Source organism: Triticum urartu, chromosome 3, assembly GCF_003073215.2.
Source record: "Triticum urartu cultivar G1812 chromosome 3, Tu2.1, whole genome shotgun sequence".
NCBI lineage: Eukaryota > Viridiplantae > Streptophyta > Magnoliopsida > Poales > Poaceae > Triticum > Triticum urartu.
The window spans coordinates 212,209,649-212,281,737 of NC_053024.1; the positions used below are offsets into that span (position 1 = coordinate 212,209,649).

Below are 72,089 nucleotides of genomic sequence, written 5' to 3' on the forward strand. Positions count from 1 at the left end.
TATTCCAGATGAGTCCACTATACCTTCCTATATGCGGTATCTACCTGCCGTTCCAAGTAAATTTGTATGTGCCAAACTCTAAACCTTCAAATAATCATCCTGTTTTGTATGGTCGAATAGCTCATGTATCAACTAGGGCTGTCTGTATCTTTCATGCTAGGCGGGTTATTCTCAAGAGGAGTGGACTCCGCTCCTCACTCACGAGAAAATGGCTGGTCACCTGGATGCCCAGTCCCATGCTTTATGCAAACTAAATCAAAAATAATTGCAAAACAAAACTCCCCCTGGGACCTGATGTATGTTGGAGGCACTCGTTGTTTCGAGCAAGCAATGGATTGATGTTTGTTGGTGGAGGGGGAGTATAAACTTTACAATTCTGTTTGGGAACCGCCTATAATGTGTGTAGCATGGAAGATATCGCCATCTCTTGGTTTTTATGTTGACAATGAAAGCATACCGCTCAAAATATTATTCACCTCTATTTCAAAACCGAGCTCTGGCACATCTACAAATCCCTGCTTCCCTCTACGAAGGGCCTATCTATTTACTTTTATGTTGAGTCATCATCCTCTTATTAAAAAGCACCAGTTGGAGAGCACCGCTGCCATTTGCATTCATTACTGTTAGTTAACATTGAGTATGACTTGACTGGATCTCTTTTACCATGAATTACAATGTCTAGTCAGTCCTTGATCTTTAAAGGTGCTCTGCATTTATGTTTTGCGGTCTCAGAAAGGGCTAGCGAGATACCATCTTGTTATATCATATTATGATTGTTTTGAGAAAGTCTTGTCATCCGAGATTTATTATTATTGCTCTCTAGTTGATTATGCCATTGATATGAGTAAACATGAGACCTAAGCGTTATTGTGAATATGGTTAGTTCATAATCTTTGTTGAAAACATGAATGCTGGCTTTACATATTTACAACAACAAGAGCAAACAGTGTTTGTAAAAGTCTTTATTTATCACTTTCAGTTTGTCAACTGAATTGCTTGAGGACAAGCAAAGGTTTAAGCTTGGGGGAGTTGATACGTCTCCGTCGTATCTACTTTTCCAAACACTTTTGCCCTTGTTTTGGACTCTAACTTGTATGATTTGATTGGAACTAACCCGGACTGATGCTGTTTTCAGCAGAATTGCCATGATGTTGTTTTATGTGCAGAAAACAAAAGTTCTCGGAATGACCTGAAACTCCACGGAATGTCTTACAATAAATAATAAAAAATTCACGCCAAAGATGAAGACCAGGGGCCCCACACCCTTTCCACGAGGGTGGGGGGCGCGCCCCCCTACCTCGTGGGCCCCCTGGAGACCTCCCGACTCCAACTCCAACTCTATATAACTGCTTTCGGGGAGAAAAAAATAGGAGAGAAGATTTTATCGCGTTTTACGATATGGAGCCGCCGCCAAGCCCTAAAACCTCTCGGGAGGGCTGATCTAGAGTCCGGTCGGGGCTCCGGAGAGGGGGATTCATCGCCGTCGTCATCATCAACCATCCTCCATCACCAATTTCATGATGCTCACTGTTATGCGTGAGTAATTCCATCGAGGCTTGCTGGACGGTGATGGGTTGGATGAGATTTATCATGTAATCGAGTTAGTTTTGTTAGGGTTTGATCCCTAGTATCCACTATGTTCTGAGATTGATGTTGCTATGACTTTGCTATGCTTAATGCTTGTCACTAGGGCCCGAGTGCCATGATTTCAGATCTGAACCTATTATGTTTTCATCAATATATGAGAGTTCTTGATCCTATCTTGCAAGTCTATAGTCACCTATTATGTGTTATGATCCGTTAACCCCGAAGTGACAATAATCGGGATACTTACCGGTGATGACCGTAGTTTGAGGAGTTCATGTATTCACTATGTGCTAATGCTTTGTTCCGGTTCTCTATTAAAAGGAGGCCTTAATATCCCTTAGTTTCCATTAGGACCCCGCTACCACGGGAGGGTAGGACAAAAGATGCCATGCAAGTTCTTTTCCATAAGCACGTATGACTATATTCGGAATGCATGCCTACATTACATTGATGAATTGGAGCTAGTTCTGTGTCACCCTATGTTATGACTGTTACATGATGAACCGCATACGCCATAATTATCCATCATTGATCCGATGCCTATGAGCTTTCCATATACTGGTTTATGCTTATTTACTTTCCCGTTCCTATTGTTACAATCACTACAAAATACCAAAAACATTACTTTGCTTTCGTTACTCTTTTGTTACCGTTACCGTCACTATCAGATTACTTTGCTACTAAACAATTTGCTGCAGATACTAAGTTTCCAGGTGTGGTTGAATTGACAACTTAGCTGCTAATACTTGAGAATATTCTTTGGCTCCCCTTGTGTCGAATCAATAAATTTGGGTTGAATAATTTACCCTCAAAAGCTATTGCGATCCCCTATACTTGTGGGTCATCAGCGCTCGAAACCCCTTCCGCTGACCCGATATGTACCTGAAACCCTCCGGAACACTTCCGGTGTCCGAATACTATCGTCCTATATATCAATCTTTACCTCTCGATCATTTAGAGACTCCTCATCATGTCCGTGATCTCATCCGGTACTCTGAACAACATTCGGTCACCATATCACATAACTCATATAATACAAAATCTTCATCGAACGTTTAGCGTGCGGACCCTACGGATTCGAGAACTATGTAGACATGACCGAGACACCTCTCCGGTCAATAAACAATAGAGGAACCAGGATGCTCATATTGGCTCCAACATATTCTATGAAGATCTTTATCATTCGAACCGTTATGACAACATATGTTATTCCCTTTGTCATCGATATGTTACTTGCCCGAGATTCGATCGTCGGTATCTTCATACCTAGTTCAATCTCGTTACCGGAAAGTCTCTTTACTCGTTCCATAATACATCATCCCGCAAGTAACTCATTAGTCACGTTGCTTGCAAGGCTTCTTATGATGTGCATTACTGAGACGGCCCAGAGATACCTCTCTGATACTCGGAGTGAAAAATCCTAATCTCGATCTATGCCAACCCAAAAAACACCTTCCAAGATACCTGTAGAGCATCTTTGTAATCACCCAGTTACGTTGTGACGTTTGATAGAACACAAGGCATTCCTCCGGTGTCCGGGAGTTGCATAATCTCATAGTCAAAGGAATATGTAAATGACATGAAGAAAGCAATAGCAATAAAACTGAACAATCAATATGCGAAGCTAACGGATGGGTCTTGTCCATCACATCATTCTCCTAATGATGTGATCCCGTTCATCAAATGACAACACATGTCTCTGGTTAGGAAACTTAACCATCTTTGATTAACGAGCTAGTCTAGTAGGGGCTTACTAGGGACATGGTGTTTTGTCTATGTATCCACACATGTATCAAGTTTCCGGTTAATACAATTCTAGCATGAATAGTAAACATTTATCATGATATAAGGAAATATAAAATAACAACTTTATTATTGCCTCTAGGGAATATTTCCTTCACGTACTAGCTCCTTGTGGGCTGGCATGTCCCTCCCTTGGCCCATTAAGCCCATATCTTTGCCGGGGGTGCCCGGAACCCCTTCGGGTGACCCTATATGTACCCGGTACCCTCCGGAACACTTCCGGTGTCTGAATACCATCGTCCTATATATCAATCTTTACCTCTTGACCATTTCGAGACTCCTCGTCATGTCCGTGATCTCATCTAGGACTCCGAACAACATTCAGTCACCAAATCACATAACTCATATAATACTAAATCGTCATCGGACGTTAAGCGTGCGGACCCTACGGGTTCGAGAACTATGTAGACATGACCGAGACACCTCTCCGGTCAATAACCAATAGCGGAACCTGGATGCTTATATTGGCTCCTACATATTCTACGAAGATCTTTATCGGTCGAACCGTTATGACAACATACATTATTCCCTTTGTCCATCGGTATGTTACTTGCCGAGATTCGATCGTCGGTATCCACATACCTAGTTCAATATCATTACCGGCAAGTCTCTTTACTCGTTCCGTAATACATCATCTTGTAACTAACTCATTAGTCACTTTGCTTGCAAGGCTTCTTATGATGTGCATTACCGAGAGGGCCCAGAGATACCTCTCCGATACTCAGAGTGTCAAATCCTAATCTCGATTTATGCCAACCCAACAAACACCTTCGGAATAGCTGTAGAGTATCTTTATAATAACGCAGTTACGGTGTGACGTTTGATAGCACACAAGGTATTCCTCCGGTATCCAGGAGTTGCATAATCTCATAGTCGAAGGAATATGTATTTGACATGAAGAAAGCAATAGCAATAAAATTGAACAATCAATATGCTAATCTAACGGATGGGTGTTGCATAATCTCCTAATGATGTGATCCTGTTCATCAAATGACAACACGTGTCTATGGTTAGGAAACTTAACCATCTTTGATTAACGAGCTAGTCTAGTAGAGGCTTACTAGGGACACAGTGTTTTGTCTATGTATCCACACATGTATCAAGTTTCCGGTTAATACAATTCTAGCATGAATAATAAACATTTATCATGATATAAGGAAATATATAACAACTTTATTATTGCCTCTAGGGCATATTTCCTTCATTTGGCTTGGTGGGTTTTGTTGTGTCTTTCTCAGTTCGGGCTGGGCATCCCTCTCTCTATGCTCTGGGTTCCATGATCATGCCTTCTTGCATTCATGCCATGTATAGTGTATTGTACCCTCTATTGTACTAATTTTCTCTTCTTCTATCAATGAAAAGATACGCAAGCTTTGCGTATCCGTGAAAAAAGAAAAAAATTGTTTGATTTACATGATGGCTACCAAATCCATAGGAAGGAAGTGGCGGTGCAGGAGTTCGCCATTTCATCGATTGGCATCGTCCAAGAGCTCCGCTACTCATCGTAGCTGACATGTTCTCCACTGGAAGACTGGCATGTATGAGACCGGATGAGGCAGCTACGAATCCCTACAGATCCTAATTTTGCTGTTGTTGCCAACATGCTAGATCAACCCCTTCTTGCACGGTTCAAGTCCGTTATGAATAGCATGCCATGTTGAGGATGCATTACCTGAAAACACAGTGTCCTCGAGAGCCTGGTTAGGTACTTTGCTTTCAGTACATGGGTACACAGTGAGTCTGGTCAGGTGAGAAGCCTCCACACTTGGCTCGCAAGTAATGCTTGATCGAAGAGATGAAAGTCCCAGTAACCCAGTCCACCCTGGCATTTTGGCTGAATAATTTTCGCCCATGCCATCCAGTGCACCTTTCACTTACCCTTCTTTGAATCCCATTAGAAAGGATTGGGGTTTTAGATCCTTGGGAAATCCCTCTTCTTAATACCCCTATTCTCCCTTCATCCGGAGCTGCCGTAACTTGGGCTCATCATGCTATACTTGCGGGGAAGGAAAAACGAACCAACAACTGACTCGGTCCTCACCGAGAGGCCCAAGTCCGTGGTTGGGCTTGCTTCCTATTCCGAACAGGAACACATTCCGGGCAGGAACAAATTCTAAGCTTTAACAAATGCAGGTCCGAATCGCTTCCGGGCAGGAACACATTTTCAGCTTTAACAAATGCAGGTCCCCCAAAAAAGAACCAAAAAGTTCCAGAGGCATCTTCCATTCATTTCGATTTAGGTCTTTCTGCACCATATTTAGATCTTCCCTTTCTACGATCCGGAATTCCCAGCAAATCCTTGACTCCTCGAATACAATGGGATTTCACACCTGGCGAATCTTTCACTCTACCTCCGCGACCTGGGTTTTCACGAGCGTAGGCGGGTCCTGGAGTGCCCGTCAAGGGTGCTAGCGCATACCCCGGGGTGATCATCACCACCTGCACCTCACATCTCGATTTCCATTTTAGAGCTTCTCTTTTGTTCGAACATATAGAACTTCCTTCTTAGAAATGGAATACCTTCACCTTAGAAGGGTGTTCTTCCTATTAGTGAAACCAGATCTGCCTTTTTCGGCTAAGCCGATTCCAATGATCGGACGGTGGCGGTCAAGGTGTATAATACGAGCTCCACTTTCAGGCAATGAGCTAGGATGTTTTGCTTTTGATTCATAATCATACGAGTCTATGCAGAAAAAATAGTTAGTGTGATTTCCTGGAGAACTTTTCTGGCTTTGCCATTTTTCCTTGGAACAAACTATGCCAGCTCAAGCTAGAACTCACTTAGAAGGTCAGGAAAGAGCGACTCAACAGGGGAAAGCCGGAGCGCCTTAGCAGCGCTTCATTGGCTCGCGTCAAGTCTTCCGCTCATTTGGTAAACATGCACATCCTAACCCCGCGAAATGCCCTGCAGGGAACATCCTCCTTTATCCTCTTAGCGCATCCTGCGCCTACTGGACCTGACTTCGTAGGATACTCTGATAGACTAGTCGAATGGCAATGGCCTAGTGGTTGTATCTGCTTGCCGATTCCTATTAAGAATACGAGAGTGACAAATGAGATGGAGATCTTGGCTATCATCAAACCATCCTCCCTCCGCTTATCTCTTTCCTTTCTATATGATAAGTCTACTCGCGCCTCAAGGGCCGGTCATTTACGCTCTGAACGAGCTGCTCATGCTCAAACTGATCAACATAAAGTGGAAAGTGTAGTAGAGATATTACTCGCAGTATGAGAAGGAAGAGAAGATCTAACCTCTCTACTTGACACCTCTGAACCAACTTCATTCCTAGCTAAAACAGGTTTCAAATGAATCTTATTAAATCATCACACTCACATCGGTTGTTTGAACACACTCATAATATATGTCGTGGTCGCTTGTGCAACTGATTGAATCAAGGTCTCTTTACTGGCCTGAGAGATGACATCCCCCATATCAAGCTATGTTGGTGTAGTCCTTTCTTGCAAATTTTAAAATTTACCTTTGTGCATCTTGCCCTCTGGAGTTGGGAGACCAAGATACTATGATTCAAATTCAGTACTCACATTCTCCAGAACAAGTCTGGCCTCTTGCTGCATAGCCATGGAGCACCTCTCACCAAATTCTATTGAACATTTACGAGGATTAATATACTAACCAGTCATCTGAGCATGGCTAGCAATAAGTCCCTATAATTTGCTTGATGTGGGTTCACCTTCAAGAACAACATAGTGTCATCAGCAAAGAGAAGGCGGGAAATACCCAGAGCTCTCCGACAGATTTTTAGTGGATCAAAAGCACATATTTCTGCACCCCATATGAGTAGCACAGACAAACCATTAGCCACCAATAAGAATAAGAACGAGGATAGGGGATCACTTTGCCGAAGCCCACACATCGGTGCAAACGGATCCAAGATGGCTCCATTGAATTTCATGGAGTATCTCAGAAAGATCGCCTATGTCATTACCCACGGTACGATTTGGTGAGCAAAGCCAAACTTTTCCATCGCCTGCCTTAAAAATTCCCAATCTGCACAGTCAAATGCTTTAGAAAAATCAAGTTTGTAAGCACAAAAGCTATTCCCTGAGTGTTGAAGAATCTTTAGTGATAAAATGGATCGAAGGTTTTATTGTAATTATGACTATAAAATAGTCTGAATTTGCAACGAACACATCAATTCCAGGTTATTATAAAACTTGAATTGTAATTATGACTATTAATACTTTGAGAGTGGTTGTTTGTGTGTGAGCTAGATTGAATATTTTCATCCCTTAATTGTTGGGTTAAATATAGGAGTCACACAATCATTTCTATATTTATAAGGCGTTGCATTGCACGTGCATGATTACTAGAGTCTATATGTTCCAAATATGGCTGTGAAAAAAGCATGTTCGTAAAAATTATTTGAAAGAAAAAAACTTGTTTTCCCAGCAAACAACCAAACCCATGGGACCTTCTTCAACCCCAGGGCCTATTCCAATCAATAGAACTCAGTATTTTCAAATTAGAGTATTTACTTTATTAAACTAGAATGCTCCATTTTTATGTTCATATTATTAGCGACACTTTTTTGGGGGGCGAAGAGAGTAGGATACGACCGACCAAATTCAGAGTTTCGAATGGGGCTGGAAAGAGAGACTTTCGGGTGTGGAAACAGCGCCTGAAAAGGGGAGGCGGAATTGCGGACCTCCCCTCTGATTTCAAGGAGAAGGCGCCCACCGGCACCGCACCGCACCGCACCGGTTCCTCTCTGCGGCAGCAAACTCCTCCCATCCATCCCTCGTCCATCCTGGCTCAGGTTCGCACCGCCTCCACCCTCTCATCACCTCCTACCTACGCTTCGTCATTTTTGACTATATTTACTCCCCGGCGTGCGCCCATCGACCAAGGTAGCTGGGGTGATTCCGGTGTTGCTTTCCTCTCATGGCAGGCGCGAGAGGGTGGAGATGATGAGGAAGGCGCTCGCACGGGGCTTCTCCGCCGACGGCGTCCTCCGCCGCAGCCGCCCGCTCCCAGCGCGCCGCCGGCCACCGAAGGGGACAATAATAGCACGAGCAAGGAAAAAAAGAAGGGCGAGATCGCCAAGACCATCCGAGACAGGCTATCATCGTCTTTCTCTTCCCCCAGAAGCCGCCTCTCCTGCTGGACGAGCCATCCGATCCGGCGGAGCAGGAGGGGGAGCGGCACGGCCAGCGACGAACATGGCACGCCGGTGACGGCCAAGGCAATCAGGCCCCCCTCAAGGAAGGTGGTCGCGGCAGGGACCAGATCCCTGATCGAACGCAACGATTTCTACAGCCAAGAATGCAACACGCACAAGTAGGGAGCCTGCTTTTTTCTCTTCTCGGATGCTATCCCTGTTTTGGGTGTGAGACTAAAATTGTACCACGAGACATTGCCCAGATGTATTTTAGTTCTAGATATATTCATTTTTGCGACGAGTAATTTGAAACGGAGGGAGTACGAGTTTCCCCGAGTAATATACGTATCAATTCGAAGCTTTGTAGTAGTAGTACAAAATTGTGCAATTTCATGAGTTCCAAACCATGAAACCATAGCCAGAATCCATGCCGTGTTGCTTGTATGTCTACTACCAGGCAGTATTATGCAGTCGTACACCAGTTTTAGTAACTCCCACCAAAGTGCTTCTCTGTCGAATTGAATCAGATGACAAAATTGGCACTGAGAGATGCTATCCAAGTGCTTTCAGGCAAGGACACGCAAAATTAGAATTCCCGTTGATTTGTTTTTATGATGGGACGAGAGATCGATCCTTAGATCTTCATAATGGAAAACAGATTGTCTGGCAGGCAGGCTGAATCGAATCTTTCCACTAGACGGAAAGGTCTCACATATCGGACAGATGGGTGAGAAGTGATTCAGTGCTCCTCTCACAAGGCAATGCATATAAATAAAACCTGTGTAAAGCACAACAGGTGTCTAATCTGCAGCTACCACCTAAACACCAATTTAAATCATCACCGGGAAACTGCTTTCTGGTTGTCAAAGATTCAAGCTAAAGAACATAACTGTATCAGCAACAGTAATGGTGATTAAGACCAATTTCAATTACGTAAAGCATTCCACATATAACTAATGCTAGAACCAAGGAACACTAAACCATCTAGCACAAAACGGGCAGATGCCTGCCATTCTCCGTGCGGACTACTTGGACATTGCACTGCTACTTCCCTATGGAAGTTGCGTTGGTGCAGACTACATCATCCTCCAAATCTTTCGAGCCTCCTACGGCGGATCTCCTCGACTGAGAGCTCGTTGTTTCCATCGTCTTGGAGATGCCGTCTGCGGGAAAAGGCATGGTCCGGGTGCGGAGTGCTGCACATCTCACAGACATCTGTGTAACGCGAGTTGTCACAAGAACATGTTATGCATCTCCACCGCATACCTTGCCCAACCTCTTCTTGCGCCGGTGCAACATGGCGCCGGACACTGCTCCCCCGACTATGTGCTGCTGGCCTTAGAAGTTTCTTAGCAAATCTCGCCGGCTGACTCACGACGTCTGCAATGCCTGAAAACATAGGAACGAGACGTTCTGGACCGTGCCTCAGTAAAAGGTAGGCCAGGCCAGCAAGTATCCCACCAACATTGCAAATCAAGTGCGCCTCCGGATTGAAAGCATGGACGAGTACTAGTTCAAGCAATGTCGCATACTTTGCAGGAACGGTCACCCCATGCCAGACAACATCGCCTTCTCGGGCATTCAGCACAACATTCATGCCAAGCAGCACTCCACTAAATCCAGCAGAATACTGATAATACACCATGTCGTTGCCGAGCGAAAGCAAGCCCTTAGACAAGAGCAGTGTGAAGCCCTGAGAAAGGCCAAGCAAGGAAACCACCATGCAAGCAAACTCGGGACTGCCCATTGATGTTTCAAGCTTTGCCCCCGTGCGCAAGAGAGAAGCCATGTTCATGAAGAAGTGACCTTCACTCAAGTGGTAGAAAGCTGAGAGGAAGAAACGTCTCAGGTCGCCGAACTGCAACAATGTTCATAACTGTTAGTACTTTTTAGAGTGGTGGATATATAAAACTCTGGAAATGATGCTTAGAAAAGTCTGAAAAGAACAACTTGCAATTACTTGCAGTACGACATTCAAAGCACATCATCTGCACCCTGCTGGTAGGGAAACAATGCAACAGGAGAAGCACAACATTGCGAATGGTGTAGCGTGCATTTTACCAATTCTGTAAAGTGAGCCATGGGCATGGGGTGCAAAACTTGCGCATCATGTCATTTAGATCCTTTTTGTGTGTGTGCGAAAATGTCATTTTGATCCATGATCTAGACAACTGGACAAGTGAGTCCCTAAACTTGTATACAGACATAGGGTCAATCTCTGCTTCAACAGCGTTATGTTGAACTAAATAAGAGAAAATTTAGCCAACTCTAATAGAGTATCGTTGCCAAATACTACCAATAGGGAATCCCAATTATAATCAGGGTCGGAATCCTGCTCCTATGCAGCATTGCTCAGTAATCATCTTCTAAATTTCGCCCAATTGCAAGCTAGGCAGATCAAAAGCATAAGTTTTATTAGCTAAACCCAACAATGCGGCAACCGGAGACAAAAATATCGGCACAACATAATGCGGTGCTGAACTCCGCAACCCTGTACCCCTGGATAAGGGTGCTCGATGTAATTTGTTCAGTAGCCAACTGAATCCAAACATAATTCCATGGCAAAAGAAAAGATAACATGCACATAATTCCGCCATCTAATCAGCCGGTTGCTTAGTCAGGTCTGACTTAATATACTTGGATATGGCCTATTCGAGGCATTTAGCTATGTAAATGTGCTGTTTTTCCCTGTCTGCCTTAGGGCTTCAGACCTTTCTCTTGTAAATGTCTAATCTATAATGCGAAGGCAGAGCACCTGCCATTAGCCCTAAAAAAATCAGCCGGTTGAGGCGTGGTGGTGTAGGTGGGTACCTTGATGATGAGATGGGGGTTGAACATGACGTGCCGGAGCCGGGGTAGGTGCGCGTCGACGGCGCCCGGGCGGAAGTACACCAGCGCGTTGGCGGCGACCAGCGCGGCCGTCAAGGGCGGGCGGCTTGCGTCGGCCGGGCCGTACTGTAGAAGCATCTGCACAGCCAACAGCGGCAGCGTCCGGCCGGCGAAGTACTGCCGGCCGCTGCTCATGCCGATCCCCATCGCCGAGATCGATGGACCGGTGTGGTCGGAAGACGGACAGGCCCGTGGCGAAGGCTTTGTTTTTTCTTACTGACAAGACAATCCTTAGCGAAGGCCTTTTCTCTCTTCAGATTCAGCAATATATACTGCTTCCTCTTATTTTTAGATGGTAGAAGAATAAATTCTTTGGCAAGAAAACATCGTTTTGGACATTGACGCTGACTCTGCAATTACGCTATAACCATCATTTTTATTAAAAGATAACATACTTTCTCTCCTTCAAATCAATTGAAGCTTTAGTTTAACTTCCAAGTCAAACTTCCTAGTTTGATTAATTTTACTAGAACAATGCATGTGCGTTGCAATGAGATATAAATATTTTAATACGTTAGTTTGTGATTTACCTGTCAATAATAATATAATTGTGTAAATAAATGTTCATCAAATTCTGCATGTGAATTACCTTATATTTTGATTAGAAATTTGGTAAGTAAATCAAAGTGGAATTGATTCAGAAGGTAAGTAAATTGAGATGATTGATTATCATATACATGAAAGGTTGGACGAAGGGATAGTGAGAAGAAAGGTGAAATGAGAATCTAATGGGAACCTTACGTTGAGTAGTAGTAGAGATAAAAACTACATCATCCACAAATTAATTTATCGTTTTCGAAGAAAGAGAACCATCTGGCTACGGTTTCTCGTGCCTATCGTCGTGCTGCCGCCAGTCTACCTCGTCTTATGTGGTCTTAGGGCCATGGTGGCGCGATAGATCTCGACCTTTGCTGGTGGGAGGTCTCCGGTTTTTCATAATTTCTTGAGTTTTGTTAGGGTTTATGTCCTGCTTAGAAAGTCGAGGCGGAGGCGGCTCTCTGAAGATGGAATAAGGTTCTCTCCATCTAGTCTCCATTCTAATGGTGTTTCTAACATCATCGGAGGACGTGTGGAGTTTGTCTCTGGCGGATCTCGCGGGATTCGTTCAGACGTCTTCGGTGGATCCACGTGGATCCTGTCTTTGTTCGTATGTCTACGGGTTGGATCATTTTGATCTACGCTTCTATTGATTGTTTGTTCTGGTGCACTGGTCTTATGGACCTTAACACGATGACTTCCCGACTGTTTACTACAAAAAAGTTTGGCCGACTCCGATGAGGGAGGAATGAAGACAGCGGCGCGCCTTCGGCTCACTCCAGTATTTGTAGTCGTGGCTAAGTGGTCTATGGACCTGGATGTATTTTTTACTTCCGGTGTTCTTTATACTACCTTGATAATTGAAGAATAGATCGAAAGTTTTTCCTCGCAACAAAACTAAATCTCATCTAGGTAACATTAGCGTGGAAAAATAAAAAAGAAAGAGAAAACACACATGGATTTTCGCGTAAAATCAAATGACACAGGAGTTAGATGAGACATTGTTAAATCTTATCTAGATAGAAAACTTGGTTGGTTCTAGTAAAGTTTGACTTGAGATAAAGATGAGACTTCTAATTTGAAATGGAGTATGTTTCTTGTCTTAAAATTTTCCTCGTAATGTTGAATCTCAGTTTCAAACTTCTATGAATGTATCCAGCATAGAAACATAACTATCTTTTTATCCATAGTGGCAACGACATGGTACAAGTCTTTTCCACTTTTTGTCACTAATAGATTACTTGCAAGATTGAACTCAACTAATATATACAACTCTCTCTTGGAGATCATTCATCTAAATATGGCCAGTGCAAGACTAATAGATTGGAGAGCATATATGTGCACAAATTATGCAAAAAGAACTAAAAATCCAAAACAATCATGTATATATATGATCATGAAGTGATAACAAACACACCAAGATTTACATCAGATTGATCTCAATCATGCAGGGCGGCTCATTAGATCTTTGTATTGAAGAACAGGGGGGAGAAGATGTCATCTAAGCTACTATTATGGGCCCATAGTCCAAGGAGGACTACTCATTCATGGTCATAGTGGTAGCAAGCTTGATAAAAATATCTCCGGTGATGGATTCCCCTTCTGCAGAGTACCGGACCAGGCCTCCAGATTGGATATCCACCAAATAGAGAGGAGGTTGTGGCGAAAAATTCCTCCACAAATCTGTTGAGAATATTCGGGTCAATATAAAGGTGGCAAAATGAAGAGGCAGTGGAGAGGTGCCCTTTGGGTCCCACACGGCCTCGTGACTCGGCCAGGGAACTGGCTGTGTGGGGCCCATAGGGGGCCTCTTCGTTGTTTCTTGGCTCCCTGGCTCTGTCTTGGTCTAAAACTTCATGGTGTATTTTTCTTTTATTTTTCAGGCCCACGAAATTAGCAATTATGATAAAGTGGCATGAAAAAAGGAAAAATATAGATACGTTTAAGACGTATCAGTCCTCCTGCTAGCCCACCCCCTCCTCCCCCATGCAGCAAACAACTCTACCCATGCTTATGTGGGATTATACAAAGATGATATTACAACGGAGAAAGACAATGGTACCTTCGGCGAGTTAGATCAGATATTGAAGGAAATATGCCCTAGAGACAATAATAAAGTTGTTATTTATATTTCCTTATATCATAATAAATGTTTATTATTCATGCTAGAATTGTATTAACTAGAAACTTAGTACATGTGTGAATACATAGACAAACAGAGTGTCCCTAGTATGCCTCTACTAGACTAGCTCGTTAATCAAAGATGGTTAAGTTTCCTAGCCATAGACATGTGTTGTCATTTGATGAATGGGATCACATCATTAGAGAATAATGTGATGGACAAGACCCATCCATTAGCTTAGCACTATGATCGTTTAGTTTATTGCTACTGCTTTCTTCATGACTTATACATGTTCCTATGACTATGAGATTATGCAACTCCTGAATACCAGAGAAACACTTAGTGTGTTATCAAACGTCACAACGTAACTGGGTGATTATAAAGATGATCTACAGGTGTCTCCGATAGTATTTGTTGAGTTGGCATAGATCGGGATTAGGATTTGTCACTCCGATTGTCGGAGAGGTATCTCTGGGCCCTCTCGGTAATGCACATCACTATAAGCCTTGCAGGCAATGTGACTAATGAGTTAGTTGTGGGATGTTGCATTATGGAACGATTAAAGAACCTTGCCGGTGACAAGATTGAACTAGGTATGATGATACTGACGATTGAAACTTGGGCAAGTAACATACCGATGACAAAGGGAACAACGTATGTTGTTATGCGGTTTGACCGATAAAAATCTTCGTAGAATATGTAGGAGCCAATATGAGCATCCAGGTTCCGCTATTGGCTATTGACCGGAGATGTGTCTCGGTCATGTCTACATAGTTCTCGAACCCGTAGGGTCCGCACGCTTAACGTTCGATGACGATTTGTATTATGAGTTATGTGATTTGATGTACCTAAGGTTGTTCGGAGTGCCGGATGAGATCACGAACATGACGAGGAGTCTCGAAATGGTCTAGATGTAAAGATCGATATATTGGAAGGCTATATTCGGACATCGGAAAGGTTCCGGGTGATTCGGGTATTTTTTCGGAGTACCGGAGAGTTACGGGAATTCGCCGGGGGAAGTAGTTGGCCTTAATGGGACATATGGGAAAGGAGAGAAGGGCCTCAAGGGGTGGCTGCGCGCCCCCCATGGGCTGGTCCGAATTGGACTAGGAGGGGCGCCGCCCCCTCTTTCCTTCTCCCTCTCCCTCTCCTTCCTTCTTCTCCTACTTGGACTAGGAAAGGGGGAAACCTACTCATACTAGGAGTAGGAATCCTCCCTTTGGGCGCGCCCCTTGAGGCCGGCCCTCCTCCTCCTCCTCCCCTCCTTTATATACGAGGGAGGGGGCACCCCATAAACACACAATTTGATTGTTTAGCCGTGTGCAGTGCCCTCCTCCATAGATTTCCACCTCGGTCATATCGTTGTAGTGCTTAGGCGAAGCCCTGCGTCGGTAACTTCATCATCACCATCATCACGCCGTCGTGCTGACGAAGCTCTCCCTCGACACTCAGCTGCATCTAGAGTTCGTGGGACGTCACCGAGCTGAACGTGTGCATATCGTGGAGGTACGTACCTTCGGTGCTAGGATCAGTCGGATCGTGAAGACGTACGACTACATCAACCGTGTTGTCATAACGCTTCCACTTACAGTCTACAAGGGTACGTGGACAACACTCTCCCCTCTCGTTGCTATGCATCACCTAGATGGATCTTGCGTGTGCGTAGGAAATTTTTGAAATTGTTGTGTTTCCCAACAGTGGCATCCGAGCCAGGTCTATGCGTAGTTGTTATATGCACGAGTAGAACACAAAGAAGTTGTGGGCATGGGTATATACATATTGCTTGTCGTCACTAGTTGATTCTTGATTCAGCGGTATTGTTGGATGAAGCGGCTCAGACCGACATTACACGTATGCTTACGCGAGACTGGTTCTACCGACGTGCTTCGCACACAGGTGGCTAGTGGGTGTCTGTTTCTCCAACTTTAGTTGAATCAGATTCAATGAACAGGGTTCTTTCTGAATATCAAAAAGCAATCACTATACCGCGTTGTGGTTTTTGATGCGTAGGTAAGAATGGTTCTTCCTCAGCCCGTAGCAGCCACATAAAACTTGCAACAACAAAGTAGAGGACGTCTAACTTGTTTTTGCAGGGCATGTTGTGATGTGATATGGTCAAGACATGATGAGATATAAATTGTTGTATAAGATGATCATATTTTGTTGAAGTTATCGGCAACTGGTAGGAGCCTTATGGTTGTCTCTTTATTGCATAAGATGCAAGCGCCATATAATTGCTTTACTTTATTGTTATGCAATAGCAATAGTTGCAAAAGTAATAGTTGGCCAGCCGACCATGTGACGACACGTTGATAAAAGATCAAGATGATGGAGATCATGGTGTCATGCCAGTGACGATGGAGATCATGATGGTACTTTGGAGATGGAGATCAAAGGCGCAAGATGATGATGGCCATATCATGTCACATATTTTGATTGCATGTGATGTTTATCTTTTATGCATCCTATTTTTCTTAGTACGGTGGTAGCATTATAAGATGATCCCTTACTAAAATTTCAAGGTATAAGTGTTCTCCCCGAGTATGCATCGTTGCGACAGTTCGTCGTGCCGAGACACCACGTGATGATCGGGTGTGATAAACTCTACGTTCACATACAACGAGTGCAAGCCAGTTTTACACAGGCAAAATACTCGGGTTAAACTTGACGAGCCTAGCATATGCAGATATGGCCTCGGAACACTCAGACCAAAAGGTCGAGCATGAATCATATAGTAGATATGATCAACATAGTGATGTTCACCATCGAAAACTACTCCATCTCACGTGATGATCGGACATGGTTCAGTTGATATGGATCATGTGATCACTTAGATGATTAGAGGGATGTCTATCTAAGTGGGAGTTCTTAAGTAATATGATTAATTGAACTTTGATTTATCATGAACTTAGTCCTGATAGTATTTGCATACTATGTTGTAGATCAATAGCTCGCGATGTAGCTCCCCGTTTATTTTCGATATGTTCCTAGAGAAAAACTATGTTGAAAGATGATAGTAGCAATGATGCAAACTAGGTCCGTGATCTAAGGATTATCCTCATTGCAGCACAGAAGAATTGTGTCCTTGATGCACCGCTAGGCGACAAAATTATTGCAGGAGCAAATGCAGACGTTATGAACGTTTTACAAGCTCGGTATGATGACTACTTGATAGTTTAGTGCACCATGCTTTACGGCTTAGAACCGGCACTTCAAAAATATTTTGAAACGCCATGGAGCATATGAGATGTTCCAAGAGTTGAAATGGATATTTCAGACTCATGCTCGAGTCGAGAGGTATGAGACCTCTGACAAGTACTTTACCTACAAGATGGAGGAGAATAGCTCAACCAGTGAGCATGTGCTTAGATTGTCTGAGTACTACAATCGCTTGAATTAAGTGGGAGTTAATCTTCCAGATAAAATAGTGATTGACAAAGTTCTCCAGTCACTATCACCAAGTTACTGGAACTTCGTGATGAGCTATAATATGCAAGGGATGACGAAAACGATTCCCGAATTTTTCGCGATGCTGAAATCAACGAAGGTAGAAATCAAGAAAATAATCAAGTGTTGATGGTTGACAAGACCACTAGTTTCAAGTAAAAGGGCAAGGGAAAGAAAAGGAACTTCAAGAAGAATGACAAGCAAGTTGCCACTCCCATGAAGAAGCCCAAAGCTAGACCCCAGCCTGAAACTGAGTGCTTCTACTGCAAAGAAAATGGTCACTGGAAGCGGAACTGCCCCAAATACTTGGCGGATAAGAAGGATGGCAAAGTGGGGAACATATCTGGTGCACCAACGGAATTGGTGCTACCGGTGCACCAGACCCCATTGCATATTAAATAATGTTCAAAAAAATCTAGAAAAAGAATAATTTATTGACACAACAACAATGTATGTTGTCACAAAATTTGAATCAAAATTCAAAACAATGCTCAAGATACAAAAATGACGAATTTGACGTCAATGTGCTAATGGGCCAAAATTGAAGCCCAACTTGTGTTATGTACTATTCAGTGTCAAATTTGTTATTTTTGTATCTCAAGCAATGTTTCGAATATTGATTTGAATTTTTGTGACAACGTACGTTGATGTTGTGTCAATGCGCTCATTTTGTTTTGGATTTTTTCGAACATTTTTGAATGTGCCACAGACGAACGGTGCACCGATAGCACAAATAGTGCGGGTGCACCAGATACATCCCCTGGCAAAGTGAACAAAAGTATATATGATATACATGTTATTGATGTGTACTTTACTAGTATTCATAGTAGCCCCTGGGTATTTGATACTGGTTCAGTTGCAATGATTAGTAACTTGAAACGGGAGTTATAAAATGAACAGAGACTAGTTGAGGGCAAGGTGACGATGTGTGTTGGAAGTGATTCCAAGGTTGATAAGATCACCATCGCACACTCTCTTTACCTTCGGGATTAGTGTTGAACCTGAAATAAATGTTATTTGATGTTTGCGTTGAGAATAATATGATTGGATCATGTTTATTGCAATAGGGTTATTCATTTAAGTCAAAGAATAATTGTTATTCTGTTTACATGAATAAAACCTTCTGTGGTCATACACCCAAGGTGAATGGTTTATCCAATCTCGATAGTAGTGATACACATATTTATAATATAGATGCCAAAAGATGCAAAGTTGATAATGATAGTGCAACATATTTGTGGCACTGCCATTTAGGTCATGATACGTCTCCAACGTATCTATAATTTTTGATTGTCCCATGCTATTATATTATCTGTTTTGAATGTTAATGGGATTTATTTTACACTTTTATATTATTTTTGGGACTAACCTATTAAGCCAAGGCCCAGTGGAAAATTTTGATTTTTGGCCTATTTCAGTGTTTCGCAGAAAAGGAATATCAAACAGAATCTAAACGGAATGAAAACTTCGGAAACGTGATTTTTGGAACAAATGTGATCCAGAGGACTTGGAGTGGATGTCAAGAAACGGACGAGGAGTCCACGAGGCAGGGGGGCGCGCCGTCCCCCCTCGTGGCTTAACCGACCTACTTCTTCCTCCTATATATACTCATATACCTGAAAACATCCAGGAGCACCACGAAACCCTATTTCCACTTCCGCAACCTTCTGTACCCAAGAGATCCCATCTTGGGGCCTTTTCCGGAGCTCCGCCGGAGGGGGCATCGATCACGGAGGGCCTCTACATCAACTCCATGGCCCCTCTAATGATGTGTGAGTAGTTTACTTCAGACCTTCGGGTCCATAGTTATTAGCTAGATGGCTTCTTCTCTCTCTTTGAATCTCAATACAAAGTTCTCCTCGATCTTCTTGGAGATCTATTCGATGTAACTCTTTTTGCGGTGCGTTTGTCGAGATTAGATGAATTGTGGGTTTATGATCAAGTCTATCTATGAACAATATTTGATTCTTCTCTGAAATCTTTTATGCATGATTGATTATCTTTGCAAGTCTCTTTGAATTATCAGTTTGGTTTGTCCTACTAGGTTGATCTTTCTTGCAATGGGAGAAGTGCTTAGCTTTGGGTTCAATCTTGCGGTGCTCGATCCCAGTGATAGAAAGGGAAACGACACGTATTGTATTGTTGCCATCGAGGATAAAAAGATGGGGTTTATATCATATTGCTTGAGTTTATCCCTCTACATCATGCCATCTTACCTAATGCGTTATTCTGTTCTTATGAACTTAATACTCTAGATGCATGCTGGATAGCGGTCGATGTGTGGAGTAATAGTAGTAGATGCAGGCAGGAGTCAGTCTACTTGTCGCGGACATGATGCATATATACATGATCATGCCTAGATATTCTCATAATTATTCGCTTTTCTATCAATTGCTCGACAGTAATTTGTTCACCCACCGTAATACTTATGTTATCTTGAGAGAAGCCACTAGTGAAACCTATGGCCCCGGGGTCTATTCTCCATCATATTAATCTTCCATCAACAAGCTATTTCCATTACCTTTTATTTTGCAATCTTTACTTTTACTCTTTATCATAAAAATACAAAAAATATTATCTTATCATCTCTATCAGATCTCACTATCGTAAATGACCGTGAAGGGATTGACAACCCCTTTTATCGCGTTGGTTGCGAGGTTCTTATTTGTTTGTGTAGGTACGAGGGACTTGCTGATACATCTCCGTCGTATCTATAATTTTTGATTGTTCCATGCCAATATTATTCAACTTTCATATACTTTTGGCAACTTTTTATACTATTTTTGGGACTAACATATTGATCCAGTGCCCAGTGCCAGTTCCTGTTTGTTGCATGTTTTTTGTTTCGCAGAATATCCATATCAAACGGAGTCCAAACGGGATAAAAACCGACTGAGATTTTTTTTGGAATATATTTGATTTTTGGGAAGAAAAATCCACGCGAGACGGTGCTAGAGGGAGGCACGAGGCAGGGGGGCGCGCCCCTGACCCTCGTGGCCACCCCGTAAGGCGGTTGATGCCCTTCTTTCGCCGCAAGAAAGCTAATATCCGGATAGATACCATGTTAAAATTTCAGCCCAATCGGAGTTACGGATCTCCGGGAATATAAGGAACGGTGAAAGGGCAGAATCTGAGAAAGCAGAAACAGAGAGAGACAGAGAGACAGATCCAATCTCGGAGGGGCTCTCGCCCCTCCCACGCCATGGAGGCCAAGGACCAGAGGGGAAACCCTTCTCCCATCTAGGGAGGAGGTAAAGGAATAAGAAGAAGGAGGGGGGCTCTCTCACCCTCGCTTCCGGTGGCACCGGAGTGCCACCGGGGGTCATCATCATCACCGCAATCTTCACCAACAACTTCACCGCCATCATCACCAACTCTTCTCCCCTCTATGCAGTGGTGTAATCTCTCTCTTACCCGCTGTAATCTCTACTTAAACATGGTGCTCAACGCTTTATATTATTTCCCAATGATGTATTGCTATCCTATGATGTTTGAGTAGATCTGTTTTATCCTATGGGTTATTTGATGATCGTGATTGGTTTGAGTTGCATGTTTTATTATTGGTGCTATCCTATGGTGCTCTCCGTGTCGCGCAAGCGTGAGGGATTCCCGCTGTAGGGTTTGCAATATGTTCATGATTTGCTTATGGTGGGGTGGCGTGAGCGATAGAAGCACAGACCCGAGTAAGTAGGTTGTTTACGTATGGGATAAAGAGGACTTGATACTTTAATGCTATGGTTGGATTTTACCTTAATGATCTTTAATAGTTGCGGATGCTTGCTAGAGTTACAATCATAAGTGCATATGATCCAAGTAGAGAAAGTATGTTAGCTTATGCCTCTCCCTCAAATAAAATTGCAATAATGATTACCAGTCTAGTTATCGATTGCCTAGGGACAAATAACTTTCTTGTGTAACAAAAACCTCTTTACTAAAACTAACTTAGTTGTGTCTTTATCTAAACAGCCCCTACTTTTTATTTCCGCGCTCTTTATTACCTTGCAAACCTATCCAACAACACCTACAAAGTACTTCTAGTTTCATACTTGTTCTAGGTAAAGCGAACGTCAAGCATGCGTAGAGTTGTATTAGTGGTCGATAGAACTTGAGGGAATATTTGTTCTACCTTTAGCTCCTCGTTGGGTTCGGCACTCTTACTTATCGAAAACTGTTGCGATCCCCTATACTTGTGGGTTATCAAGACCTTTTTCTGGCGCCGTTGCCGGGGAGCAATAGCGTGGGGTGGATATTCTCGTGTGTGCTTGTTTGCTTTATCACTAAGTAATTTTTATTTGCTGTTCTTAGTTGTTCTTTATATTTAGTTATGGATATGGAACACAAAATACCAAATAAATTAGGTGTACTTGCTGCTCATGGAGATGAGGAACCTCCTAAAACCCTCGATGCTCGTTATGTGACAGATATTATGTACTACTTTGATAATCCAGAGAAAACCCCATTCAATTTGGTAATGGGAGACACGTTGGATCAATGTGAATACTTTAGGGATTATCGCTTGACTCAAAAAGGGAAACTATTATGGGATCAAATTTATATGTTGAAGTGGTATGCTAGGCACCTATGCTTGAGATATGATTATACTTGTTGCTCTAGGATGAAGTCTCCACACCTTCCCTTTTCATGCAAATTTAATGATAATGAAACCTTGGCTTCTTATGCTAGAGGTATATATGACTACTATGATGTGGAACAAATAGAAGAATTTGTTGCTTTTATGGGTGCTTATGAAATTGAATCTATGTTCAAAGAATATGAAAATCTTCATGATACTATCTACAGACCTGAAAATTTAGCTATCCTTAAATATTGTTATGAGAATTATGAATACAATTCCGATATTGATGCGTTTATTGAGAAAGTCTCCGCTGTCCCAGAAGAGACTAATATTTTGCAGGAATCTATGGAAGAAGAAATTGATGAAACTGTGAGCTCATTGGATGAAAAAGATGAGGAGGAGAGCAAAGAACAAAAAGAGGAAGAGCGGATTGATCACCCGTGCCCACCTTCTAATGAGAGTAACTCTTCAACTCATACATTGTTTAATTCCCCTTCATGCTTACCGAAGGATGAATGCTACGATAATTAATATGATCCCGTTGATTCTTTTGAAATATCCCTTTTTGATGATGCTTGCTATGCATGTGGCCAAGATGCCAATATGAATTATGCTTATGGAGATGAATTTTCTATGGTTCCTTATGTTAAACATGAAATTGTTGCTATTGCACCCACACATGATAGTCATAATATCTTTTCAAATTCTCCAAACTACACTATATCGGAGAAGTTTGTGCTTATTAAGGATTATATTGATGGGTTGCTCTTTACTATTACACATGATGATTTTGATGAATATAATATGCATGTGCTTTCTGCTCCTACTTGCAATTTAAATACATTATAACTGAGCACTTTTCCATCCCTCCCAGGCCATCAACATTTCTATCCGTTGGATCGACAGTTTTAGGCTTTTTTGACCGTCAGATTTGCTCTTAATCCCACCTAATCTTCTATACAGGCTAAATCACCTGTCAGGCTGGGCTAGCCTTCTCGGGCCGCTGCTCCAGTGGTTTTTTTGGGCGTCTGTGGTTCAATTGGGCCTACTAGCGTACTGGGCCTGTACTACCACCCCGTCCAACGCAACACGCAATTATAAAACGCAGAAGTGTACAACCCTAAAACCGGTCGCGACCCTACTCCTCCTCTGTTCTGATTGTGCGGCCTGACCACGGTCTCGGATTGCATCGGCGGCTGTGCTGGGTTTGCACGGACGAGGCGTACATCGCCTCCATGGTCCGTCGGTCCAGCGGCGCGGCAGGATGGTCTGTTTCTAATGGCCGGCGCCTCATCTGCTGGTAACTGCTCCGCTCAGACTTCAAACATGCAATCATACTTTCGTATTGAAGCACGCATTCATGGCCGGGCTGACGACTCATCTCCTTGAAACTTCAGTTTCTACTAGGTAGTATGTGTATATATGCTTCTTCCTCCCTGCCTTTCATCCGATCCAATCGATCTGTTAGGGAGAGGGAATAAAAGCCAGCGAGGCTGACCTATGCAGACGAGGCGGAGGTGATGCGGGGGCGTGCCGATGGCGTGCGAAGTGCGGTGATTCGGCTCGCAAAGCGGCGTGATGCAGGGTGGCTCGACGTAGGCATGGACGATTAATGTAGAGCAAGGCGACGCAGCTTCCAGCAGGTGATTTAGACAGGGAGACGGCCGCAACACAGCTTCCAGAAGGTGATTTAGACAAGGAGACGGGAACCACACCTTCGTTTGGTTATAGGTCATTGAAGGCTATCAGCCGGCGTGAAGGTAGTTCCTATTCTTGGTAGTTAAGTACGTCACTTACTGTCCGCGATTAATCCAGGTACGTTACTGGCAACCTACACATGCTTGAGTTCATGCGCATGTGTGAAAATATGTTTTTGGTTAGGTTGCTTCTTCATCTTCATCTTTCCTGCAGAATTTATTTCCCCTACAATTTGCCTCTCCCACCCAGTGATTCCAATGTGCTAATGTGTTTTCAATCTCAATTTTGTACAGGAAGTGCTCATCCTGTTTCTGGTTAATTGATTTGGGCAAATCTTGGAGGTTGATTCTTGTATATTGGCTTGGAGTATTCTTCTCCTGACAATCTGCAATAGCTGATATCCAGCTAATTAGTTCACGTAGACTAGCAGAGCTGATCCCTTCATACTTTAACATCCATCTATCTAGGACGTGTGAATCCATGTATATGTTTTACTCATGACATGGTACTGTTTGTTGATGTATCCAGCAGATTTCTTATAATGATACAGTAAAATGGACAAAAAACACAATCAAGATATTCTAGAAAGAGGTGATGCCAAGAAAACACCAACAATCTCTTTCCTAAATATATGGTACAACATGCCAAGAAAGGACGAATGTATACATACATGCATGATATAGCATATATTGACTTTACTGCTTATGAATCAATGTCTTGTGTTGTTGCTGCTACCAATGTACTCCCATGCATATTCTGAACCATGAAGTGCCTGGGTTCTTTTAATCTACTATATATAATGAACCAACAAACTCTCAACACACAATTCTTTTAATTTACTTGACTTAAGCTACATGCGTGCATAATTAAAAAAATTATCATGTTAAGCTGATCCATCTCATTGATAACATCATATATCTGATCTTGTCAGTAGAAATTGTGATACGCAGTTGACAGGAAACTTGGACGGTTGGATTTTTTTAATCTGTTGTACACTGGTCAGGAAACTTCTTGATAGCTTCCTGATGCTCTAACTAGAAGTTAGGCTATTTCAAGTGCGAAAAAACATTCGAAAGGCTATTCATCTTGCATGGTTCCATATGTACAAGGTGAAATCATCACTACTGATGTTTTATTTATAAGAAGGCATCTTCATTTATGCTCCCAAAATCTTAGGCTTAGCAAAAAAATTCAATTGGCCAAAAGGAACCAATCATACTGTTATTTGTTTTCCAATGTGTATATATTCCCTATATCATGAAATGAGCCACATGATCTTTCTTATTAATAGTATTGGCATGGAAAAACTCACACTTCTAATGACTGTACGGTACTTGTTTGCTTTGCGCATGTAAAAAGATAAAGTGACCCTCCCATGAGCACATCAGGTTTCTTTTTGTTAGCTAATTATGACCATTACCAATGTTGTGTACCACTTACACTTGCAATTCTGCAGCAATTTTGGCTTTCAAGTAAAGAAGAAAACACAATCAGATGCTAAATTGTCCAAGACGGATTATGCCGAGAGGTAGGTGGCCCTGATGAATCATAAGGCAGATTGAGAATGGCGAGCACAACGGCAAGGGAAGAATGACAAGCCTGCCTAGCCACCCAAGGACTAAGGCCATGTTCGGGAGAGGAGAAGGAAGGCCATGGCAACTAAGAGCCACAACATTCCAACGTGGTTTCAATATTATGTTCATGGATTCTTCTGTACATTCTTGATAGAAGAGATTATAAATTGGGTAGTGCATATTGCCTTTACGCAGTCCAGGTATGTCATTAGTGGAAATATTGAATCCTTTTAACACTGAGGGAGACCAGTGAGCTCTTTTCCTGGACTATGTAACCCCAACTAATCAGCTAAAAATTGTGTTAAAAAAACTAATCAACTAAAAATGATGGATTATAAAATAGAGCAGTGCAATTACAACAAGCGAACGAAATAAAGCAGCGCAATCACAACAAGTGAACGCCCATCACTGATTTAGGGTATGATAGACCAAATTAGCTTAAAGTTACAAATATATACAGTACGTTATCATATTAAAACAATATATTTGTATCAATCCTTAACATTAGAGTGCAAAAATAGATGGGCGCAGCAACGCGCGCCTTAAATGATCTAGTTATTATGAGAGGGGAACTATATCTCCACCTCTCTATGTTTCAACATGGTAAAATTGCAAGAAACTGTTTATACTATGCATTGGTCTTTACTTTGTGTGCATGAATTGTTATTTTATGACATGCCGATGCATAGGAAGAGAGTTAGACTTCGTTGTTGCATGATATATATTACTTTGTGCTCACTACTAAATTAAAAATCATTGTAAATTAAAATTGGCTTTGATATACCTTGGGATCCGGGTGGATCCATTACTTGAGCACTATATGCCTAGCTTAATGGCTTTAAAGAAAGCGCTGGCAAGGAGACAACCCAGAAGTTTTAGAGAGTCATTTATTTCTGTTGAGTGCTTTTATATAGTTTAAAAACAAAAAATAAATAAAGAGGGGAACCCAAAACTTTTCAAAAAGAAAAGCGAAAGTGAGAAAGACAAGCATTGTTGAAGTGGGAGCTAGCCTTGAACTTTGTTCATGCTCACGGAAACTTTGTGAATCTTGATTACAGAAACTTTTAAACAAAAATAATTATCCCCTTGTACAATTCCATTGTATTATAAAAATAATGTGCCAAGGTTTGCCTTTAGGATGTTTACAATGCTTGTTGGTTTGTGCGGTGCAGGACAGAAACTTTGGCTGTAGCGCATGATTTTACATTTTTACTGGAACATCAAATGGTTCTGATTCTTTTTGCACTATCTTTCTATACAAATTGTTTATTTTTCCTAATTTTGGCATAATTTTTAAAGTATCAGAAGTATGGTGAATGTTCAAATTATTACAGACTGTTATGTTTTAGACAGATTCTGTTTTTGATGCATAGTTTGCTTGTTTTGATGAAACTATCAATTTATATCAGTGGATTAAGCCATGGAAAAGTTATATTACAGTAGATACAATGCAAAAAAATATGAATTGGTTTGCAACAGTACTTAGAGTAGTGATTTGCTTTATTATACTAACGATCTTACCGAGTTTTCTGTTGAAGTTTTGTGTGGATGAAGTGTTCGATGATCGAGAAGGTCTCGATGTGAGAAGAAGGAAGAGAGGCAAGAGCTCAAGCTTGGGGATGCCCGAGGCACCCCAAGTAACTGTTGGGTACACGAACTACACGATCTTTGAGCTAAGCTTAGGATTGGGTCTCGTCCATCACATCATTCTCCTAATGATGTGATCCCGTTATCAATGACATCCACATGTCCATAGCCAGGAAACCATGACTATCTGTTGATCAACGAGCTAGTCAACTAGAGGCTCACTAGGGACACATTGTGGTCTATGTATTCACACATGTATTACGATTTCCGGATAATACAATTATAGCATGAATAATAGACAATTATCATGAACAAGGAAATATAATAATCATTTTATTATTGCCTCTAGGGCATATTTCCAACAGTCTCCCACTTGCACTAGAGTCAATCATCTAGTTACATTGTGATGAATCGAACACCCATGGAATTCTGGTGTTGATCATGTTTTGCTCTAGGGAGAGGTTTAGTCAACGGATCTGCGACATTCAGATCCGTATGTACTTTACAAATATCTATGTCTCCATCTTGAACATTTTCACGAATGGAGTTGAAGCGACGCTTGATGTGCCTGGTCTTCTTGTGAAACCTGGGCTCCTTGGCAAGTGGAATAGCTCAAGTGTTGTCACAGAAGAATTTGATCGGCCCCGACGCATTGGGTATGACTCCTAGGTCGGTGATGAACTTCTTCACCCAAATTGCTTCATGCGCTGCCTCCAAGGCTGCCATGTACTCCGCTTCACATGTAGATCCCGCCACGACGCTCTGCTTGCAGCTGCACCAGCTTACTGCTCCACCATTCAACATATACACGTATCCGGTTTGTGACTTAGAGTCATCCAGATCTGTGTCGAAGCTAGCGTCGACGTAACCCTTTATGACGAGCTCTTCGTTACCTCCATAAACGAGAAACATGTCCTTAGTCCTTTTCAGGTACTTCAGGATATTCTTGACCGATGTCCAGTTTTCCTTACCGGGATTGCTTTGGTACCTTCCTACCAAACTTACGGCAAGGTTTACATCAGGTCTGGTACACAGCATGGCATACATAATAGACCCTATGGCTGAGGCATAGGGGATGACACTCATCTCTTCTATATCTTCTGCCGTGGTCGGACATTGAGCTGAGCTCAATTCACACCTTGCAACACAGGCAAGAACCCCTTCTTAGACTGATCCATATTGAACTTCTTCAATATCTTATCAAGGTATGTGCTTTGTGAAAGACCTATGAGGCGTCTTGATCTATCTCTATAGATCTTGATGCCTAATATATAAGCAGCTTCTTCAAGGTCCTCCATTGAAAAACTCTTATTCAAGTAGGCCTTAATGCTGCTCAAAAGTTCTATATCATTTCCCATCAAAAGTATGTCATCTACATATAATATGAGAAATGCTACAGAGCTCCCACTCACTTTCTTGTAAACGCAGACTTCTCCATAAGTTTGCATAAACCCAAACGCTTTGATCATCTCATCAAAGCGAATGTTCCAACTCCGAGATGCTTGCACCAGCCCATAAATGGATCGCTGGAGCCTGCATACCTTGTTAGCATTCTTAGGGTCGACAAAACCTTCCGGCTGCATCATATACAGTTCTTCCTTAAGGAAACCATTAAGGAATGCCGTTTTGACGTCCATTTGCCATATCTCATAATCATAGAATGCGGCAATTGCTAACATGATTCGGACGGACTTCAGCTTCGATACGGGTGAGAAAGTCTCATCGTAGTCAATCCCTTGAACTTGTCGATAACCCTTAGCGACAAGCCGAGCTTTATAGATGGTCACATTACCATCCGCGTCTGTCTTCTTCTTAAAGATCCATTTATTTTTTATGGCTCGCCGATCAACAGGCAAGTCAGTCAAAGTCCATACTTCGTTTTCATACATGGATCCTATCTCGGATTTCATGGCTTCCAGCCATTTGTCAGAATCTGGGCCCGCCATCGCTTCTTCATAGTTCGAAGGTTCATCGTTGTTTAACAACATGACTTCCAATACAGGGTTACTGTACCACTCTGGTGCGGAACGTGTCCTTGTGGACCTACGAAGTTCAGTAGCAACTTGATCTGAAATTTCATGATCATCATCATCAACTTCCTCTCTAGTCGGTGCAGGCACCTCAGGAACATTTTTTTGAGCTGCGCCACTTACCGGTTCAAGAGGTAATACTTCATCAAGTTCTACCTTCCTCCCACTTATTTCTTTCGAGAGAAACTCTTTCTCTAGAAAGGACCCATTCTTGGCAACAAAGATCTTGCCTTCGGATCTGAGGTAGAAGGTATACCCAACAGTTTCTTTAGGGGATCACAAATCAGCCAGCTCACCAAACGTCCAATCTGCCCCCACATGGTCATTTGATTTGGTCAATGCAACATACGGTTGTCCCTCCCCTTCCTCATTCCTTATTTTCTTCTCGCGTCCCAGCACAACCCACTCGTAGTGCCGCTCTTGTAGTAGGAACAAGCACCGTTCGACGGCGATGCCGCATACCTCGCAACAATGACTTATGTTGTCAACTGATGAGCTCGTTGCACCAACACCGTCCCCATCCCATCATCGGCAATCTCTACATTCCGGACAAATGAGCTCGCGGCACCGGCATTGTTCCCCATTGTAGCAGTGGTGATGCTGCAACTCGATGAGCTAGGCCACATGGTCATTTGATTTGGTCAATGCAACATACGGTTGTCCCTCCCCTTCCTCATTCCTTATATTCTTCTCACGTCCCAGCACAACCCACTCGTAGTGCCGCTCTTGTAGTAGGAACAAGCACTGTTCGACGACGACGTCGCATACTTCGCAACAATGACTTATGTTGTCAACTGATGAACTCGTTGCACCGACGCCGTCCCCATCCCAGCGTCGGCAATCTCTACATTCCGAACAAATGAGCTCACGGCACCGACGTCGTTCCTCATTGTAGCAGTGGTGATGCTGCAACTCGATGAGCTAGCAGCGCGACGATGCCCACATCACAACAAGGGTGATGCTGCAGTCACATGACCTCCTAGCATCGGTGATGCTGCGAGCAGTGGGTGATGTTGTGAACCCTCATCCCTGCTCTGCTCTTGCAGCACCCCTGGAGGCCCTATTGTAACAGACATCGTCGGGCATCTCCCTGTCGTAGCATCCACTGCCCATCACAACACACATCACCCTCCTCCTTCAGTTTAGTCATTGGCATCTTCATAGCATACCACGGTCGCCATCGAAGCACTTCTCACAACTCCTTACAACTGTGTGCGGTCGATGTTGCAACGCTCCTCTTGCAGCATTGCGACATGTGCCTTTTTAGCACGAAGTGCCGCCATGCAGCACCCCACCCCCATTGGAGTGCAACACGCATGGTGGCCCCTGTTGCCGACCTTGCAGCACCATTGCCCCTGGCTATGGTATCGGGGCCTAGCTTCCTTGTAGTAGTGGCGGCTACCGTTAGCGCGCGCGGGGGGGGGGGGGGGGGGGAGGTTGTTCCCGTGCATGAGGACAACGATATGGCAGCATGTCTCGTGACAAATGTGCAATTAGTTCATAAATAAGACACTTGGTTGAAAAATGTCAACCGTGTTTTGTAAAATACATAAAATCAAAACTATAACTGCACGTAGATTTGTTTGGTAGTGAGACATAACCTCACGTACCAGATGGTCACGAGGCACGGATTATTTCCGAGGTTCGGTCCTCATTATGCAACAAACACCATACAGTCCATACTCCTCATTATGCAACAAACACCATATAGTGCCTTCGGCAAGTTGGATGTCATCTCGTCAAGCCCAATACATGGCATTTGTGGCACGGAAATACAATGAAATCACTTCCCCTCAGACAAGCCCCCATCGGTATCCGCAATTGCCGGACATTGTTCAGGTCTCTAGAAGAGCTCAGGATGTTTTTTATTTTTTGTACCCATAAGCAGTTAACTGTTCAACAAGCATATAACAACAAACAGAATCACCACCATCCAAAGTCATATTATAACTCCACGAATATACGAGTAGATGGATGAATGGTTGTCCTTCAAGGCATATACGAGTAGATGGATGCCAAATTGCTAAAGGCATGCTGGCTAGGCTAGGAGCGTTCCATCCATCACAGTAAGAGCTTCTCCCTGGATCTGCACTCTCTGATTTGCGTCATCCAGTTGCAGGTATAGTGTTCCACCCCTTGGAGATGCCTGATGATACATATGAAGGAAAGCCAACATCATGGTTCAGCTGATCGAGTGCATGTTGCAGCACCATTTTTTAAATAAAATATTTTTTGAGTTTATATCAATTAAATTGCTGAAAACACAGCTAAGCACATACTTGAAATGCCGTCATTTTTTGCTTCCCCAGCTTTCTACCCCAATAGGGTGCCAAAACACAATGTGTACTGCCAGTAACAGGGTCCTGTCGAAATATAGTGATCAAAGGGTATGAGTTATGGAACAGGAAGATGTATTACATGGAGAATATCGAATGCCAATATACGCCCAATGGTAAATGTTGAATGAATGAGTTTTTTCTTATACTCCCTCCGTCCCAAAATAAGTGTTGCTGATTTAGTACAAAGTTAGCACAATGTTGTACTAAATCAGCAACACTTATTTTGGGACGGAGGGAGTATATACTTAGTGTTCAACTACTCCTATGTAATACAAGACATTCCAATTCCTTGGTGAAATTATCTGTCACAACTGCAAGGTAAAAACTGCCTAGTTAACACTACTAATTACGAAATCGAGACAAGGAAGGCTCAGAACAAGCTGGAAGTAGACAACTCAATAGACTACATGACTATGGTAACCAGACTGAAAGATGTAAACATTACACATGAGCATAATTAGGTACCGCAACTTGGGAGAGGCAATCATGCACTCATATTTAGTTAGCTAAGTACATATTGAAGTACAAAAAATGGTCGATGATGTGGTAAGTTAAATAAGTTTCGCCGTTTCTATATGCTTTGGACTAACAAAGGACATCACCTCATCTATCCCAAATTTTGGGCAGAAGAAACGTGTAAAGAAGTCATAACCCAGATCCAGCCGGCGCCGGTCCTGTAACAATAAGACCCCTGCAGGCCAAGTTTTTAATTTCATCGATGCTAGGAAGGATATTAACAACTTCTTTTCCTGAAGAAAGTTCCACCTGAAAATCATGCAAGATTTTTATTGACAATTAATGTTTCTGAAAGACCATACATTCGCACCAGCATGCTCCATTATAAAATGAGGAAGTTGATCCTCAAATGTAACTATGGAAACAAAAATATGGGGAGAGACAGTACAATGAGGTCGCCGTCGGTAGCCGATTTGTGAACGCTGACAATGGGTGCACCGTTTAGGGTCTCCAGAATCGACGGCGTTTCGTTGCATTCCAGAAAACCAATCATGGGGAAATCCAGCTCAATAAACAGCTTCCCCTGCTCCTCACCAGGGACGCCAGTGCTCCCTGGTGCAGGGACTTTCTTGGCAGTCAGGATCCCGGACCTGGTCATGAACTCCAGCTTGCCATGCTCCGGAAGAACAGTCGTGAAGAGGAAGTGCGCAGAGGCCAACGTCGCGTGGCCGCAGAGGTCAACCTGAAAACAATGAAATGATGAGTCAAGGTAGGTAACTGTGCAAATCAACATGTTCAGAAGTTCAGGTCGATACTGGTCGTAAGAGGGGGCTCTGGGATTTGTGGACGAGATGGATGGGGAGCCAGGATACCTCGGTGACGGGAGTGAACCATCGGAGGTGGAACCGCGGGGCTGCGCCGGCTCCCCCGGAGGAGTCCCGGGCGAGGAAGGCGGTCTCCGAGAGGTTGAACTCGGCGGCGACGGACTGCATCCACCGGTCGTCCACGGCCGCGGAGGCGCCCTCCTCTTCGAGGAGGCATACTGCGGCGGGGTTGCCCTTGAACGGCTCAGCCGCGAAGGCATCCACCTGCGACGAGACAGACGATGACGGCCGCGCCAGCGTCACTTCTCCTTCCGGACAGATTTGCGAGTGAAGAACAGGAGAGGGGAAGATAGTAGTACTGACCACGGCGTATCGGATGGCTTTTTTCCCCATTTCTCCGAACAAGGCGGCGGCGGCGGCGGCGGCAGGGTAACAGCAACGGCGGCGGCGGCGGCGGCTGCAAATTTGCGGGAGCTGCTGATAATCGTGGGGACACTGGGGAGGTAGTCAAGTACTCCCTCCGTAATCAGCAATGACAAGTACAACATGGAGATTTTGTCTTCCCGTCAGTTGTCACCGGAGTAACTAAATAATACTCGTTGAGTCCGGAATTACCCGCCGCTTAAACGGATATACTAGTATATTGCACTAAAATACTTCTGGATACATCTAAGACACTAATTTCCAACAGAGGTAATACATGAATGTATATTTTTCAGTGGTGAGCGAACTTCTGTGGACTTTCGTGCTTTCCCGTCATACTAAGTTGGGTTTTCATTTTTCTATGTTGAACCTTGTCATTGTTTATTTGTGTTTTTAAAAGAAAGGCCTAAGGAGCGTTCGGCTTTAAATTAATGAAGCTAACTAGATAAGAGTATACAATGTACAAAGTCAGACATTACAACTAGAGCAAATGATAGTACTTATATAGACTAGCTCAAATCAAAGGAGCAATACGACCAGAAAAGACATAAAGCTAAGGATCACATCGACTGATTACATCATAATAGGCTGCAGAAGTGGACATCCTTAATCTTTTTTAACACCCCTCAGGCCACCTTGTCCTTCCTCTTTTCTTAGAGGCCTCTGTGCTGAAAAAATATAGCCTATTTAAAAATGTAATCAGTCGAATGGTGTAGGATACAACTCTTTATAGTAAGTTTGTTGTGCCAAGCCTGAAAAGCCCAAGCCATTGCCGCAAACAAGCGCTAAATGATTCTACATTATAGACCTCGGATATCAGATAGAAGAATAGGAATATGCTAAGACGATTTGAGGACCCGGGTACACCCAAAGCTTTTCCAAACACAACTCCAAAGAAATTTGACCGGAGCACATTTGAAAGGGGATGTGGTCTACGTCCTCAGGAGCTCTGCAAGGAGCACGTGAAAAGTTCCTAGGTCCATGGCATTTTTGGAGGTTAAGGTCGAGGGAAGTCTATCATTGGTCGCTTGCCAAAGGAAGACCTAAATCTTAAGGGGGGCACGGTGGACCAGAGGGCCTTCGTGTAATGCATCGGAGGGCCATGGAAATTTTTAGCATAGATATATTTCACCAAGAAGCAAGCCGATGCTTTTCAGGTCCCCACGGATGACGTCCCTTTCGTCAATGAGATGAACTTGATTGAGTTCAAGGAGAAGGGCTTCGGAAGAGTGTGTGGTGTGAACCTTTATGTGGATGTTTGTGGCTCGGGCGGTTTGCTTTATATATAAAGCGAAGCGAAAGCCTTTTTTCAATAAGATGCCCTATCCGTTGTGTTGAAGTTTCCGAGGAAGGGGAGGTTGATACCCATGTTGCATCACTTCCTTTACAAGAATTTTTGGATTAGAAGCAATTACGAAAAGCTCTGGTATTTGGCATATAGAGCAGTGTTGTGGAGCCATTTGGTATCGGCCCCCATTACAAACCGAGAAATGAACTCCCACATTAAAAATGCACTTCTGAATCCCAGTCCAGATTTGGGAGCCCCGCTTCTTAGAAGTGAAGAATGAAGAAGTTGGCAAGTATTTTTTTTCTTAAGGAGTTGGGCCCAGAGACTGGTGTCATTTTGAGAGATTTCCAAATCTATTTGGTTAAGAGGGCTAGGTTGTTTTTTTTTTTGGTGTTGGAAATCCCAAGACCAGGGAGGGACGCATATATCCTCCCCGCGGATCATGTGTTATTTGTGTTTGATGGCTGTAACTGCAAATATCAACCAGAGGGAATGAATGGAAGATTTTCAAAAATTCTTTGGATAAAATGATCTAACCAAAGACAATCTGTTGGAACTGGTTTGATGTTTTTCCGTCATGCAAAGCACCATAAAGGGGTTGAACCAGTTAAAAAAAACTTCATTTATGCAAATCAACCCTATTAGCATCAACTTGCAAAAATAACGTAGGTTACATATGTTATGGATGCAACTCGATTGTATTGCAAGGCCCAAGAGGCGGCAAAGAGACAACGACCGCGTGAGTAGAGGATCAAGCACAAGTTGTGCATGCTAAAAGTAGACCTAGACTCTAATACCATGTTATGGATGCAACTTGATTGTATTGCAAGGTCCAAGGAGCATATATCTTACACAAGACTTGGGTACAAGGAAAGGAAACATGGTCTAATAGGATTCCTAAACCTTATACTCCTTAACAACATAGAGTAAACAAGACTGAACACAAGACTAGGCAAAACCTCCCATTTTATTTCCCTACCTTTACAAAATAATAATAATAATACAACCCATATAATTCACCTGATGAAGCATGGCATAGACATGTTCTTATACAAGTTACAGTACTAGAAGTTCTCCTTGTGAAACTCAAACTTTGTGTTTGTCTTGTGGGTGAAATCTGCCGACAACTGCCGCAACTGTGGCACAAGAACAGGCTCACCACAATAGAAAACCCCTGAAACAAAATTAAAGGTTAGCAGATGATGATGGTAATTACCCACATTTGTAGTACCAGATCGATGTGAGAATGGAAGGAAGACAGACCGACGCGCTGGTTCTCATGGTTGACCGCGACACGCTTGAAGACGCTTCGCCAATTAGGCCTGGCAAAGTGAGTCTTGACGCTGGTTCCAGACAAGATGTCAACTCCCTTCTTTGCATGCTGGAGTTCTTGGAGCATGACAATGAGCGCGGAACGAGCATCGCCCTCTTGATACACACTCGAGCAATGGTTGTGGAGCTCGATCACTTGATCCTTGTCCTTCTCAGCCACCTCGTTCATCACCCCTCTGAACCATTCAAAGGAGCCCTCCTCCCTTGTGACCCAGTAGAAGTAGGCCCTCTTCGTCATAAATTGTCTCTTCTTTGCCTTACCAGTGGTGCTCCCCGGCTCTGCTCCACCAACCGATCCCCCAGGCTGGATGTGGTTAAGCACATCCTTCACAATGCTGATCAAAGGGGTGGCTCCAATGCCAAGCCCAATGAGGAGTAGCACATCGTATTCCCGGTAATCTTGTGCTGGAGCACCATATGGTCCATCAATCAAAAGTTTAGGGAATCTTGTACATGTCAAACAAAGTTTAGGGTCAGACAGGAGTTTACAATATATTGCGCCGTAATACATTTTTGAAAAAGCTGAAGAAGTTCCTTTTCACCTTGCGTTGCAGTCAGTGATTCCCCTGGAGAGGTCAGCTCTAAGGAGTCCACTTTCTCCTTCAGCTGGAGGCCGACACGCCTGGTTTATAGTTAAGGTTGTTATCGGTTACTTGGACAAACTTCCAATAGGATGTGATCACTGGATGAACCGAAAGCCAAGAGAAGCTGATTTACCTCAGAGAAGACTGTCCTAAGCCGAGAAGTCCAATCACCCCTTGTGCGGATGTGGACACTGAGGTAATTATCTCCTGGTGCCGATGTAATGGAAAACGGATGCCTGTGATGGAACAAATTTTCCGTACTATTAGTCATCTGCTGATTTCATAATAAAATTAACGCAACTGTTTCTCAAAGGTTGTAACGGTAGGCACCATTCATATGGAGATACAGCTCTGCAATTTATGAAGATGTACTGCCCACTCCGGTATCTAAAACCAGTTGGCTTGGACATATAAAGAGCCAACACATGCCCAGGATATACCGCAACCTGTTGAAGACACAAAAGTTGAAAGCTTATTTCTGTTCACAATACATCTCCCATATTAAATGGGTTGGTATTTATTAAGACCCACTACATTTACAAGAAAAGTAGTTGTCTATAGGATTGTTTAAGGTCAAAAAGACAAACAAGGAAAAACTATATGAAAGGGGTTGTTTAATAGTGGTACCTTCTGAATCTTAACTGCATCATGGCTCCTAAATAACCGAACAATGCGCTCGCATGAATATAAGAAGACAGGATAAGCGATGTACATCCATGTCTGATAACAATAAGAAACTATCAATAAGTATTAATATTGACCATTGCATTTTTTAGTGGCATTAGGGTATAGGCTTTTACCGATTTCTTGTACCACTCCTTCGTCAGATACAAACTTGTTCCATGGACGATGAGCAGCGCATACACAATAGCAAATAGGTGGTGCGTAAACCAAAAGGCATTGAAACCAGTCATCTTCTTGAGTGGATTAGTGTCCTTCAGCTTGTTACGTCGGAACCATGGCTGAGCTAATACAAAAGCTATTGACATGAGCACTACCATGACAATACCTGTCCACCCTGCAGTTCCTTTTACAAACCACCAGTAGTTTGGTGGCCTTTTGTCCCCAAAGAAAGGCTTCATTGGTTCATATTTTGCATCACTTGCATGGAGCAAGAGAGGAAAATCACATGTCAGATGAGCACCTGCATGCAGAGCAACACCAACTGCAACACCTGCTGCTATTACCTGCACAATAAAATATCGTACCGAGGATTATGTTGGTCACAATTTACTAGTGCTAAATTATCTATCAGACATCGTCAACAGGTTACTCTAATTGGCTCATTGATAAGATATTGTGTGCTCACATGCAATGCAAAGCTTCAGGATGCCAAAAATCCATTTGTGTTCCATAATGACTGAACGGTGGACAACATCCTAATCCAGTCAGGACTCCCAGAGTCCAAAGATAAGAGGATTTTGCAACCGTACTATGGCCAGGATTACTACCCTCTCTTTTTAGGTCATGGAGAAATATGTTTGTTTTTTTCAGAAAAGGAGGAATCACCCCCGGCCTCTGCATCTGGGAGATGCATGCGGCCATATTATTTATTATTCACAAAGACCTTACAAAGAAATACAACAGTAAGCCCAAGGCCACCATCTAGAAGACACTGTCGCTACTCCTATCCTCTTGATGAAGGTGTGCCGAATGTCCGGGCCAAATACCAAACAGGCATCGCACAAAAGCCTAACATCTAACGCCGGATGCCCCATCCAAAGCCACATAGGCGGGACTGGGTAACACTCCGGTCCGGCGCACTCTCAGTGAGTACCACACGCACACGCTGCAAAGGGCCGTCACCTCCGTCTTCCCTCGATTCATCCTCAAAGCATGTACTGACGTATCGACCTTGTCAGGCCTCTCTGCCATCGACGCCACCACGACGCCAGACAACGTCGACCTTCTGCGCGTGTCCATCGCCACACATCTGACGCCAAGCCTCCACTGCTCCATGCCGCCGAGAACCGCCGCCATGAATATGTAGAAATAAACACCGCTCCACCGAAGAAGCCATCCACAGGTCCCTCGAGCCCGAGTGCAACTCCAAGAATGCCGCCCCCAAGGGGGTAACGACACATGAATGCCGCCGTCATCCGATCAGCTGATTTAGGGTTTCCCCTGGAGGTATTGGGTGGGGTTGGGAGCTTCACCTCGATGATGCCTTCATGAAGGAAACGATGATAAGGGCATCGTCATCACCGGCTCCGGCCAACGACCAAAGACCAACTTTTCACCCGGATCCGTCCCAAGGAATCCACCCGACAACCTGTGCACTGTCTCGATCACCTTCAAAGCCCTAGATCTAGCCGCCTAGATCCGGCGACCAACCGCAACAGCAGTGCTACCGTAGGAGCCCTGGCGCACCGGCCACTGCCTGAATGCGCCACCACTGAAGCCTGGGAGGAGGGCTACCACCCCACCTCGCCAAACCGCGAGAGCCGCCGAGATGGATCCCGCACGCTCATCACCGTCTCTGATCTGAACCAATCCGCGGCAAAACCACAAGATCGGCGATGCAGATCCGCCTTGGATAGGGACAGCACCACGCCATGCTGCCGCGGGAAGCCCGAGCTTCACCCGCCGCCACCTTCCAAGGCCGCCGCCCCAGGATCCAGTTGTTAGGAAATATGCAACTTGTATTTCCAGGATGCCATAGGCCAGTATATATACATACATGTACAGGTGTGGAATATATGCAGGAAACCCCTTATACAATAGGGTAAATACGAAAGGTTACATGGCTATATATATAATACTCTAACACCCCCCTCAAACTCATGGTGGATTAACAACACTGAGTTTGGAGAGATAGAAGCCATGCTGCGCTCTAGTCTGGGCCTTCATCAGAAAATCCGCCAACTGTAACTTGGAAGGCACATACTGAAGAGCAATAACCTGATCCTGCACACCGGCGCGCACATAGAAAACATCAACACCAATATGCTTGGTGAGCTCATGCTTCACAGGATCGCGCGCAATGCTACTAGCGCCTGTACTGTGTCAGATAAGAGCAAAGTAGGTGTAGTAATAGAAACACCAAAATCTTGAAGTAACTCAGCCTCTGCACTCGAACGGGAAACTGCAATCTGCTTCGTCTTCCAGGCAATGAGAGAACCACCAAGAAAAACACAGTAAGCAGAAAGTGAACGGCGATCGGAGGGATCACTAGCCCACGTAGAATCCGAATAGGCCTGAAGCTGTAAAGAACTAGAGCAAGGAAAGAATAGACGGCGAGAGATCGTGCCATGAAGATATCGGAGAACACGAAGGAGGTGACTATAGTGAACCGAAGTGGGAGCGGAGACAAACTGGCTCAGAATATGAACCGGATAAGAGATATCCGGACGAGTGACAGCTAGATAGACAAGACTCCCAACAAGATGACGATAACGCGTCGGGTCAGGCAAGGGGTCACCATCAGTATCACGGAGGTGAACATTGAGCTCCATGGGAGTCTCAACCGACAACGCGCTCGTCAGTAAGAGCAGCACGAGCAAGAAGATCCTGGATATACTTTTCCTGGGATATAAAAAAGCCATCAGAGGTAGAAGAGACTTCAATCCCAAGAAAGTAGCGAAGAGGTCCAAGATCAGACATAAGAAACTGCTCACTAAGACGGGCCTTTACAAAGGCAATATACTCGGGGTCATCCCCCGTGATGATCATGTCATCAACATAAAGAAGAAGAAGAGTCCGACCACGAGGAGAAAGGTGAATAAACAATGCTGGATCATGAGCACTTGCTAAAAAACCAGCAGCAGTGATCACAGAGGCAAAGCGCTCAAACCAGGCGCGGGGGGCTTGCTTAAGGCCATAGAGAGAGCGACGAAGACGACATACCATGCCATCAGGAACAGAATACCCAGGTGGTGGCTGCATGTACACCTCCTCACGCAGCTCACCATTAAGAAAGGCATTCTTAACATCAAGCTGAGATATAGACCAGTGGCGTGCAGAGGCAACGGCAAGAAGTGTACGAACAGTGGTCATATGAGCCACAGGAGCAAAAGTCTCGTCGTAATCACGACCATGCTCCTACTGAAAACCACGAGCCACAAGACGAGCTTTGTGACGCTCAAGAGAACCATCGGAGCGAGTCTTAACCTTGTAGACCGACTTACAAGTGATGGGACGGACACCTGGAGGAAGAGAAACAAGATCCCATGTACCAGTGTGTTCAAGAGCAGCAATCTCCTCTGCCATCGCAAAATGCCATTCTGGATGAACAACAGCCTCACGATAAGAAGTCGGCTCAAGAACAGCAGCACCAGCGGTTGGAAAACCAAGGCGATCAACAGGCGGAAGCGGACGAGGACGCAAGCCATAGGTAGGCTAAGACAAGGAGGACGGCACATCAGCAGATGCATCCACAATACGTGAACGACGAGTGTAATGCTGAGGAAAAGATGGAAGAATACGAGGAGGAATAGCCGAGGTAGAATCAGGAGGTGGAGACGAAGAAATCACCAGGGATGAAGGTGCAGAATCCGGTGACATGTGAGGCGAGGAAACCGTGGGAGATGGTGGCGGCAAATCGGCAAGCGATGGAGCAGTAGAGTGAGCAGGACGGAGAGGCAAGGGCTTAACTGGAGTGATAGGCGTGTCGGGAAAAGTGAGGAAAGAGATATCCTCCACTGAAAAGGTCGAGGAAGATGGACGCGGGTAGAAGGGACGCGACTCATCAAAAGTCACATCCAAGAAATACACATCCGACGACCGATAGGATCCCAACAACGATAGCCTTTATGCTCATCACTATAGCCTAAGAAAACACACTCAACAGACTGAGCGGTCAGTTTGGTGCGTTCGCGAGGGACAAGAAGAACATAGCAAACACAACCAAACAAGCGAAGCGTCGAATAATCAGGAGAACGATCAAAGAGACGCTCGAAAGGAACACCACCCTGGAGAGCAGCGGACGGCTGAAGGTTAATGAGATAGGTGAAGGTGAAGATAGCCTCGGCCCAAAAATGAGGTGGAAGAGAAGCAGCGATCATCAACGCACGAGCCGTCTCAAGAAGGTGGCGATGCTTTCGCTCAGCCACGCCATTCTGAGCATGAGCACCAGGACAAGAGAACTGAGGAAGAGTGCCCTGCTCAGCAAGAACACCACGCAATATCTTAGAAATATACTCGCCAGCGGAGTCAGCACGGAACACACGAATAGGCGAAGAGAATTGAGTGTGAACCATGGCAGCAAAACGCTTATAGATGGAAAGAACCTCACTGCGAGAAGTCATAAAATAAAGCCAAGTGTAACGAGAGAAATCATCTATGAAAATAATATAGTATCGATGGCCCCCTTTCGAAGCGAAGGGAGCCGGACCCCATACATCAGAATGGACTAAATCAAAAGGACACTGAGACACCGACTCACTAGTAGGATAAGGTAACTGAATCTGTTTTCCTAGTCTACAACCCTGACACTCTAAAGAGACATCTCCTGAGACAGACCCCAGAAGACCTCGACGAACTAATGACGACAAGCGAGAGCCACAAAGATGACCAAGTCGATGATGCCACTGCTGGAAGGAGCCGGTAGCTGAAGCGACAAAAGCGGATGGACTGGCGATAGTGGTAGCAGCGGAAGGAACATGAAGCCGGTCTAGCTCCCAAAGACCCTGAGAGTCACGGCGGCGAGGGCCAGCCCCAACCAAAGTGTGCTTTCGACGATCCTGAACAGAACAAGAGTCAACGTCAAGGATGCGCGACAACCAGAATCAGTAAGTTGACCAGCAGAAAAAAGATTCATGGTAAGTCGAGGAACATGAGCAACATCAGGAACAGAGTAAGAAGGTGTGGTAAGATTGCCTCGACTAGCAACAGAAAGAGGAGTACCATCGGCAGTGAGTACATGAACAGGAAAACCAAGCGATTTAAGAGAGGACAAAGTTGAAGAATGAGAAGACATATGAAAAGAAGCTCCGGAGTCCATAACCCACAAGGATGTACCTGACTGTGTAGAGGGTGGTTGCTCAGTACGGGAAGCATCAGTCACAGAAGCTGCAGTACCCGTCGAAGGAGAACCTGAAGCGGCAAGCAGACGCTTAAGTCGCAGAATATCCTGCTCAGTCAAGGCAGTGGCGGAAGATGTCGAAGTAGAAGAAGTCCCTGAAGCTGATGATCGCGCCTTACGCAGGTGTTTCTTCTTCTGGAAGCACTGATACTCAACATGACCATCCATATTGCAGTAGCCGTAGTGAGGACGAGACCAACCCTGGCCGCCCGTAGGAGTAGGCAAGAGCGGAGGAGCACTGGAGCGGGATGGAGTCGGTGCAGCAGGCGACATAACAAGGACTCGAGCAGCGAGCACAGAGGGAACCTCAAGTAGACCAGCACCACGTAGGCGAGTCTTCTCAGCACAAATCTCAGAAAGCGCCTCCATGAGGGAGATACGACCACGAGCAAACAACTGAGCACGCCGGGGCTCAAACTCCTTACGGAGCCGAGATAAGAACTCGTAGACACGATGAAACTCCAAATCAGCCCGCACAGCCTGGCAACACTGACAAGTACGGCAACCAGCAGTGCGGAGAGAATCAAGCTGACGCTAGATAGCAGAACTCTGAGCATAGAAATCGTCAACACTGGAGTCACCCTGCTGAAGAGCATGTTCCTGTCGGACCACAGACAGATATAAGGCATCACCAGAGGGCTGACAGCGCTGACGAAGACGGGTCCACATCTCAGATAGGGTAGGGAGCCCCAAGAACTCAGAGGCAAACTGAAGCAGAACACTAGCAGTGAGAACAGCTGCGGCACGGGCATCCTCATCAAGCCACTGAGTGTAAGCAGAAAGAGCCTCATTATAAGTCTGAAGAGCCTCCTCATAAGTCGAAACCTGCGCATCATAAGCATGGACGGCAGTGTCATCTGCAAGCTTAGCTGCATCCTTCGCAGCTTGATTAGCATCGGCAGCAAGAACCGGTGGCGTCGGCGGAGTAGGGGCCACAGGTGGAACCGGACATGGCGGACAACGGACCTCGCCAGAAAGAACGCCCCAAAGACGAATGCCACGCATATGAATGCTCATGAAGCCAACAAACTCGATGTAGTTAGTGCCATCAAAGATCACCGGACAGCGAGGAACTGCGACATAGCTTGACGGTGTAGACATTTTTTTTGGCAATCATCGGCAGACAGCAGTACAGACAGAGGGTCCTAACGATCAGCGTAGTCAGCGCTCGCGGCGGCAGCAGATGGATGGTACAAGAGCCAGCAGCAGGGGCGAAATCCAGCGAGGGACGGCCGGATCGGACGCAGGCGACGAAGACCGGCGACTGGCGGCCTGTTCCGGCGAGAGGCGTCCGGGTCCGATGAGGGGCGGCGAAAAACCAGGCTGGCTGTGGAAGATCGATTACGGGCGGAGGCTCCTGTGCTGACTTGATTTAGAGTGATCACGGGGCAGGACCTGGAGCTAGCATGATAGGATCTGGAGCTAGCGTGATCTGGACGGGAAGGAGTTGAACGGCGGCTGCAGGGAAGGAGAGGAGCGGCCTTGGGTTGACCGGCTGCTACGGGACAGAAAAAGGCAGCGACGACGGACACGGAGATCAATAGCACGAGTTGCAGCGTGCAAAAAATTGACCTAGCTCTAATACCATGTTAGGAAATATGCAACTTGTATTTCCAGAAGGCCATAGGCCAGTATATATACATGCACAGGTGTGGAATATATGCAGGAAACCCCTTATACAATAGGGTAAATACGAAAGGTTACATGGCTATATATATAATACTCTAACACCAATCGCCGCCGATAGGCTGAGCCGCCGGCCACCGCGACCAAGGCCACCATGACCCCGCTAGCCCATCGAACGGCCGGCGCCACCAGATCTTCCTCGGAGTCTAGCAGCTCCGCCGACCCCGCCCAGCACCACGCCACCGCCTTGCGCCGCCGCGACGCAAATCGGGGGAAAGCGCCCCGGCGCCATGGGTGACCCGCCTCACCGATCTGGCGCGGAAGGGAAGAGAAGAGAGCCTCCGCCGCCGCCATCAGCCACCTGGGGCTTCACCCGACGACCTCCTCTAGCGGCGGCGGAGGGGAAGGGAAGGATGGACGTGCCCGGCGGCGGGGGCTAGGGTTTCCACCCGAGCCGCCCTAGCGGGAGGGCGACGCGGGGACATGAGGGATGCAAGATCTCATGAGATAGGAAAGGGCCAGGTGATTGGGCCCATGGAGAAATATGTAATAACATTAGTTGTGCCAGTGCAAACGCAATCAACACAAAGCAAGGTAGGAGCAATTAGAGGTGTTTGAGAGGATTAGAGGCTAGTTTTTTGCTTTACAAGAAACAATACATTTCATACTGCATGCATTTAAAAAAACAGATATATACAGGCAAGAAAAGTGGAAAACAAACTAGACAAAGTTATCTCAGGGTATAATAGTAGGTTCTTGTATAAGAAAGGATCCAATGGTCCTAAATGGTTTGAAAGGATTGTAAGAGAACAAAAATCCCTTCAACTCGTTCGAGGTTGTATGTAAGGCAAATGTGTGACTTGCAAAATCTTCTCTCATCATGAACATTTCATTGTTTTTCTCTTCGTGGGGAACATCAACAGTGCGGAGCATGGGTCAGATTCTGAGGCGCTCCACATGTCGCCTCCTCCAGGGCGACCGGGGGCGCTAACCCTAGCCAGCGCCGCCACCACCTCTTCCATCCTCCCCTCTCCCCTCGTCATCCCTAGAGGTGGCCGCCGGAAAAGCCCGTGTGCCGCCACTGACGGGGACAGCGGGGATCTCGCGTCCCGCGACTGTCGCTTGGCTGCCTAGAGGGGTTGTACACGATGGCACGAGATCTTCCGCCGGCGGATGCTCCTCCCGCCAGCGCGGCGACACTCCGTTGACAACGTGGGGATGGCGAACTCGGATGGGATGTGATCTACGGTGCAAGGGCCCCGGAACGGCGTTCCGGTCATAGCGGCGGCGGCGGCCCGTCCGTCGGGGATGATAGGTCAGGAGGCGGCTCTGTGCTCCTCCATACGGATCTGGGTCGTGAGACTTGCCGGTCCTCGATGCGATTGGAGCTGGAGGTGCGGATTCAGATCGGGAGAAATCCCTAGGCGACACCAGTCGGCCGCGATGGCGGCGACGCCCGTGGGCATCGTCTTTTCTCCATGGAGACGTTCATTAGATCTGCTCTACCTCCACCACGCTATTTGTCTTCCGGGTGAAAACCCTAACTGCAGTAGGCGGCGACGGGGCCTTCGGCGTTGTTCCCTTCCTGAAGGCGCTACCTTGGGAGATAGTTGGCTGGTGGACAATGTTGGGTTGGTGTTGGCGTCGATCTTGATCAGGAGGTGGCGCGGTGTGGCATTTACCTCGTCGGCAACGACGGGTCTCGGCGGCATGGCACAGCGGGGTCTCGGCATTGGACGCGTGCAGGGTAGTGGCGCTGTCTGACGATAGTTGGGCCTGCCAAGGTCAATGCATTGATCTGTCATAAAGTTGGGCGGCGGAATATGGCAGCGGCGGATTCTGGAGCATGCGCATGCGGTGCATGCTGAGGGTCCGCTATACGGTTGGTGCTCCCGGCTTGCCGTTGGACGGCTTGGTGAGGCCACTGGATTAGATGGTGTGCGTTGATGCGTGGTCAGGGCACATCATCAAACTAGTAGGTGTAGCGACATAGATCATAGGAAGGTGACTTTGGATTGATACATGTATTTGTTTTGTCAGACTGTTGAATAATATAATAACGTTGGTTGTGTGCATCGCTCGATGCAGAGGCCCGGAAAAATCATTCTCGTTTCGAGCTCTCTCTCTCTCTAATTTGTTCTTTGATAGTAAATGTGCTTACCACATCTCACATTCTCACTATACGATATCAGATCAAGAGGTTTTCGCACATAAGAACAGGTTCATAATATTAACATTACCTTATGGAAGTTTATGTTGTCATTGAAGGGTACAACAGCTCCAATCTTTGTCTTTGATCGAATCCATGTGATTGTATTACGGCAGACAGGAAGAAGGACCAGGGCCATATTGAATTTTAGGGTCTCTGCGGCACCCTTTGCAGTGGCCACACAGTAGCCCATGATGTGAAATACAGCCCTGTTACGATACTGGATGAACTTCCAAATGAAAAGGGTGATGCAGATTGAAAGCCAGAGAGTCATGACCCATATGCGCTTCCAGTTTTCCTCAACAAAGTACAAAAACTCCTGCCAGTGGCGGCGAAGTGGACTCGTGTCATTGCTAGGTGCGAGCTTCATGCTAAGAGCTTTGCTAAGTTTCGAGCTGTGGGTGGTCGTTGATCTTGCAACAGCTTCAGATGGTGACTGCAGTAAGAGTGCCTCCAAGTCCTCGAGCTGTTAATGTTTAGAGTGGTTAGGAAAAAACTGTGCCGCAATTCTCAACAGTTAGTTTATTGGACATACCTCTATGTAGCCCAAGTTGTTTGGGTCAAGCTCTTCCATAATAAGTGCTGTGTACTCATCAGCTCGCTCTTTGATCTTGGAAAGTTTATTTGCTGATGCACTAAGCGCAATAATCTGCGAAAGCATGTTATCATTTGCTTAATGCCTCAAATTTACACCCTGAGGACATTAAGACTAGATCTTTCAGTTTGGGGTCTTCCTACTAACCTCCTTAACCTCCTCCGAGGTGATTCTTCCATCAGCATTTTTGTCAACCCTGGACAAAGAGGTCAAGACATGTTAAAGTGCTATATTAAATGATGAAAACAAATCAAAACTAAGATTTTATCGATAAAGGGAGTTTTCACTGACTCAACAAATTGCATCAAGGCAATAGAACCAGAAAGAGTTCACACTCAGCCGTCTGGAATAAAAGGAATGCAACCTATGGTGATGGAGGACAGATCCAAAATCATAACCAAATATAAGTCGCTGCGATAGTTTTAATTCAAAATTACAAAATGGTGTCAAGTACTAAATATGAGTTGTTGTGAAATTTGGATTAATTAATCCCATAGAGTGCATCTATCAAGAACGAAGCCGACAAAACAAGTAAATTATTCAGCACAAACTACTAACATGTCAAAGAACGTTTGGAGACGGTTGTCAAAACCCTGATCACTGAGTTGCTCCCAGAAATCTTTCAGCTCCTCCTTAGTCAGCACTTGCTTCACCATCCCTCTCTTCCTTGCTAACGAGTCGAACATTTGCATCGCAAACTCGTCTGACCCATCCATCCCTGCACAATCAAAAGCAGCAATATTTGAATTACCATTCTTTCAGATACTTGCCTCTATTCACTGAAGATGTTTTCAGTTACCAATGCATTTCCCAAATCTCGAACGGAGTAGCATGCCATCAACCTGTAGGTGATTGAACCGTTTCTCCACAGCAGCCCAGCCGTCATTGCCAACTTTGGCAGTCACAAACTGCAAGCCTTTGAGTGCCACTGCAGCACTACTCTTGCTTCGGTCATATCTCTTCCTCACGGTCTTTGGTGCAGGCGTCGGTGGCATCTTCTTGCTCGGATTCGTCAGCTTTAGCCCGTTGGTCACCTGTCTCAGTTTCGATGACAGCTTGCCGCTCCTTGATGAGGAAGGTGACACCAGTGCACCGCTGTGTGCTGAGCCACCATCGTCAACTGGCCTGACATCTTGGATTGACACTGAATCGCGTTGTATGTCAAGGGTAATCTCAACAACCCCGTCGTCGTCGTCTTTGAACCTGGTGGTCTTTGTAGCCCTGTGGCTTGAACCTTCTAAATTTCCACTGTTTGGGATTGATGTCGCAGTATTGTCTTGTGGCCTTCTTGAACTATCAGAATCGGTGACTACCGTGCCAGCTTCAATATCAGGCATCTCCATCTTTATTTACCTCTCAGGGCAATTTCTCCTTGTCTCTGCTGAAAGGACAGCAATCAAGTTACTGCCTTTTTCGGCGAAACAAACTCATAGAACATGCATTTCCTGTTCTATCCACAAATAGAAAGGTAAAAAAAATCGTGATGGATACAAATCAGCGGGAAGGAAAGTAAAATCACAGATTCGCAGTTTGCTCAGACAGACTGAATTATTTACAATTCAGCTATAGGATGCATAAAAAAAACAGGAATATTATTATATAACCTAAAAGAGGAGAGCAGAACGTTGGATCTCTTAACAAGAAATTGACGGCACACTTGTTACGGCAACAGAAAAGGAGGAAGGAATTTGGAACTTTTAAAAGATACTAACGGAAACCAATCAGACGAAATAACTCCCGAACTGGGATTAACACCGAAGCCCCCATCCAGCTGCTCAGATCTAGAAACCATCCCTTCTCCGTGCCAGAAAGGGAGATAGAAAAATGGACAAGAAACAGAGGAACATTCCTAGGAGGGGAGTGAAACATCATCCACTCAAGAGTCAACCGAAATTTGACCACGCTGACTGAACCGAAAATTTGCCAGAAAGGGAGAACCAAACTGACACCAAGAATCAAGCACACTCATTCTTTTGAAAACTCGAAGGGGGGAAGAGATTCTGCCGTACCTTAAACCCGCGAGAGATTTTCGCCACTGATTGGAACCCGGAGCATTTCCCGAAATTCCACCGCAAGAAAAGAGAGTCCAACGCCAACCAAACTGCGCAGGCGCAAACCCTAATGAAAACACACCAGAGCTTTCTGGAACCTAAAGGCACTAGAGAAGGAGAAAGCGGCAACCAATCTTGCACATACAGGTGGCTTTTGCCTGCCTGGTACTGCTGTCCAGCACTCCTGCTCCTACTCCTCCAATGCGACGCGCACCAAATGACACCAGTCCAGTCGCTTCACAAAACAACAAGGGGGAGAGTGCTGGTGGCAGGCAGCAAGGATGGTGAGTGGAGAGTCTGTAGCGCTACTGTGTGTCCGTGGAAGAGAGAGAGGTTGGAGGCGTGGACAGCTTGACACACCTACGCTGATGGCGGCTCAATGGTTGTTGTCCAGGGTCCACAACGCAACCACCTGCTCTTGTCCCGGCACTTATCTCCATTGCGTCAACCTTGAAACCTTATTTAAACTTTGAACGCCGCTAACTGCCACACGTGTGGTATATATGACATGCTCTCACACACCGTGTGTGGTGTGAGTAGGAGGCAACCCACACGAGTTGCGTGTGGGCGGACATTGGAATTGCCCACACATGTGGGCGCGGCTACTTCGTGCCACACGCCCAACAAGTACTACTCATCTTTATCCCGTACATGTGGCACGAAGCAAAAATGTCCACACGTCCTGACGCAGCTACGTTAGGTACCCCGCGGGATGACTATTTAGTTGCCATCCTGGTTGGCAGATGTAGTTATTCGGGATGGCAAGTGTAGTTGTAAAAGCATGGCAACTCTATCTGTTTTGGTTAACTATAGTTGCCATGTCTAATTTATGGTAGTTGCCGCGTGTAATCAAACCGTAGTTGCCGTGTGTGATTAACTACTTACCACATATGGTCAAAACAGTAGTTGCCATGTGTGTTTACCTAGTTGCCACGTGTGGTCCAACCATAGTTGCCATGTATTGTTAATCATAGTTGCCATGTGTGTTTATCTGGTTGCCACGTGCGCGCAACCGCAGTTGCCGTGTAGCAAAGAATCACAGTTGCCATGTGTGTACCGAGTTGCCACGTTCGCGTAACTGCAGTTGCCGTGTAGCAGAGAATCACAGTTGCCATGTGTGTTCCGAGTTACCACGTTCGCGTAACTGCAGTTGCCGTCCACAACATAGGAGTGTCGTGTGAACAAAAAGCAGTTCGCCCACACGCGCATGACCTAAGTGGTGGCTGTGTGGGCAGAAACTAGTTCGCCCACACAACGCAGTTGGCAAACAGCATGGTGCGGGCGTGTGGGCAAATTTTCCAACGCCCACACACCAGCCCCATCCTACGTGGCACAAAAAATTAATCTTTTCGTGCCAAGATTCGTGCAAAAGGCACTGGACGACGATCCAGGCGTGTGGGCGAGTTAAGGAACGTCCACACGTGTAGGCGTTAGACTTTTCGTAAACTTTTTATAAACGTGTATAAAGTGGAAAGCACCTCTCAATTTATTTTCAAGCCCTAAAAAAGTTTATCCTTGAGTGAGTATACTTCTTTGACAGCGATATTAATAGAATAAACAATATGGAGTGCATGTTCGTGAGTATGTGAATTTGACCGTTTTACAGATGTTGGATAATATTTTTTTTGCGTTCCAATCAAAGAAATTTATTCAACAAACGAACTCCTGGCATCATCAGCTAACAAGCTGGTAAGAAGGAAAGAGGGTCTCGAACCAGTCCAACTTTGCATGCATGTTTTGCACAAAGATGGACCGGTACTTTGGCTGATCGGTTTACATGTTGAATATCAAAAGAAGAAAAAGAGGAAGCTAACTCTCCAATTTCTAATAATACAAGTGCCACCACAGACAAGCTATAGTCACGAGTTTTCTAGAGATTTAACAATCTCCAGGCAATTTGTTTCCATTATCACATGTGAGAATCCACGTAAGTTTGCAAAGATCACCCCATCTCGCAGCGCCATCGTCTCACCAATGAACGGATCAGAGATCCCAAAGTGGGTTTTACTCCAAGCGCCAAGTAAAGCAGTGCTGGAATGCGTCACTCCGCCTGCGCCCACCTTGTCGGAATCCATGCTCAAAGTCGCGTCCGTATTGATCTTAACAACCCCTACATCAGGCGGTACCCAGCCATGTCCAGGAAGAATGGAAGCATGAGACTCGGGTATATCGAGCAATGCCAGATCCTCCTTGATGCGCTTGACCGAAGTGAATGGGTCGAGCTGTTCGTCATCATAGGTAACCCTATTTCTTGAATGCCATATAGACCACATGACAGAGATCATCACAACCTTCTCATTGTCAGAGAATTGCCCATCACATAAAATATCCCGAGATCGTGTATTTGGGTGCAAGCGAGGTCTTCGAATGCCAAACAGCGCATGTGCTTGTTCCCAAAACAACCTGGCATGAGAGCAATGCACTAAAGCGTGCATCAGATCCTCATCCATCGCAAGACATATATTGCATCTACTGATGACTTTGATATGACGACGCTGAAGGGTGCACTCATCTAGTAGGATACCGCGGACAACTCGCCACCAGAAAACATGCACCTTCGGCAAAACCTTGAGCTTCCATAGTAGCTTCCACATCTGTTCATCGGTTTGTGAGGTATTGGTGACCGTCCCTTCCTCTAGAGAAGCACGCTCTTTGCGAGTCATGAGAGCACGGTACGCACTTTTGACATATAGTAGATACCACTTCGTTCATGGGCCCAAGCAAGAAAATCATCACCACCACCAAACCGCAAGAGGATATTCAGGATGGCTTCGGCTTCTGGTTATTCATCACCACCATCAACTCTTGCCGCCATGTCCAATTTTTTGAGTCAATAAGTTGATCGAAAGTCCCAATCGTTGAACCCCCTGGTACGACCGTGGGGGACAAAGTGGATAGACCCGGGATCCAGCGATCCTCCCATATAGAGATGGTAGTGCCATCGCCCATCCTTTTAATCAAATCTGATGTGAGCGCCTTCCTGCCTACCACGATAGCTCGCCAGATCGCTGAAGCAGATTATGGAACAGAAGCTTCCATAAACTCACAATCAGGAAAAAAAGTGCCCCTTCATGACCCTTGCACACAGAGAGTTGGGATTAGTAATGAACCTCCATCCATGTTTACCTAGCAACGCCAAATTGAACAACTCAAGGTCACAAAAACCCATGCCACCTTGGGCCTTTGGAGATGCGAGTTTGTCCCATGCCACCCAATGCAACGATCTGCAATCGAGGGAACCACTCCACACCAAAACTTGCCATACTAGTTGTAAGGCTTTTACACACCTTCTTTGTTAGTTTGAAGCAACTCATACTGAATGTTGGGATGGCTTGAATGCCTGACTTAATAAGTGCCTCTCTCCCAACACAAGCGAGAAGTCTCTCAGCCCAACCGTTCATCTTGCTTCTTGATCTCTCGCCAATATGATCAAAAGTATCACTAGTAATCCATCCAACCGCAGTGGGTAATCCCAAGTATTTATCACTGAACACCTCAACTTGGATACCAAGGACAATCTTCAAAGCTTTCCTTCTAGGAGTGGGAGTATTTGGTGAGAAGAGCACTGCATTTTTTATCTCTGTTCACAGACTGGCCGGAGCATAGGGCATATATGAGCAGAATCTCATTCAGCCTGTGTGCACTCTCCTGTGTTGCACTGACGAAGATAAGGCTATCGTCGGCAAATAACAAATGACTCACCCACGGTGCATGAAAGGACACTTTTATGCCTCTATCAACATTAGGACCTCCATAATAGTTAAGCAGAGAAGTAAGGCCTTCTGTGCATAAGCAAAAAAAGGAAAGGTGATACTGGATCCCCTTGTCACAATCCACATGCGGTGTGAAATATGGTAGTAGTTCTCCATTCACCCTCACCGAGAACCTGACCGAAGATACACATCTCATAATCAAGTTCACAAAATTACTGCTAAAACCAAGCTTGAGCATGATTGCCTCCAGATAATGCCATTCAACACGGCCATAGGCCTTCATCATGTCCAACTTGATAGCACATGTATAATTCTTCCCCTTTTCGCCTTCTCATAGTATGGACACTCTCAAAGGCGACCACCACATTATCAGTAATCAAGTGGCCGGGAACAAATGCACTCTGTTCCACTCCCACAACTGCATCCATAATCTCTTTCAAATGGTTAGTGATCATCTTAGCCCCAATCTTGTAGGGCACTGGACACAAAGAGATGGGTCGGTATTGAGTTATAGACTGTGGGTTTCTTACCTTGGGGATGAGTGTGATCGATGTATCATTAAAGCCCACCGGTAAGTCACCACCATTCAAAAAACCAAGGATAGCCGGCACAATGTCACCTTGAATAAGGTTCCAGTGCCTTTGAAAAAAACCTGTCGTAAACCCATCGATGCCCGGAGCTTTGGAAGGTGACATATGAAAAAGTGCAGTACGGACCTCCTCTGGCTCGAAGGGTTTATCCAGGAATAAATTCATGTTCCCGTTAACGCGCTCCGGAACAAACTGAAGCAGCTCACTCATATCATTGAAACCTTGAGAAGTATACAAATTCTAATAGAATGTCTGCACCTCTGCCTTTTCTTTAGTTTCAGACTGACAAAAAGACCCATCTGAACGTCGAAGATTGGCAATCTTGTTCAACCGCTTCCACCGTGCTGCTTGTGCATGATAATATTCCATGTTTCAATCGCCTTGACGAAGCCAAGGTACACGGGAGTGCTGCCTGATCCAAATTTCCTCCTGCCGTAATGCTTCCTGTAGTTTCAGCATAGTGGCCTTCTCCTCATTGGATGGTCCTCTGCCAATGGACTATTGTCTTAACAGCTCAAGCTTTTTCTGCAGCTTCTTCACTTTCTTGGCTATACAACCGAATTGTCGGGCACCCCATGTCCCTAGTTCGCTCAGGAGCTGGATTAAGGTGGTCTGAATACCTGCAAGTCCTTTCCCAGTGTTCACAAGGGGCAAAAGGCCAGTACATGTACATGTGAGTTTGGAGAGAAAGAACCCATGTTGCGCTCGAGTCCGTGCCTTCATGAAGAAGTCCGCCAACTGTAACTCAGATGGCACATAGTGAAGAGCGAGAGTCTGATCCCGTATAGCAGCACACACAAAGTGGGCATCCACGCCAATGTGTTTGGTGAGCTCATGCTTCACCGGGTCACGCGCAATGCTGATAGCCCCTGTACTGTCCGACAGTAAGGGAGTTGACGTAGTGATAGACACTCCCAAATCCTCAAGTAACCAGCGTAACCAGGTCACCTCAGCCGTCAGCATGGCCATTGCGAGCAACTCAGCCTCTGTACTCGAGCGAGAAACCGTAGTCTGTTTCTTTGTCTTCCAGGCAATAAGAGAGCCACCAAGAAAGACACAGTAAGCAGACAGCGAGCTTTGATCAGAGGGATCACTAGTCCATGTAGCATCAGAGTAGGCCTAGAGCTCGAGAGAGTTGTAGCGGGGAAAGAAAAGGCAATGAGATATCATGCCACAAAGATATCACAGAACACAGAGGATATGACTATAATGGACAAAGTGGGGGCTGAGACAAACTGGCTAAGAATGTGGATAGGATAGGAGATGTCAGGACATGTAACAACAAGATAGACAAGGCTCCCAACGAGGTGGCGGTAGCGAGTGGGATTAGGAAGAGGATCACAGTCAGAGGCACGAAGCTGAACGTTGAGCTCCATACACTACAGGAATCAGCTATTTTGCTGTCTGCCACGGCGGACGGCAAAGGCATGAACGGCGGACGGCAAAGGCCTTTGCCGTCAGCCGCGGACAGCAAAAGGCTCCGGCAAAGTAGGCTACGGTAAACAGCTACTTTGCTGTCTGCTTCCTGGCGGCTGACGGCAAAGGCCCTTTGCCGTCCGTGGCGGACGGCAAAGAGAGCGGACAGCAATAATTGTGCTGTCAGTCCGTTAAGTGGCTAACGGCAGGCCTTTGCCGTCCGCCGCTGACGGCAAAATTTCTAGTGTCTTTGCCGTCCGCCGTATGATGTCATCTACACGTCACTACATGGCAGGTTCTTTGCCGTCTGCCACTGATGGCAAAGTGTAGGTTCTTTGCCGTCTGCCACTGATGGCAAAGTCTTTGCCGTCTGCCACTGTAGGCAAACTGACCAAATGGGTCAGCTCCCAGGAAGCACAGCTGGATGCCACGTGTCTTCTTTGCCGTCCGCGGCAGACGACAAAGAGCCCGTTGCCGTCGGTGGCAGACGACAAAGAGCCTGCATATTGGCTCTTTTATCTGTTTTTTATTAAATCCAACAATTTTCATCACAAATATATATGACATATATAGATATATTTCAAAAGGCCATTACAGAGCAAACATATAAGATATCCAACACATAACTTCATCATCCAACCATATATATTACATGCATAGTTCCATCATACATAACAAGTTCAACATAGAGGCATCCAACCATATATATTACAATAGTTTCATCCAACGATACATGCATAGTTCAACGATACAAAAGAAACAGAGAAAGGGATAAGGAGCACTCCATCTATGCAAGCTTTCGTCAAGTGAATGAAATCTGCAAAATGAAAAATAAGAAAGTTAGAACAAGAAGAGTAGAACAAGAAGAAGAGTAGAACAAGAAGAAGACTAGAACAAGAAGAGTATGTCATTTATGAGCTAACTTACGTGAAATGGATCATATATGAGCTAACTAAGTTGAAATGGGTCGTTTATGAGCTAGCTAAGGTGAAATGGATCATTTATGAGCTAACTTAGTTGAAATGGGTCGTTTATGAGCTAACTAAGGTCAAACGGATCGTTTTTGAGGTAACTAAGGTGAAATGGATCGTTTTTTAGCTAACTTAGGTGAAATGGATCATTTATGAGCTAACTTAGTTGAAATGGATCGTTTTTGAGCTAACTTAGGTGAAATGGATCATTTATGAGCTAATTTAGTTGAAATGGATCTTTTTGAGCTAACTTAGGTGAAATGGATCATTTAAGAGCTAATTTAGGTGAAATGGATCGTTTTTAGCTAACTTGGTGAAATGGATCGTTTATGAGCTAAATTAGTTGAAATGGATCGTTTATGAGATAACCTAGGTAAGATGGGTCATTTTGGAGTTAACCTAGGTGAAATGGGTCATTTTAGAGCTAACGTAGGTAAAATGGATCATTTAGGAGCTAATCTAGGTAAAATGGGTCATTTTTGAGCTAACTTGGATGAACTGGATCATTTATAAGCTAACCTAGGTAAAATGGGTCATTTTAGAGCTAACTTAGGTAAAATGGATCGTCTATGAGCTAACTAAGCTAATTATGCAATTTTTGACATAAGTAAGCTAAGTACAGATCGTTTTAGAGCTAACTTAGGTAAAATGGATGGTTTTGGAGGTCAGTAAGCTTATTAAGTCATTGTGGAGGAGAAGAAGCTAAGTCTAGGTCATTATGGTAAGCATTGGAGGAAATAAAGCTAAGTCTAGGTCTTTATGCATGTGTTAAGCAAAACACTAGATAAACTTACCAAGATCCAGGAGGTGTAGGAGCGGGGTGGCTCGTGTCGGTAGCTGGAGAAGGATCGTGCGATGCTTGTCTGGAGTTACGCTGCACCAAAGATCATTTCCAATGTCTTGTTAGCATGATGACACTCAAATGTTAAGACTAGCAAGTAATGTCCATTCAAATAAAACTCACCGTGGTCCCAGGAGCAATCACTGGCATTGGCGGAGCGGTCTGACCTGTCTTCTCGCACACAGACTGCACATTTGGTTTTGACGACTCAGTCATACTAGTTAGTAATGAGACAAACACTACATGAATGTTTTGGCTAATCTGCAGAAGAAACTTACCACAAGGAGCTCGTACATGGCCCTTGCCTGCATGTCATTCCGTGCCCTCTCCTCCTCCATCATCTTTGTCGTCCTCTCCTCCAACTCCCGCTGCCTCTCCACCGCCTCCGCCAGAAGTTTCTCCGTTCTATCTCTCTCACTCTGTATAGCAGCCTGCAACACCACTCACATGACCATTTGTAATCATTGATGGAAGCGCACACAATGTAATGGAGAAAGATAACTGAGTACGTATCACTAACCTTGATGGCGAGTTGCACTGGCCGTTCACGAGGCCTTATCTCAGGAGCGGAGCTCGACTAGCGCGCCTTGATCTTCGGGAGAGTGCTAGGACAACGGATAAGTTCATCTCCAATGGCTATGGAGCCATGGGACCTCCCGCCACCAGATATCATCACCAGCTCTGGATCAATGGGACCCTGGCTCGGGTTAAAGTCCTCCCCTTTCCTTGCCTTCCCCTCATCTCTATATCTCACGAGCTTGTTGTGGGAGGAGATGTTGGTGAAGTTGTTTGCATCATCGAGGTCAGACTGAGAGAAAGCCTTGACTTTCTTGAAAGAGGCAGTGTGGGCCATGGCATACAGGTCGTACACCTCTGGCACCTTATCTGCCTTATTGTAGCGTGCCTGAAAGAGAGAAACAATGAAAATTAGTAATTAAAGGGCTCAAGCTAGCATGATGAATGAATTGCATGAATCATGAAGCAAACCACATACCCAGTTGCGCCCGAACTGATATAAGTTGGAGCTGCCTTGATGGTGTGGCACACCTTCCATTTGGGCACGTTTGTCCTTGGCCTCGTTGTGGAGGGCTAGCCATTGTTTTGAGCACCACTCATCGACCAACACCTCCCAACAATCCATCCGATCCGCACACCATCTCGGAGGCGCCTAAGTTAGCAAATAGAAACTTGAGCGCTACGGCTAAGAATTACTAAGTGAAGGAACTTAAGTAGAGAAGGCCTTAAGAATTACCTTCATGTACTGCTCCTTACTCAGGAACTTATCGCGGCACGCCGGCTTGGTCTTCTTGATACCACGCAAGGCGTAGTAGTCTCGAACAGCCTGCACCCGAGCCTCGTGCCGTAAGTTCTGGAGTAGGCGCTTGCAGACGTTCTCGATAACATGTGCCGCGTCCTCCTCGTATCCCTCCTCACACCTGTAGAATGTCTGCAATCAAATGAGAAAATATTGATTAGTACAATTAATAACTAGCTAGTTGAAGATTTTTAAATGTGTAAAGGAGAAATTACCCAGAACTTTCTGATCACCATGTCTGCCCTCGTGTCGCACACGACACCGTCGATAATCTCATACGGCGGGGCCGGGGCAGCCACGTAGTGCTCCCAGCTCAATCCAAGCTCTGGAAGCCGACCCTCACCAGGCAACGTGACAAACCCCGGGAAGTTTTGCCGGCAAAGAACTCCAAGGACGGAGTTGGGTCGGCGGACACTATGATGGTGGTCCCAACCCCTGCAGCATGACAAGGCCAACGCATTAGTTATTTGAAGAAATGTGAATGCAGAAGGTACAAAAATATTAAATGCACTTACGTACCTCTCCCCATCAGGGAAAATCAACCACCTCTGCTCGCGGGTCACCGGCACGGACGGGAGCCGTGTAGCACCACGCTGGTAGACGTTGCCCCCCTCCTCCCCCTCCTCATCCGTCGGCTCCCTGCCATCATCAGCATGGCCACTCGGCTCCCCGCCATGCTCAGGCTGACCCGACCAGGTACCCCATCCAGACGTGTGCTCCTCCGGGGTCTCGTGGGCCCAAGTCTCGTGGGCCGAAGGCCCGTCGACCCGAGGCTCGTGGGCCGAAGACTCGTGGACTGGAGGCTCGTGGACCGGAGTCCGTGCAGCCTCCTCCTCAGACGAGTCCACCCAAGCAGTCACGTGCTCGGGTGAAACAGCTGGGGGCGGTGGCGAGGAAGGCGCCGTAAGAGTCACCCTACCTCCTCTCCCGCGACCACGTGCTCCACCTCCTCTCTTCTTCTTACCTCGTCCCCTGCTGGGCACCGCGGTCGATGAAGAAGGGCCCGGCGGTGTCGCCATACTGTCCAGCAACGCTCGGCGGAGAGGTGCGTGTGGAATGGAAGACCTCGCACCACGCGCCGACGAAGAAGGGGCCTCGGCGCGCTCCCGACCAGCGCCCACCATCTTTCAACACCTGCCATGACAAAGAATAAACGAAATTAGTACAACATAAAAAAAGTACCGACATGAATAATAATATGTATATCACTTAAGTGTATCATCATCAAGTACAACATAAAAAATTGAATACTTGACACTACTAATAATCTCGATCAGTATCATCAATAAATGCATAATCATCATCATCACTATAATCAATGATGGGCTCATAGGGTTCATTGGCATCAACATGTGCAAGGCCACCTTGACGTAATCGGTCAAGCATTGACAGGTCATCCGCAGCAGTAACCTCTTCTTGTTCCGGCTCTTCTTGTTCCTCCTCTGGGGTGATGTCGGATTCATTGTCGCTGTCTACTTCAATGTTTTGGGGTGAAGTATAGCGGTTCTTGAAACGCTTTTTGGAAAGACGTGTCTCTTGGAAGAATTCTCCTTCATATGTGTCTGGGTTAACGTGTCGGGTCAGGCTCGGGGGGTCGGGGTGTCGGGGTCGGGGTCGGGGTCAGGGTGTCGGGGTCGGGGTCGGGGTCGGGGTGTCGGGGTCGGGGTCTCGGGGTCGGGGTGTCGTGTCGGGGTGCCGGGTCGGGGTCTTTTTTCCTTTTCTTCTTCTTCCTCTTCTTCCTTTTCTTCCTTTTCTTCCTTTTTTTCCTTCTTCTTCTTCTTCTTCTTCTTCTTCCTCCTTTCCTTTTTCCTCTTCTTCTTCTCCTCCTCTTCTGTTTTCTTCTTCTTCTTCTTCTTCTTCCTCTTCTTCTTTTTTCTTCTCCTCCTCCTCTTCTTCTTCTTCCTTTCCTTTTTCCTCTTCTTCTTCTCCTCCTCTCCTGTTTTTTCTTCTTCTTCTTCTTCCTCTTCTTCTTTTTTCTTCTCCTCCTCCTCCTCTTCTTCTTCCTTTCCTTTTTCCTCTTCTTCTTCTCCTCCTCTCCTGTTTTTTTTTCTTCTTCTTTTTCTTTCCTAAAACTGAACTAAACCTAAAACTAAACCTAAATCTAATCTAAACATAAACCTAGAACTAAAAAAACAGAAGAAAAAAAAGGAAAAAACTAAATCTAAACCTAAAACTAAACTAAAACTAAACCTAAACCTAAAACTAAACCTAAAACTAAAACTAAAACTAAATCTAAACTAAACATAAACCTAAAACTAAAAAAACAGGAAAAAGGAGAGGTAGAGCTCACCTGGGCCGGTGGAGGAGGTGGCCGGTGGAGGAGGGGGGCGGGGCAGCCTGGGGCGGCGGCGCCGGCCAGGGCGGTGGGGCGCGGGGGGCGGGGCGCGGCGGGGGCGACGGGGCGGGCGGCCGGTGGAGCGACGGCGCCCGGCGGTGGGGCGCGGGGGGCCGGGTCGCCGGGGGGCCTGGGCGCGGCGGCGCCGAGACGGGGCGGGGGGCCGGGGCGACGGGGCGGTGGGGCGACGGGGCGGGGGGACGGTGGGGCGGCGGGGCGGTGGTGCGACCGGGCGGCGGCGAGTGGTGGGGGCGGCGGCCCGCGTGTGTGGGAGGGAAACAGAGAGAGAGGGGGGGGGGGGGGGGCGTGCCAGCCGTTAATTAGATACGTTCAATCTTTGCCGTCCGCCACCTTTGCCGTCCGCTAATGTGCGCTTTGCCGTCCGCTAGCGGACGGCAAAGAGGGGGGCCGTTAAGTATTTTTTAACCAGCTCCTCAGTGGGGCCCCTCCCTCTTTGCCGTCAGCTAGCTGACGGCAAAGAACAGGCTTATGGCAAAGGCTTTCTTTGCCATCAGCCTGTTCTTTGCCGTCTGCTTTCAGGTAGCTGATGGCAAAGAGCTTCTTTGCCGTCCGCTAGCTGACGGCAAAGAGCTGGCAAATGGCAAAGTAGCTGATTCCAGTAGTGATAGGAGTCACAACAGTGCACTCATCACCAAGAGCCACTCGAGCAAGAAGATCATGAATATATTTTTCCTAGGAGATGAAGAAGCCATCAGAGGTTGAGGAAACCTCAATCCCGAGAAAATAGCAAAGTGGACCAAGATCAGACATGAGGAACTGGTCACGAAGGTGGGCCTAACACTGGTAAATGTCGGTGCCATACAAGCGGTTTTTAACCCCTTTCTGCGATGACATTTGGAACCGTCGCCAAGTGAGTGTGGGCGACAGGGGGGTCCTTCCCACTGGTAAATGTCGTTGCAGAATTGAACCAAGCAGTTAACTAAATACCACAACAAATGAACCAACATTAACTGAGCACCACATTGCACAATATAAAATACTCCTAATAGAAGATCAGACAGTTAACCAAACAGTTAACTACAACCAATTATAGCAATTGTATTTGTTTCTCATGTATTTACTACAGCCAAATTCAATTTATTCCTCCCATGGTATACAATAACAGAATGCACCCACAACTATTGAACATCGCATTGTAGAATTGAACCAAACAGTTAACTAAACACCACAACACAAATGAACCAAACGTTAACTGAGCACCACATTGCACAATGTATAACCAAACCAAGCATGCTTGACAACTTGGAACTATAGCAATTGTATTCATTTCTCATGTATTTTGTAAAGATAAATTCGATTTATTTCTCATGGAAGACAATACAAAATTGCAGCCTGAATAATTGAATATCACATTTGCAGAATTGGACCAAACAGTTAACTGAAGATGACAACTAATTAACAAAACTATTAATAAGTGAGCACCACACTGCACGACATATAGAATACACTAGAGCAACCGATTGCATGATAAAATTAGATAGCACAATTCACTAGAATTTGTGAAGGAAAGGCAGGAGCAGCACATGCAACGGGTATGCTTAACTGGCGTAGCTAGCAAATGGCAAGGTGCTCCTCCAAGATCTGGGGGGCGACACGAATGGCATCCATCGCGACCTCATCCGCGCGTGCGGCCGCGATTTGCTTCTCCGCTGCCAAATGCTCCTTGAGATCTTGGCTATACGCGTGCACCATGGCTTAGGGTCGCACTTATTTGGTGGAGGGGTCGGTGATTTGGGTGGAAGGTGTCGCGCTCGCGCCGGCGGTCGGGGCATGTGGGATGTGGAAGGAGGAGGATGGGGGTCGGGTGTGGATTACCTGCCTTGATAGACGAGGCCAAGTAGCATGAAGGAGGGTCGCCGACGAGGAGGCGGCGCTGCAAGCAAGGAGTGAAGGTTTTAACTTGGAAAGGAAGGCGGAAACAGGGGAAATGTGGCTTTTGGTAAGGGGGAGGGGGCGGGGAGGTAGATATTTCCGCGAAAGTCGAAAATTTGGAATCGCTTCAGCGAAAAAACTGGCGCGCAAAGTGTCATCAGACACGGTCCCTTATTCAGAACTGCGTACGATATGTGAACATCACAAACGATTCAGATAGCTTAACCCGTGTGTGATGAGTTTGAACGTCAATATTTTTTGTTCGAATTTCCATGGTTACAGTGGTCATCCATGTCATTGCATAATTTGGGTACACAAAGGAGACTAACTTCTTAATCGAGCAAGTTCAGCAATTAAACAGAGCTAGCTGACCTAAATATTACTCTAACAAATTAAAGACCGGTGCTCTTAATTAAACAAAACAAAGAGTACTACTACGACAGGTGCTCGACGATCTCTGCCGCCGCCTCCATGTCCAGCTCGCGCCCGACGGTCTCCTGGGGAAGGGGCTCCATGGCATCCATCACACCATACTCGATAAGCATCTTGCCATCCGTGTCTGCCATCTCTTTGGAAAATGCCGCTACAAGCTGGACGTGGGTGATGCGATCTGGGCTTGGACGGGCTCCGTTGTTGCAAGGTATGCGGCGGAGGAACGGATGGTTGCTCGAACGCTCTCGGCGATTGCCAGCTCTTCGGCCGTGGGTTGCCGACCGTTGTCGAAGAAGCTTCGTTTGATTTGTGTGGTGACCACCAGGAGCTGGGCGTGGGCGGCCTCGACATGGTCGTGGGCGGCCTCCATCAGGGCTAAGGCCGCCGCTGCGGAACGAACATCTTGAAGGAAATATGCCCTAGAGGCAATAATAAAGTTTTTATTTATATTTCCTTATATCATGATAAATGTTTATTATTCATGCTAGAATTGTATTAACCAGAAACTTAGTACATGTGTGAATACATAGACAAACAAAGTGTCTCTAGTATGCCTCTACTTGACTAGCTCATTAATCAAAGATGGCTAAGTTTCCTAGCCATAGACATGAGTTGTCATTTGATGAACGGGATCACATCATTAGAGAATGATGTGATTGACTTGACCCATCCGTTAGCTTAGCACTATGATCGTTTAGTTTATTGCTATTGCTTTCTCCATAACTTATACATGTTCCTATGACTATGAGATTATGCAGCTCTCGAATACTGGAGGAACACTTAGTGTGCTATCAAACGTCACAACTTAACTGGGTGATTATAAAGATGCTCTACAGGTGTCTCCGATGGTGTTTGTTGAGTTGGCATAGATCGAGATTAGGACTTGTCACTCTGACTGTCGGAGAGGTATCTATGGGCCCTGTCAGTAATGCACATCACTATAAGCCTTGCAAGCAATGTGACTAATGAGTTAGTTATGGGATGTTGCATTACGGAATGAGTAAAGAGACTTGCCGGTAACGAGATTGAACTAGGTCTGATGATATCGACGATCGAATCTCGGGCAAGTAACATACTGATGACAAAGGGAACAACGTATGTTGTTATGCGGTTTGACTTATAAAGATCTTCGTAGAATATTTTGGAACCAATATGAGGATCCAGTTTCCGCTATTGGTTATTGACCGGAGATGAGTCTCGGTCATGTCTACATAGTTCTCGAACCCGTAGGGTCCGCACACTTAACGTTCGATGACGATTGGTATTATGAGTTTATGTGTTTTGATGTACTGAAGGTAGTTCGGAGTCCCGGATGTGATCACGGACATGACAAGGAGTCTCGAAATGGTCGAGACATGAAGATTGATATATTGGAAGGTTATGTTTGGACATCAGAATGGTTTCATATGAGTTCGGGCATATACCAGAGTACCGGGGGGGTTACCGGAACCCCCCAGGGGCTTAATGGGCCTACATGGGCTTTAGTGGAAGAGAGAGGATGCTGCCAAGAGGTGGGGGTGTGCCCCAAGCCCAATCCGAATTGGGAGGCACTACAAAAAAATACACTTCTATGATGATACGTGTTTGTCACAGTAGGTCTCGTTTTTTGTCATGCATGTACATCCATGACGATTTATGACAGAATCAAGATAGTCATACATGTGATGTCGTAGAAGTGTTCCATGACATTACCAAAATTATCATCACGGAAGTTTCCACTTCCATGACGATAAATTGCACGTCACAGAAGTGCTTTCGTCAAGGGTGGCCGACACATGGCATCCACCGTAACGGAACGTTGTTAAGCTATCGGGTCCGGTTTTGGATCCGATAACCCGTTAACAGCCCAGACCAATGGGGATTTTCCACGTTTAAAATCATCATTGGCCAAAGGAAACACGTGGTGCCTCACCGTTGGGACAAATGTCATCCACTCATTGGACAGGAGGCACCTATGATAGGTCGACATATGGCACGGCCCAACAGTGGCCCATTCCAGTGAAAAAGGACGGCCCAGTAAAAATTAGCAGGCCGGCCCATATAAGGCCTACTTGTGTCACGTCCATTTAAGCCCACGACTCATACGAGATGTGCCAAGTCGGCCCGTCAACAGCCCGTTAAAGATTTGACACCATTGCATCCCATCGTCAGTTCGAGCCCGTTAACATCCCGTTATATATTTGCGCTCAATATCGGCCTGATGAGATTTCGGCCTGTTAACGGCCCATTCAGTGGATGGGCCAATTTTCACGATGTACATCTTTCGGCCTTTTAGCGACCCATTTAAATGTTGGGCTAATTTCCGGCCCGGTGTGTCTTTCAGCCTGTTGACGGCCCATAAATCAGTTGGGCCATTTGTAGTCGGACCTGAGTTTCGGCCTTTTAGCGACCCATTTAAGTGTTGGGCCAATTTCCGGCCTGGTGTGTCTTTCAGCCTATTGACAGCCCATATATCTGTTGGACCATTTGTAGTCGGACCTGAGTTTTGGCCTTTTAGCGACCCATTTAAGTGTTGGGCCAATTCCCGGCCCCGTGTGCCTTTCAGCCTGTTAACGGACCATAAATGAGTTGGGCCATTTGTAGTCGGACATGAGTTTTGGCCTTTTAACGGCCCATGCCCTTCATGGTCCAATACCAGCCCGGTTTCTCTTTCGGCCTGCTAAAGGCCCACAACACAGTTGGGCCATTTACAATACGACCTGACTTCTGGCCTCTTAGCAGCCCATGCTCTTCATGGTCCAGTACAAGCCCGCTGTCTCTTTCAGCCTGCTAAAGGCCCACACTATAGTTGGGCCATACATAGCCCGAACTTAGTAACGTCCTGTTAACGGCCCGTGAAATCAATTGGGCCCACCTATTGCCCGCTTCGATGTCGGCCTGTTAACGACCCGAGAGTTAAGAGGGCCAACCATTAACTTTCGGCCTGGTAACGGCCCATTAACTTAATGCTCCCACTAAAGTTCGTACATGTATTTAGGCCAAATTAGATAATTTGAGCCCATTACGACGATCAATTATGCACAGGACCAAAACCGATCAAGCAAAGGTACAACATACAGGAAAAAACGTTGCACATCCAGCATATATACAGGAAATTACATCCACTGGGCAATCAAAGATTGATGCTAGTGCAAATAAATGAAAAGAACCTAACGATCTACAACATCACAATCTGCAACTTCAGCACGGATGACGCACATAAGCATGTGGGCAAGTTCTTGCTGCTTTGCTACACTGTCTCTGAAAACATTGATCAGTTGTTGTGTCGCATGACTCTGCACCTCTGATTCCTCCACCATTTCCATCATTCCTTCAGCCATTAATTGGTTCACAAACATACATTTTTTCCTTTGCATTCGAGATAGAGGATACTGAACAGATTCAGATGGCGATTTTGGCAAGCTTGTATTATTGATAGTGGAGAGTGTCTCGACCACTACATCATAACATAAATTAGAAGGGGAACCAAACAGATTAATCATGAGTTATTGCCATATTACCTGGCCTAGATTTATTGGAAAGAAACAATGGGGTTGCCTTGCTATTTTCAGAGTTTGTCTTCTTATCTTCAGCAGCCTGCACCAAATTAAGACACTAGCATTGCTCAGATAATAGGAAAGCAAAATTGGCACAACGAACGTTTGGGTAACTAGCCAACACCAAATTAACACAATGGCACAGCTGTCATCAGCCAGGTAAGGTAATACGAAAGCAACATTGACACAATGAATGAATGGGCAACCAGAGCAGCACTACAATTCAGTAATGTGCATGATATGAGATAGTACACTCATGCAACTCAGTATGCAAAAATACCAGGCAATTTTCTTTACAAAAATCAACATTGGCGCCTTTAACATTTTGCTACAACTAATTTGAGATTAGATAAAGGTTGGATTCACGCCGATCAACAAAATACATGCTGATGTAAAAATATAGTGATATACAACAGGTACTTACATCAACATTGGAGCACAGAGAATTCCCATAAGATATTTTCCTCGAATACAGTCCCAATGAAGGAAGTCTTCTATCATTTAACCTTATTTTCTAAAAGAGAGATGGGTAATAAACATGTAGAAAATATGATCAAAATGCTATAAAATTTCATGATGCGAGGATATGCACACGCTTCTTAGAATGGAGTTGACATTCTTTTGCTGGACTCGAGTGGACTAGTTCTTTGGCCACTAGAATCTACTTATTATCAGTGGGAATTGGGTTTCTCTGTGCTGGAGCAGTATCTATGAAAAATGGAGTTGGTTTATTATCTCCTGGCATTTGGATCTTTTTCAAAGACCTGGTTTGTAACACTTCAGATTCTAACATAGCCGTCTTCCCCTTGCATGCCTTATATAGAATAATGGTGCTTCAATTATAAAACATGCTACAACAGAGATGGAACAGGTACTGAAGAATAGAAAGTTATGACATATTGACATGTATTCCCTCCATCCGGAAATAAATGGATGGGTCTAGGCGTATTTCAGTTCTAGATACATCCAGTTTTATCCATTTCTGCGACATGTAATCCGGACGGAGGGAGTATGATGTAAGAGCTAGGGATACGACAGGAAAACACAGTAAAAATCACTAAAAACCCACTGCAGAACCAAAGTAATCAAACCCACTGATATGAGATAGTACACTCATGCAGCTCAGGATGGAAAACTACTAGGCAGTTTTCCTTACAAAAATCAACATTGTGGCCTTTAATCATACATTTTGCTACAACTAAATTTAGATCAGATAAAGGTTGGATTCACGCCGATTAACAAAATACATGCTGATGTAAAAATATAGTGATATACAACAGGTACTTAGATCTGCATTGGAGCACAGAGAATTCCTGCAAGAATCTTTCCTCATAGACGATACTAGTGCAGAAATTCTTCTATCTATTAAGCTTATTTTCTAAAAGAGAGATGGGTAAGAAACATTTAGAAAATATGATCAACATGCTATAAAATTTCATGATGCAAGGATACGCACACGCTTCTTAGAATGGAGTTGACATATTTTTGCTGGACTGGAGCGGACTAGTTCTTTGGCCACTGGAATCTGGTTATTATCAGTAGGAGTTGGGTTTCTCTGCGCTGGAGCAGTATCTATAAAAACTGGAGTTGGTTTATTATCTCCTGGCGTTTGGATCTTTTGCAAAGACCTGGTTTGTAACCCTTTAGATTCTAACATAGTCGTCTTCCCCTTGCATGCCTTGTATAGAAGAATGGTGCTTCAATTATAAAACATGCTACAACAGAGAGATGGAATAGGTACTGTAGTATAGAAAGGCATGACATATTGACATGTATTCCCTCCATCCAGAAAAAATGGATGGGTCTAGGCGTATTTCAGTTCTAGATACATCCTTTTTATCCATTTCAGCAACATGTAATCCGGACGGAGGGAGTATGGTGTAAGAGCTAGGGATACGACAGGACAGCACAGTAAAAAACACTAGTTTAATGTAAAACTGTATGCTAGCGGAATACGTACAGAAAAAACTAAGGCAACATACACGTGTATGATTGGGAAACTAAGATGGCATTGCAACAGAGCACTAGAACAACACTTCAATGTAAGAAAAACATGGTATGGTAGACAGATGAAGTACATACTGATGAATAACAATGCATAAGATATTCAGAAGCATGATGTCCAAATTAAGAAGATGGCATTGCGATAGAGTAGATGGACAGTACTTGAATTTGAAAACATGTTATCATGAATGGAATAGGTACTGAAAAACTTGAAGGCATGACATATTTACATGCATGATCAGCATGCTAAGCACATGGCATTGCAACAGAGTAGATACACTCCAGGACATTATATGCATGTTGTACCCATATCACGGGCCAAGTTAGAGCAAGGACCTTGTGGGGTGAAGAGGATTCAACATCTTTCTGCAAGTCTTCTGAAGAACTGCCTTTACATGTTCCATCATTTTGGGTATCATTGACATCAAGTTTATTGACCTTTACATTGCTCCGTGAGGTTCTTGTGGATATATCAGTGTGTGCAATTATATCTGACATGCATGGAAGACAACTAGTAGTTAGATTTATGTAATGAGTGCATGTAGGAGACGACATAAATAGTAGGATTGGGGTTAACTAGCAGCAATAGGTCTCAAAAACTAAAGGGAGAACATAGATGAAAGCCACAGAATATGTATTGTTTGTACTCGAGATTAACTAGATGGCACACAAAAGTATTAAAGAACAACATAGGTAATACTAGAAGTGGTATAATACCATAATCACCAGCCTGTGGGATAGCATTGGCTGATGGATGATAACTATGGAACAACATTACCTAAAGAACAAGTATCTTAGCTGAACTATGGAACATCGTTAACTCCTGAACAAGACCCGTAAGAGATCAGCATGAATATACAGTGAAATGTGATAATATATTTTCCATGCTTAAATGAATAACAAATCCATAAATGTTGCACACAAGTAAGATGAGGGTACAACCTATCTGGCCGCCATCCATAGGAGTGAGCATCATGTGCTGACTTGTCGATGGCCCTGCAGTTGTTGTGGCTATCCATGTCGGACACGTGCATTCGATGCAGGGAACTGTTGAGTGGGGACTATAGCTCCCTTCTGGTGTATGCTTCCCTTGTTGGAGCAGTTGCAGTGAGTCAGAAGACGGTGTGGCTGAAGATGTAGATAACGCATAATGTTAAGAACGACACATCTCTTTGATCTGAAGAAATACACTAAGATATCAACATCAAGGTACGAGAGTGGTCACACGTCTGTTGACTGAAGACTAAATTGGGGTCACACGATTTTATTTTATTTTGGTACTGTCCGATCTACGCCGTATGGCTTGATGGCCGTCTTGTGCCTCCCGGCTGACACTGTTAGGAATCTTCCCCGAAGAGCCAGCGACCAACGGCAGAGCATCCTGCCTCCGCCGTCCGTGGCCCCGGCGAAAACCCCGCTCCCCGCCCCACCGCACTGTCGTGGTTACACCGCCCCGGGGTCATCCAGATCCGGCGGCAGTACCTTCAACCCATGCAACTCTAAGATAGCCATCTAAGCGCTGCTTCCTTGGCGAACTTGCGGCCCCGCACCCTTACATTAGACACCAGCCAACCAGCAGCCTAGGAGCTCCGCTGCCTCGAGGGGTGCTGCTTCCCATTGGGAATCGATTGGCCCAGAATAAAAATTCAGACAACTGACGCCTAAATAAAGTGATTTGAGATGAGGTTGCAACCTATCTGGCGGCATGGTGAAGTAGGCAGGTCCAGCTGCCGAGTCGGTGAGGCCGGCACGGTTGTGGTGGTGACCGGCGACAGGGAAACAACAATGTCGCGACGGTCGACGGCTATAGGGAAGCAGCGCCGGGACTCTGGACGGATCCGAAGTTGGAGCCGCTCCGGCGCCGTGAACAGCGGCTGGGGTGAATCGGCTCCGGTACGGTTCACGCGGCCGTCGTCGAGGCAGATCCAGCAGCACAGAGTAAGAGGCACACGACCCAGTGCATGACGGAAAATGGATAGCGTCTCCGGCATTAGGGAGGAGGGCGGCTGTGAAATTGGTGCAGTGGGGGCGCCATGGAGGAGGGGCTGAGGTTTCGCGGCTTGGGAGAAGGGAGCTTCCGGGGAGAAGGTGATTTGGCGCCCACGATGTATGAATGGGGGGGATTGGGAGGGGAGTGGAACCATGTTTTACGGACGCATTTGTCTGAAATGTGAGGGGGATTTACAGTTCTACCCCTGCCTTTAGGCTTCTCGGTTTGGGTCTGTGTACTGAGGGTCGGGGATAGGAGAGTAACTTTGCTTCTCCCCAAATAGTGGGCGGGAGCGATTTCGGGCGAGGAGGGCGTGTTTTGAAATATAGTGGGCACGAGCAATTTCAGCGAGGCGAGCGTGTTTTGAAATAGTGGGCGCGAGATATTTCGGGTGAGGAGAGCGTGTTTTGCTGACCATGGTTTATGAATTATTCATCACATGTCATTTCAGCCGAAGAGAAGGCGCGCTTGGATGAAGTTACGAACCTACCCTCGATGTACAACGGGCCAATTGATGTGTGTCCCACATAGGACGGTAATTTCGTGTCTCCCATTTATTTGCTTGGGCGAATTCCACCGAGCAGAGGATGTTTAACGGTTTGTTCAAAATTTGGGAGAACGGGCATCCACGTCTACCTTACCAAGTCGATTCAAATAAAATTTTGAAATATTAGCTTGCCACTTCTTTTTTAGATGGAGAGATGATGCTTGAGAGTAATGTGTTTTTACATGCTCGTCGCTAGCGATTTACTATATGAAAAATAGTTGAGCCACTCAAAAACGGGAATCAAACCCAAAATGAAATATCTCGATTCAATGAAATAGCTCATTCATCAGGTCAAAATAGTGAACTAAATCCAAAATTGAACACCTCAATCGAGTAGCATGTTGTACAATATTATAGTACTCCATGAACATGTTGAAATTCAAATTAATGAATTTGTTTGATATATGCATATATCCGTTCATGTGTGGATTGCAGACAACATGTTCTCCAATTTAAATATTTTAATGCAAGTTTATATCGAAACATGGTTTATATCAGTCTTTGATGCATAAAATGCGACCCCCCTCTCCCGGACTCCTGCTCTCTCTCTCTCTCTCGCCGACAATCTTCAGTTCTATCGCACGCATCCAACACACAGACCTTGTTGGTCCCTCTCGCTTTCTCTCCATCTCTCTCTCTCTCTCTCTCTCTCTCTTTGTGTGTGTGTGGGGGGGGGTCTTTCTAGTTCGCATGCATATATACTCCATCTATAGGTCTCTCTCACACACTATGTATGATTCTCTAGTCCAAGCTAGATATCTTGGGTTGACTCATGTACGCACACAAATTCCTTGGCTCGTTGCCCGTAACTCTCTCACACACCACTCTGTCGTCTCAGAGCTCTCCCCCCTCTCTCTCAAACTCTCCATCTACCTGGGTCACACATACACATGCATATCTCACTCGCACTCGATGGGCCCATCTAAAACTCTATCTCTCTCCCTCATTCTCTCTCCATCTCACACGCACACACACACAATCTCATTCCTAGCTAGCCAAGTATGATGGTCTCTCACTCAATTGTAGGCACACGCAGTCCCCCCTATATGTATATGACTAGCTAATCTTAGTCTCCATCACAAAGATGTGCATGGTCTATCTCGATTTATCTCGGGCATCTTTCTATCGTGCACGCACCTCCCTCGATCTCCCACACATATAGCCCCCTCACGATCTCGAGGGGACCTCTCTATCACAAACACACCCTCTCGCCCTCCCCATGCGTCCATGTTCTCCATGTGTCCCCCTCGACCTTTGTTCCTTGTTGGCCAGACCTCTATTGGACATGTGCTATAGGGGTGTCTCTCTCTGTTGCAAACAATCACACACCAGGTATCTTCGTGTATCTCCTCGCCTCACTTTTCTATCTCGGAGATGCATGCGTGAGATGTTCGCCTAAGAAACAAAAAAACACACTCTCTCTCTAATTTATCGTTTGTTATCACTTTCTCTTTGACACACATACTCTTTTTGCACACTTACTCATTCTCCTTCACACGCACTTGATCTCTCTCGACTTAGGCACTCTCCTCGGTCCATAGCATATTGATTTATTGAAAAGTCAAACATCACAAAGTTTGACCATGTACATGGAGAAAAACAATTACATCTAGAACGGCCAACATATACCATTAGATTCACCATGAGATGTAGTTTTGTATGATGTATCTTTGGTATTGTAGATATAAATAACATTTGCGTAAACCTGATCAAAGTTTCCAAAGTTTTACTTCTAAAAAATTTACATGCACTGCATTATCGAGCGGATGGAATATCTCTTTCCCCAT

General features: G+C 45.3%; 3 protein-coding genes and 1 pseudogene across 4 annotated transcripts; 1 reads left to right on the forward strand and 3 right to left on the reverse strand.

Annotated features, from left to right (window-relative positions):
- Nucleotides 1–7,284: 7,284 nt before the first annotated feature.
- LOC125546785 lies at nucleotides 7,285–8,885 on the forward strand. Its single transcript, XM_048710917.1, has 3 exons — nucleotides 7,285–7,352; nucleotides 7,931–8,168; nucleotides 8,301–8,885. Exons 1-3 carry the CDS (start codon nucleotides 7,285–7,287, stop codon nucleotides 8,691–8,693), a joined length of 699 nt encoding a protein of 232 aa, XP_048566874.1. The 3' UTR covers nucleotides 8,694–8,885.
- A 460-nt stretch (nucleotides 8,886–9,345) lies between these two features.
- LOC125543640 (rhomboid-like protein 14, mitochondrial) lies at nucleotides 9,346–11,639 on the reverse strand. The gene is made up of 2 exons (XM_048707051.1): nucleotides 11,322–11,639; nucleotides 9,346–10,368 (listed from the first exon to the last, which is right to left on the reverse strand). The coding sequence occupies exons 1-2, from the start codon at nucleotides 11,544–11,546 to the stop codon at nucleotides 9,592–9,594; spliced, it is 1,002 nt and encodes a 333-aa protein (XP_048563008.1). The 5' UTR covers nucleotides 11,547–11,639; the 3' UTR covers nucleotides 9,346–9,591.
- Nucleotides 11,640–30,808: 19,169 nt separating this feature from the next.
- LOC125543641 lies at nucleotides 30,809–33,154 on the reverse strand (annotated as a pseudogene).
- A 2,095-nt stretch (nucleotides 33,155–35,249) lies between these two features.
- On the reverse strand, nucleotides 35,250–49,081 carry LOC125543642 (respiratory burst oxidase homolog protein B-like). Of its 2 annotated transcripts, none has more exons than XM_048707054.1 (13): nucleotides 48,678–49,081; nucleotides 47,468–48,046; nucleotides 47,227–47,386; nucleotides 46,816–46,864; nucleotides 46,609–46,722; nucleotides 46,105–46,539; nucleotides 37,017–37,403; nucleotides 36,844–36,936; nucleotides 36,547–36,662; nucleotides 36,350–36,452; nucleotides 36,175–36,254; nucleotides 35,564–36,078; nucleotides 35,250–35,474 (listed from the first exon to the last, which is right to left on the reverse strand). In XM_048707054.1, exons 2-13 carry the CDS (start codon nucleotides 48,009–48,011, stop codon nucleotides 35,365–35,367), a joined length of 2,706 nt encoding a protein of 901 aa, XP_048563011.1. In that variant the 5' UTR covers nucleotides 48,012–48,046; nucleotides 48,678–49,081; the 3' UTR covers nucleotides 35,250–35,364. The 2 variants fall into 2 exon arrangements, with proteins under 2 accessions (XP_048563011.1, XP_048563010.1); XM_048707053.1 differs by having other exon boundaries at nucleotides 47,468–48,049.
- Between the last annotated feature and the right edge of the window lie 23,008 nt (nucleotides 49,082–72,089).

Coding starts and splice junctions, on each gene's coding strand:
- LOC125546785 (XM_048710917.1), top strand. CDS start 7,285: ATGGCTCCATTGAATTTCATGGAGTATCTCAGAAAGATCGCCTATGTC. Junction 7,353..7,930: donor ATTACCCACGGTACGATTTG/GTGAGCAAAGCC, acceptor TCATATTATTAG/CGACACTTTTTTGGGGGGCG. Junction 8,169..8,300: donor CCTCGTCCATCCTGGCTCAG/GTTCGCACCGCC, acceptor CTCTCATGGCAG/GCGCGAGAGGGTGGAGATGA.
- LOC125543640 (XM_048707051.1), bottom strand. CDS start 11,546: ATGGGGATCGGCATGAGCAGCGGCCGGCAGTACTTCGCCGGCCGGACG. Junction 10,369..11,321: donor ACCCCCATCTCATCATCAAG/GTACCCACCTAC, acceptor ACATTGTTGCAG/TTCGGCGACCTGAGACGTTT.
- LOC125543642 (XM_048707054.1), bottom strand. CDS start 48,011: ATGGAGATGCCTGATATTGAAGCTGGCACGGTAGTCACCGATTCTGAT. Junction 37,404..46,104: donor ACAACATAAACTTCCATAAG/GTAATGTTAATA, acceptor TTTATTGTGCAG/GTAATAGCAGCAGGTGTTGC. Junction 36,453..36,546: donor GCTGTATCTCCATATGAATG/GTGCCTACCGTT, acceptor GTTCCATCACAG/GCATCCGTTTTCCATTACAT.